This window comes from Dama dama, chromosome 9, assembly GCF_033118175.1.
Source record: "Dama dama isolate Ldn47 chromosome 9, ASM3311817v1, whole genome shotgun sequence".
Lineage (NCBI taxonomy): Eukaryota > Metazoa > Chordata > Mammalia > Artiodactyla > Cervidae > Dama > Dama dama.
Window position 1 is genome coordinate 45,472,542 of NC_083689.1, and position 72,089 is coordinate 45,544,630.

Sequence of the window (72,089 nt, forward strand, 5' to 3'; positions counted from 1 at the left end):
TTTTTAACCATAAATGGGTATTGGATTTTGGCAAAAGCTTTTTCTACATCTAGGGACATGATCATGTTTTTTATTCTTCAGTTTGTTAATGTGCTGTTTTACATTAATTTGCAGATATTGAAGAATCTTTGCGTTTGGGGGTAAATCCCACTGTGATCATGGTGTATGATCCTTTTAATCTGTTAGTGGATATGGTTTGCTAGACAATTAGTTTTTAACATTTATTTTTATTACATAAGAATAAAAGCTTCTGCATTTTTATAATTAACAACAAACTATTCAAAAAGGAAATCCAGGAAGAATTCCATTTATAAAAGCAACAAAAATATAAGAAATAAACTTAACCAAGGAGATGGAAGACTTATACACTGAAAATTATAAAACATTAATGACACATGTATATGGAATTTAGAAAGGTGATAACGATAACCCTATATGCAGAACAGAAAAAGAGACACAGAAATACAGAACAGACTTTTGAACTTTGTGGGAGAATGTGAGGGTGGGATATTTCAAAAGAACAGCATGTATACTATCTATGGTGAAACAGATCACCAGCCCAGGAGGGATGCACGAGACAAGTGCTCCGGCCTGGTGCACTGGGAAGACCCGGAGGAATCGGGTGGAGAGGGAGGTGGGAGGGGGGATCGGGATTGGGAATACATGTAAATCCATGGCTGATTCATATCAATGTATGACAAAACCCACTGGAAAAAAATAATAATAATAATAATAAAAAAAAAAACTAAAAAAAAAAAAACATTAATGAAAGAATTTGAGCAAGACAAAATTAAATGAAACAACATGCCTCATATGGATTCGAAATATTTAGTATTATAAAATGTTCATATTATTGAAAGTGATCTACAGATTAAGTGCAATGTCTATCAAAAATTCTAATGGCCCCTTTTAACCATCTTTTTTGGTGCCCCAAAGTAAAGAAATAAAAGCAAACATGATTAAACTTGAAAGCTTTTCACAGCAAAGGAAACTATTGACTAAGTGGAAAGATAACATATTGAATGGGAGAAAATATTTGTAAATTATATGGCTGATAAGGGATTAATATCCAGCAAATATAAACAGTTTGTACAACTTAATAGCAAAAGAAAAATAAAAACAACCAACCAGTTTTTTAAAAAGGGCAGAAGACCTGAAAAGACATTTTTCCAAAGAAGAAATGCAGACGGCCAACAAACACATGAAGAGTTCAACATTGCTAATAATCAAGGAAACTCAAATAAAAAACATGATGAGATATTACCTCATACTTGTCAGAATGGCTATCATCAAAATGAACACAAATAACAAGTGTTGATGAGGATGTGGAGAAAAGGGAGCATTTATACACTGTTAGTGGGAATTTAAGTTGAAGCAGTCACCGTGGAAATAGTGTGAATATTTCTCAAAATAAATAAATAAATAAATAAAGCTATTATCTGACCCAGCAATTCCACTGCTGGGTATATATTTGAAGAAAATAAAAACACTAATTTTAAAAGGTACATGCATCCCAGTGTTCATGTTAGCATTATTTACAATTGCTGAGATATAGAAACAACCTAATGGTCCATCAACAAATGAATGTATAACATGCAAATGGTATGTGTGTCTATATATATATAGGAATACATACATATATGAATACTACTGATAAACTCAAAATGGGTTAAAGACCTAAATGCAAGGCCAGGGAACCCCTAGACTCCGCCAGGGCTGGACCTCGGCAAAACACTTGATCCTAAAGCTTGTTATACAGAGTGAAGTCAGAAAAATGAAATCATATATTGTATACTAATGTATATATATGGAATATAGAAAAACGGTACTATTTGATGAATCTATTTGAGGGCAGGAATAGAGATGCAGATGTAGAGAACAGATTTGTGGACACAGGGGGAGAAGGAGAGTGTCGGGTGAACTGAGAAAGTAGTATTTACATATACCCTGCCATGTGTAAAATAGATAGCTAGGAGAAGCTGCAGTATAACATAGGGAGTCCAGCCTGGTGCTCTGTGAGAACCTGGATGGGTGGAATGGGGAGTGTGAGAGGGGGGCTCAAGAGGGAGGTGATATATATATATGGTTATAACTAATTCATGCTGTTGTGTAGCAGAAGACATCACAATATTGTAAAGCAATCATCCTCCGATTTAAAAAAAAAGAAAAGAAAGTTTAAAAGAAGGAAATTTTGCAATTGTTCCAAATGGATGGACAGGGAGAGCACTTGCTACGTGAAGTCATATGGAGAAAGACAAATACTTTATGATATCATTTATATGTGGAATCTAAAAAATACAACAAACTAGTGAATGTAACAAAAAGGAAGCAGATTCAAACGCAGAGAAAACAAACTGGTGGTTGCCAGTGTGGGTGGGGAGGGACAATATACCTGGGGAGAAGTTAAAAGAAGTGGACATTTTTACGCTATTGGGTGTAAAACAGGCTCAGGATTGTATTGTTCAACACAGGGATGTGGCCAATATTTTGTAATAACCATAAATGGAAAGTAACCTTTCAAGATTGTATTAAAATAACAAAAAAATTTAAAAGGAATGGACTTCATTGGAGCAGCAACAGTGTTCCTATCCTCATAATTCAGATCACTGGGTTTTTTATTTTCAATTTTTATTGGAGTGTACTTGATTTGTGTAGTTTCAGATCTACAGCAATATGAATCAGTTATGCACATGCACATATGCACTCTTTTTTAGATTATTTTCCCATACACATCATTGCAGAGTATTGGGAAGAGTTCCCTGTGCTATACAATAGATCCTTATTGTTTATCTATTTTATATATAGCAGTATGTATATGTCAATCCCAATCTCCCACTTTATCCCTCCTCCTTTTACCTCCATCTTAACCATAAGTTTGTTTTTTATATCTGTGACTCTATTTCTGTTTTGCAAATAAGTTCATTTGTACCATTTTTTTTTTAGGTTCCACATATAAGTATTTTCAAATTATGGTTTTCTCTGGATATATGCCTAGGTAGAATTGACAGACAATATGGTAACTTTATTTTTAGTCATTTAAAGAACCTCCATATTGTTCTCCATCGTGACTATTCAAGCCTGCATTCCCACCTACAGTGAAGAAGAGTTCCTCTTTTCTCCATACCCTCTCTAGAATTGTTTGTAGATTTTTTTTTTTTTTAATGATGGCCATTCTAACAAGTGTGAGGTGATGTCTCATTTTAGTTTTTATTTGGAGAGTAAGGAGATCAAACCAGTCAATCCTAAAAGAAATCAACCCTGAAATTCTTTGCAAGGACTGATGCTGAAACTGAAACTCCAATACTTTGGCCACCTGATGCGAAGATCTGACTCATTGGAAAAGACCCTGCTGCTGGGAAAGATTGAAGGCAGGAGGAGAAGGGGACAACAAAGGATGAGATGGTTGGATGGTATCATCAACTCAATGGACATGAGTTTGAGCAAACTCTGGGAGATAGAGAAGGACAGGGAAGCCTGGCGTGCTGCAGTCCATGGGGTCACAAAGAGTTGAACATGACTAAGCAACTGAACAACAACAACAATAATTAGAGATGTTGAGCATGTTTCCATTGTGTTTTTTTGGACAACTGCATGTCTTCTTTGGAGAGATATCTATTTAGATCTTCCAACTAATTTTTTATTGTTTTTTCTCTTGATATTGAACCGAATGACCTATTTGTGTATTTTGGAGAGTAATCCCTTGTCAGTTGCCCTGTTTACAAGTATCTTTCTCATTCTGTGACTGGTCTTTTTCATTTTGTTTAAGGCTTTCTTTTGCTGTGCAGAAACTTTAAGTTTAATTAAGTACCATTTGTTTATTTTTGTTTTCAATTTCCTGACTCTCAGCGGTGGATTAAAAAAATGATCTTGCTATTATTTATATCAGAGAATGTTCTGCCTATGTTTTCCTCTAAGAGTTTTGAAGTATTGACCTTATATTTGTGTTTTTAATCCATTTCTTTGTATATGTGTATGGTGTTACTGGGTGTTCTAATTTCATTCTTTTACTTGTAGCTGTCTAGTTTTCCCAGCACCACTTATTGAAGAGGCTCTTTTCTCCATTATATATTCTTGCCTCCTTTTTCATAGATTAATTGACCTTAATTAATGTGTGTGGATTTATTTCTGGGCTCTCTATCCTGTTCTGTTGACCCATGTGTCTGTTTTTTATTTGTGTGTGTGTGTCTGTGTGTGTGTCATTACTATACTGATTTGATTACTATACCTTTGTAGTACTGTATCTTTGTAGTATAGTCTGAAGTCAGGAAGCATGGTTCCTCCAGCTCTGTTCTTCTTTGTGTAGGTTGCTTTGGATTTTCAAGGGTTTTGTTTTTCCACATAAACTTTAAAATATTTTGTACTAGTCCTATGAAAAATAACTGTTGTTTTAGAGATTGTGTTGAATCTGTAGATTGCCCATTTTAACAATATTGATTCTTCCAATTTAAGAACATTTCCATCCATTTGTGTCATCTTCAATTTCTTTCATAAGCTTCTTATAGATTCAGGGTACAGATTTTTCCCTAGGTAGGTGTATTCCGAGAGAAGGAAATGGCAACCCACTCCAGTATTCTTGCCTGGAGAATCCCAGGGACAGGGGAGCTTGGTGGGCTGCCGTCTATGGGGTCACACAGAGTTGGACACGACTGAAGCGACTTAGCAGCAGCAGGTGTATTCCTAGATATTTTATTATTTTTGATATGATAGCATAAGGAATTGTGTCCTAATTTCTGTTTGTGATCTTTCACAGCATATAGGAATGAAAGAGATTTATGTGTACTAATTTTGTATCCTGATTTACTAAATTCATTCATGAGTTGTAGATTTTTTTTGGTAGAATCTTTAGGATTTTCTTCACATAGTATTATGTCATCTGCAAACAGTGACAGTTTTCTTTCTTTCTAAATTTAATTCTTTTCATTTCTTTTTCTATTCTGATTGTTGTGTCTAAGACTTCCAAAACTATGTTGAATTGATGACTGTAAACATTCTTTTTTTTTTTTTTTAATCTTAGAGGAAATGCTTTCAGCTTTTCAGCATTGAGTATAACATTAGCTGTGGGTTGGTCATATATGGTCTTTATTACGTTGAGATAGGTTCTTTCTGTGCCAACGTTCTGAAGAGTTTCTATCATAAAAACATGTTGAATTTTATCCAAAGTCTTTTCTGCATCTATTGAGATGATCATATAGTTTTTATGGTTCAGTTTGTCAACTTGTCATTGACTAATTTTCAGATATTGAAAACTGTTTGCATCCTTATGATAAAATCCCACTTGACTGTGGTGTATGATCCTTTTAATATATTGTTGGATGCAGTCTGCTGTTATTTGTTGAGGATTTTTGCATTTGCATCAGTGACATTGGCCTTAATTTTCTTTTTTCCTGATATCTTAGTATCAAGGTGAATCTAGTCTCATATAGTGAGTTCAAAAGCAATCATTCCTTTGCAGTTTTTGAAATCTGAGAATGATAGGTGTTAACTCCTCTCTAAGTATTTGGTAGAATTCACCTCTGAAGTCATCCGGTCCTGGGCTTTTATTTGTGGGAAATTTTTCAATTACTGATTCAACTGACTACTAAGTAATGGTTCATTCTTATTTTTTCCATGTATTACTGGAAGAATTAATATTGTTAAAATGACCATGTTATCTAAAGCAATCTACAGATTTAATGCAATTCCTATCAAAATACCAAAGGCATTTCCCACAACGGTAGAATAATTTTACAACATGTATGAAACCACAGAACATCCCAAATAGCCAAATCAACCTTAAGAAAGAAAGGTGCCCCGAGTATGTTGAGGGTTTGCTGTTCTATGATGACTGGGCCATTCCTTGACATGGTTGACTGCTGGTGCTAGTTAGCTACTGGTAGGTGGGGCTGGATCATGGGTCCCCTAGTGGTTGGAATCAGGTCCTGGGGCAGCTGGTGGTTCAGTGGGTCCAAAGGCATCTGGCCTGATAATGTGTCCCTGCCTTGCTAGGTACATGGCCCATTGCATCTCAGGACTGATGCCTACCAGCTGGTGTTTAGGGTCATGTCCCAAGACTAATAATGAAAAGAAGGGTCCAAAATGGTGCTTTGCTACATCAGAGTCCTCGTGGTGGAATGAGCTCCCTAAAATATATATTGCAGTGTCTTTGTCCCCCAGGTGAGTCCCAATTACCTCCTGTCTTTCTGGGACACTCTGCATGATCAACAAGTGAGATTGATCCAAGCAAATTTCAAACTACTACTTCTATTCTTGACTCCAAGTATATGAAATATTGTATACACTCTTTGTGTGTGTGTGTGTGTGTACACTCTTCAAGACTGGAGTCTCTGTTTCCTTCAGTCCTTTGGTGCTCCAGAAATAAACCCCACTGGCCTTCAAAGGCAAATATTCTGAATGCTCATTGTCCCAATACAGGGCCTTCAGGCTAGGGAGCCCAATGTGGGGATCTACTCTTCATTCCTTATGGAAAACCTCTACAATTTTAATTATACTCCTCTGTTTGGATCACCAATCTGTGATTATTGGTCCTGACCAATCTGCATCTCTGGCCCTCCTCCCTGTTGCATTGTGGTTCTTTCTTTATATCTTTTGTTGTAAAAGATCTTTTCTGTTGGTCTTCAGGTCATTTATATTGGTAGATCCTTTGTAATAGTTGTAACTTTTATATGCCCTTGGGGGCAAATAGAGACCAACCACACAAACTTACTTCATATGTAAAAGAAAGAAAAATAAGGAAACCCAGAAGTTCAAAATCCTAATTTGGTTATTTTCTTCATTTAATAAATGCTGTATTTCCTTTCCCTGCAAATTCTTGGATTTCTATAGACATTTTTCTTGATTGGTTAGTTGTTTTTAAAAAAACAGATTCCTAACCTCATGAATGTCCTTAATGAAACTAAATTATGCATTGTATACTTTTGTGTGATGCTCCAATTCTGATCACCATATGGTCAAGGGAATACTGAATTGTCACTGTGCTGCCTGTGACAGTTTAGACTGTTTGATCCTGAGTAGGCACAGTAGTAATGGAGGAAGGCATCAGTCACTTTCAAGACAAAGAAATCACAATCATCCCACATTCTTAAGTGCAGAGTTAGAGATGTAAAGCTCTGGGAACAAGCATACTGGAAAGAGAAGGGAGGAAGGGACTGACTTTACTGAGGATCAAGCAGAATGATCATAGAGCAGGTGATATTTGAATCAGGAAATGAGGAACATGAAAGATATTTAATCACTGCTCCAGGCCAGGTATTGATTGGCATGTGAATTCTTTAGGTCCCTGGCAGGTATTCTAATTCCAGTGCTATATATGAGAAAATTGATGCATGAGCACATTGTCCAACGTTCCATGTCTGGTAAGTCAAGATTAAACTTAACTTTTTGCTCCAAACTCTATGTTCACACCATGAATTAAAGGTTAGGACAGATGAGAAGGCCATTTTGGACAAAAATGTTGACTTTCCCAGTAGTGGAAGAAGTATTCTGAGAAGAAAAACATGATTCTATGAAGTTGAAGTGTGAGTATGTGAAAGGAATGGAAGAAAGGAGTCAAGATTAATTCTGGAGTCCAGTTAGATAATTTCTGAAGAGTTTAAATATAAGGTAGGCATTATTATTGTTTATTTTTTTTAAATTGTGTGGAAATGGAAGGAACATATTGACCTACTAGAAAACCTGCTTCTAGCAACTGCATGGATGTTGTATGAGATGGGAAGAGTCTGAGGTACGAAGACCAGTAATGAAGCTATTGAAACAATAAAGGAACAGAGTATGAGACTCTGAACTAAGACAATGCAATTAGGGATGAACAGTGAAATTGGAATGGGATCAGATCAGTGCTTTTCAAGCTTTGTGGGGAATATGGACCATGTGGGATCTTGGTTTGATTCAGTAAATCTGAGGCATGGCTTAAGAAAGTTTAGACTGTTTCATTTTGATAAGTGTGAATTTGTTGGCATCTTCTCAATATTGTATGATATTTTACTGAAGTGCTGAGTGTTAAATTTCTTTGACATACAAGAACTGATTTGTAAGTAATAGCTCAGGGACTGAGATAATTTGGTCCTTTCTCTGTCAACAGGTCTTTGCATAGTTCATTCAGTTATCATTAAAGAGACTGATATTTTTAAACCATGAAATATTCTTGAGTCATTGATCTCACCTAGCACATCATATTTTATTTTTGTTCAATTGTTAACGTTCATAAATCTTCGGTTCAGTTCAGTCACTCAGTCATGTCTGACTCTTTGCGACACCATGGACTGCAGTATGCCAGGCTTCCCTATCCATCAGTTCAGTTCAGTCACTCAGTCATGTCCGCCTCTTTGCGACCCCATGAACCGCAGCACGCCAGGCCTCCCTGTCCATCACCAACTCCCGGAGTCTACCCAAACTCATATCCATTGAGTCGGTGATGCCATCCAACCATCTCATCCTCTGTTGTCCCCTTCTCCTCCTGCCTTCAATCTTTCCCAGCATCGGGGTCTTTTCAAATGAGTCAGCTCTTCGCATTAGGTGGCCAAAGTATTGGAATTTCAGCTTCAACATCAGTCCTTCCAATGAACACTCAGTACTGATCTCCTTTAGGATGTACTGGTTGGATCTCCTTGCAGTCCAAGGGACTCTCAAGAGTCTTCTCCAACAACACAGTTCAAAAGCATCAATTCTTTGGCACTCAGCTTTCTTTATAGTCCATCTCTCACATCCATACATGACTACTGGAAAAACCATAGCCTTGACCAGACACAACTTTGTTGACAAAGTAATGTCTCTGCTTTTTAATATGATGTCTAGGTTGGACATAACTTTCCGTCCAAGGAGTAAGTGTCTTTTAATTTCATGGCTGCAATCACCATCTGCATAGATTTTGGAGCCCAGAAAAATAAAGTCCAACACTGTTTCCACTGTTTCCCGATCTATTTCCCATGAAGTAATGGGACCGGATGCATGATCTTAGTTTTCTGATTGTTGAACTTTAAGCCAACTTTTTCACTCTCCTCTTTGACTTTCATCAAGAGGCTCTTTAGTTCTTCTTCACTTTCTTCCATAAGGGTGGTGTCATCTGCATATCTGAGGTTATTGATATTTCTCCCGACAATCTTGATTCCAGCTTGTGCTTCATCCAGCCCAGCATTTCTCATGATGTACTCTGCATATAAGTTAAATAAGTAGGGTGACAATATACAGCCTTGACCTACTCCTTTTCCTATTTGGAACCAGTCTGTTGTTCCATGTCCAGTTCTAACTGTTGCTTCCTGACCTGCATACAGGTTTCTCAAGTGGCAGGTCAGGTGGTCTGGTATTCCCATCTCTTTCAGAATTTTCCACAGTTTATTGTGATCCACAGTCAAAGGTTTTGGCATAGTCAATAAAGCAGAAATAGATGTTTTTCTGGAACTCTCTTGCTTTTTCGATAATCCATCAGATGTTGGCAATTTGATCTCTGGTTCCTCTGCCTTTTCTAAAACCTGCTTTAACATCTGGAAGTTCCCGGTTCACATATTGCTGAAGCCTGGCTTGGAGAATTTTGAGCATTACTTTACTAGCATGTGAGATAAGTACAATTGTGTGGTAGTTTGAGCATTCTTTGGCATTGCCTTTCTTTGGGGTTGGACTGAAAACTGATCTTTTCCAGTCCTGTGGCCACTGCTGAGTTTTCCAAATTTGCTGACATGTTGAGTGCAGCACTTTCACAGCATCATCTTTTAGGATTTGAAATAGCTCAACTGGAATTCCATCACCTCCACTAGCTTTGTTCATAGTGTTGCTTCCTAAGGCCCACTTGACTTCACATTCCAGGATGTCTGGCTCTAGGTGAGTGTGAGTGATCTCACCATCATGATTATCTGAGTCATGAAGATCTTTCTTATACTGTTCTTCTGTGTAGTCTTGCCACCTCTTCTTAATATCTTCTGCTTCTGCCAGGTCCATACCATTTCTGTCCTTTATTGTGCCCATCTTTGCATGAAATGTTCCCTTGGTATCTTTTCTTGAAGAGATCTCTAGTCTTTCCCATTCTATTGTTTTCCTCTATTTCTTTGCATTGATCACTGAGGAAGGCTTTCTTCTCTGGAACTCTGCATTCAAATGAAGTGAGAAATAGATTTAAGGGACTATATCTGATAGACAGAGTGCCTGATCAACTATGGACGGAGGTTCATGACATTGTACAGGAGACAGGAATCAAGATCATCCCCAAGAAAAAGAAATGCAAAAAAGCAAAAAGGCTGTCTGAGGAGGCCTCACAAATAGCTGTGAAAAGAAGAGAAGCAAAAAGCAAGGGAGAAAAAGAGAGATATACCCTGTCCATCACGAACTCCCAAAGCTTGCTCAAATTCATGTCCATCAAGTCGGTGATGTCATCCAACCATCTCACCCTCTGTCATCCCCTTCTCCTGCTTTCAGTCTTTCCCAACATAGGGTCTTTTCCAGTGAGTCAGTTCTTCGCATCAGGTGGCCAAAGTACTAGAGCTTCAGCATCAGTCCTTCCAATGAATATTCAGGACTGATTTCATTTAGGATTGACTGGTTTGATATCCTTGCAGTCCAAGGGACTCTCAAGAGTCTTCTGCAACATCACAGTTCAAAATCATCAATTCTTCGGCACTCAGCTTTCTTTATTGTCCAAATCATAATTCTTAAATGGTTCAAGTATTGATTATGCTGCTTATGATCTACTCAATAGATCAATGGGTTTTATCCATGTATCCTCAAGATATTTCTGGTTTGCAGTTAGTTCTTGTTTCCTACATTAGACTTGAGTTACACAGGTATCTTTGAACTCAAGTCATTGCACATTCTTATTTATATTGCATTTCCTTTTCTTTCTAATTGACCTTATGGCTCTCTAAATAATTAAGGTTGAGATGCTTTGGACTATTATACTTTTACATATTTAAATAAGTTAGTTGTATTCAAATGAACTACTTGATTGACTAAAAAATGAAAACATTTCATCCACTGGTTTGTGCTCAGTTGCTTTTAAATTATTATCAAAATCTGTTATCTTGGCTCTCTTTATTCTATTCTTTGTTTGGTTGCAGTGTTACAGTTCAACTTGAGTATACTTAATTAAGGTTTTGGAAATGCAAAGTTTTGTGTATCAAGAATGGTTTATATATAGTCATTTTGTGTGTGAATGGATACATGCATGTTTTTGAAGATGGAGAATACAGGCATGTAACATTTCTGGATTTATGTCAAGGTGTGCTTCTTTCAGGGGTTGAATGAGACCTATATGTTTCTCAGAGGTATAAAGTTCTATCGTTGATCTAATTTTCCAGTTTTCCAAAACTCCAATTTCTGTGGAGTTTTATCATCAGTTTCCTACTGCCACCACACTTGTGGAAGTTCACAGTTTCGAGATAGAAACTGAATATTGTAAAAATGTTTCAAAACAGGGAAGTACAAGTGAAACCACGAAAAATAGAAAGAAAAAAAAAAACTGAGAAATTCCACTGTGATTCTAAAGCAATTCTAAAGATGATGCAAAAAGTACCTAAAATGGAGACCATTATTAAATATTTGTGGATGAATGGATAATTTGAAATGTAATACTTCTTAACATGCATCTAATTTATTTCAGTTCAGTTCAGTTCAGTCGCTCAGTCGTGTCCGACTCTTTGTGACCCCATGAATCACAGCACGCCAGGCCTCCCTGTCCATCACCAACTCCCGGAGTTTACTCAAACTCATGTCCATCGAGTCGGTGATGCCATCCAGCCATCTCATCCTCTGTCATCCGCTTCTCCTCCTGCCCCCAATGCCTCCCAGCATCAGGGTCTTTTCCAATGAGTCAACTCTTAGCATGAGGTGGCCACAGTATTGGAGTTTCAGCTTCAGCATCAGTCCTTCCAATGAATACCCAGGACTGATCTCCTTTAGGATGGACTGGTTGGATCTCCTTGCAGTCCAAGGGACTCTCAAGAGTCTTCTCCAACACTATAGGTAAAAAGCATCAATTTTTTGGCACTCAGCTTTCTGCACAGTGCAACTCTCACATCCATACATGACCACTGGAAAAACCATAGCCTTGACTAGACAGACCTTTGTTGGCAAAGTAATGTCTCTGCTTTTTAATATGCTGTCTAGGTTGGTCATAACCTTCCTTCCAAGGAGTAAGCATCTTTTAATTTCATGGCTGCAATCACCATCTGCATAGATTTTGGAGCCCAGAAAAATAAAATCCAACACTGTTTCCACTGTTTGCCGATTTATTTCCCATGAAGTGATGGGACCAGATGCCATGATCTTAGTTTTCTGAATGTTGAGCTTTAAGCCAACTTTTTTGCTCTCTTCTTTCACTTTCATCAAGAGGCTCTTTAGTTCTTTTTCACTTTCTGCCATAAGGATGGTGTCATCTGCTTATCTGAGGTTATTGATATTTCTCCCGGCAATCTTGATTCCAGCTTGTGCTTCCTCCAGCCCAGCATTTCTCATGATGTACTCTACATATAAGTTAAATAAGCAGGGTGACAATATACAGCCTTGACGTACTCCTTTTCCTATTTGGAACCAGTCTGTTGTTCCATGTCCAGTTCTAACTATTGCTTCCTGACCTGCATATAGGTTTCTCAAGAGGCAGGTCAGGTGGTCTGGTATTCCCATCTCTTTCAGAATTTTCCACAGTTTATTGTGATCCACACAATCGAAGGCTTAGACTGTATTAAAGTTAGTGATTACAGTGGGCATATCTTCTTCCTTTAGTTTGACTCTGTATCATCAAGTTAGAACCTTCCTTAGGGCCCCCAACACTTCTTTGTTTCTAAGACTATAAATCAGAGGATTTAGCAACGGAGTGAGAATAGGGTCAAGCACAAAGAGGACTTGGTCCAGTCTGGGATTATGGTAGGAACTAGGCTTCATGTAGACCACCATGGCAGGGCCATAATAGAGGCACACTACAGTTAAGTGGGAAAAGCAAGTGGCTAGAGCTTTGTCCCTTCCCTCTGGAGATTTCATGTGGAGGACAGCAAGGAATATGAGAGCATAAGAGGACATGATGAGGGACAAGGGGATGAGGAGCACCACAATGCTTGTCACTACCAAAGCCTTCTCATAGGCGGAGACATCATCACAGGCCAATTTTAGCATGGACATGATCTCACAGAGGAAATGGGAAATCTCTCTGGAACCACAGATGGGGAAATGCATGGCATAGGCCGTGTGTGCAAGTGATATAAGGGCGCCCCCAGCCCAGGAGATGGCAGCCATCTGCAGACAGACTTTCTGGCTCATGATGAGGGTGTATCTCAGAGGGTTGCAGATGGCAACATATCGGTCATAGGACATGAGGGTGATGAGGGTGCACTCAGCAATTCCTACAGTCAGGACGAAGAAGATCTGAGTCCCACAGGCCACGCGTGATATGTTTCTCTTCCCTAAGAAGAAGTCAGTTGCCATCTTGGGTACGATGCTAGAGATTAATGTCATGTCCATGAGAGCCAGTTGGCTGAGCAGGAAGTACATGGGTGTGTGGAGGTGAGAATCCACCCAGATTAGGAGGATTAGAATGGAGTTTGAAGTGAGAGCCATGGTGTAGATCAGGAGAATGACACAGAGAAGGAAGTTGACATGATTCATATCAGGGAAGAGGCCCAGGAGGATTAAATCTGTATTTGAAGACTCATTTCTTTTGTCCATGTCTCTGCCTTGTTAGAATTAATCAACCCTAGGGGAAAGAGTTGTAGAACTCATGATTTACTGGATTCTGTCCTCCAAGATCTTTCCTTTTTAATCCTTATATAAAGCATCAACAGGCTAGGATGCTTATGCAGATAACAGCAATTTGACCAATTTTTTGGTTAGGTAGGCTCTCTCAAGTCCCCACCTATTTCCTTTACTCATGGAACAAATTGCCACCACCTGGAATAATTAATGTTTAACCCACATCTAGTACATAGTAACTCAAATTCCAATACTACCATCTCCCCTCCTTCCCACCTCATTACTCAGAGATGTATTTCCCCTCTCCTGTTTATGCTGTCTCAGTCCCCGAGACATTTTATGATTTGTTCCACCCTCACTCAATCACTTGTTTTTCCATCTTACTCTGTACCAGACACTATGCTAAGTCTTAGAATGTAAGGATGAATAAAGTATAATCTCTGATGCCAAAGACCTTTAGCCTTATTGAAGAAGAAGACCAATGAAAGGTACATATGAAAAATAGATGAAAGATGTTATAACGGAAGAGTATAGATGATACACTGTACAGTGGAGATGCAAATTGCTTCATTTTCAAAAGCTAGAGGAATTGTATGATGGCTAAGGGTAACCTCACACAGTCTTTGACCTGAACTATCAAATTTAAGACTTAGCATTCTGCAAAGGTAGGCATTTAGAAAGGAAGGCATTTGAAACCGTTTCAAATATTATCTAGCCCAGAAAAGTGGGCTTCAAAGTCATATCACGACTTAACATTGAAGAGAAATGACTAAAAATCATGTCCCAGCATTTTTCAGTTATAGACCTCTTTCAAATCCTCATTAAGGATGTTAATTACATATAGTCTTGTATTGTTCTGTACTACATTTAATAGTATAATGCTAGCTCATGTAATAGATAATCTGCCAAATCTCAGTGGCTTATTAAGATAATAGAAGTGTATTTCTCATCAGATGAAGCCCAAAATAGACATTGTTGATAGGTAGAAGGCTCTCCTCTGAGTGACATTTCACAGACCGAGGCTCATGCTCACCTGCTCCTGCTTTTATTGCTCACCACCTTCAATGTTGATTTCTAAGGTTGTTTTGCTCCTCTGTATCAAATAGGTAGCAGGCAATATGTGAAAAGGTTAATGGATCAAGCCTGAAACTACTGCCCTGCCTGAGCCTCCCGTAATGTTTGGATCTAGTCACATTCCAGGGGAGGCTGGGAAGTGTTTCTAGCTTAGTGAATAGACAGAACAGGAATAGGTTTGGTAAACAGCTGCCAGTCCCTGTCACTTCTAAGTTACTTTGTGTTTGTACAAGGCCTATAAGCCGGTTCAAAGCAGGAATACTGTATTACATTCCTTTACCACTTTACTTGACCTGTTCTATCAGTGCTTATTGAATCTAGTCACTCAGGAGAGAAGTTCCTCATTCCCCTATCCATGATCCCAGTTCTTGGCTCTTTCTTTTTTTGGAGCCTGTATTAGTAATTGCTAATTACTATTGCTGCATAATAATTATCCCAAGATAAAACAACAAAAATTTATTACCTTACAGTTCTTCCAATAAGAATCTGAGTAAAGTTTGGCTGATGTCTTGCCTAAAGATCTCTGACAAGACTATAATCAAAGTACTAGCTGGTGCTATAATCACATCTGAATTTTCCACTGGGGGAAGATCTGCTTCCAAGCCCACTCAGGTGTCATTGGGAGGGTTCAGTGCAGCCCTCCTGGGCTTTTGGACCAGTGGCCTCAAATCCTTGCTGGCTATTGGCTGGGAGCCTCTCTCAGTTCCTTGCCTTTCCATGGGACAGCTCACATTATGGTAGTTTCCTTCAAGAAAGTGGGGGGGGGGGGGGGGAGAAGGAAGATAGAGCAGGATGGAAATCAGTCTTTTTGTAACCTAATATCAGAAGTAATGAGTAAAAAGGCCCAGCCCTTTGTTAAAGACAGAATACATAAGGGTATGAATATTGGCAGGCAAGGATCATTGGGGTTGAGGTTCAGTTTAGTTCAGCACCCAGTTGTGTCCAACTCTTTGCAACCCCATGCATTGCAGCATGCCAGGCAGGATTGAGGTTACCTATATCAAAGATTCTTCAAGTTGATTGTATACTTGCAGAAGCTTTGACCTTTAAAGTTAAAATTTGTCTTAGAAAAATCTACTTCACTCTTATCCCCAGTAAATTTTTTGTCCCTGTTATTTTAGTGATGGATTTACAGTTCAGAAAGGGTTAAATGGTTAGTTCCATATTGACCAGCTAGTTAACCAGGAAGGAAGTGAAAAGTAAGTGTTAGTCTCTCAGTGTTAGTCTCACAGTCATGACCTTTGTGACCTCATGGACTGCAGCCCACCAGGCTCCTCAGTCCATGGAATTCTCTAGGCAAGAATACTGGAGTGGATAGCCATTCCCTTCTCCAGGGTATCTTCATGTCCCAGTGATCAAACCCAGATCTCCTGCCTTGCAGGAAGATTTTTTTTTACCATCGGAGCCACTAGGGAAGCCCAACAAGGAAAGAAATTTACCCAACTCTACTATTACTTTGATTTTTTTGACTATCAGGACTTGACCATAAATTATTTCATAAGCTATTCACACAACATTATAAAGCAATTTTTCTCCAATTAAACAATTTAAAAAATAAAATGGACAACCAACAAGGACCTACTGTATAGCACATGGAACTCTGCTCAATGTTATGTGGCAGACTGGATGGAAGGGGAATTTGGAGGAAAATAGCTACATGTATATGTATGGCTGAGTCCCTTTGCTGTCCATTTGAAACTATTACAATATTGTTAATCAGCTATACTTCAATATAAAATAAAAAGATTTTTAATAAAGTTATCTACATTAGTTGTTTTACTTCTAGAACCCTTAAAGAACAACCAATGATGCTCTAGATCAGCATAAAATTCACTCTCATAGATAAGAATTGTGAAAAAGTGTTTAGAAAGCTCTGAAAAAACTAATTTTAACTTCCAAATTATTAGTTTGTTATAGTTTGTGTGTAAATTTTTACCACCTAGAACATACCCTAATATTAATGTATTTCAATTTTATACATTAAATGGAACACTGAGTTCCGCAGGGAATAAATTTATAAATTTCATTTATGCATAAAACCTTTTTTAAATTTTATTTATTTTTTTATTGAAGGATAATTGCTTTATAGAATTTTGTTGTTTTCTGTCAAACCTCAACATAAATCAGCCATAGGTATACATATACGCCTTCCCTTTTGAACCTCCCTCCCATCTCCCTCTCCATCTGACCCTTCTAGGTTGATACAGAGCCCCTTTTTGAGTTTCCTGAGCCCACCCATTTAAAAGATATTCATATTTAACCCTTAAATCTGCAAATAGATGTGACAATATATTTGGGGTTATTTTCTATATCTTGTCAGGTTAACTGTTTTGATAACTGTTCTATTTTTAATCATTAGGTAAATGAATCATTTTGGTTGGACTGCAAAGTGGTCCAAAATGAACCAGATTAGAAAAATCAATCATTTTATGGTTGAATATGCTACTTGATATAAACCTAAGTTATTAGGCATCATAGCCTGCTCTGCAACTTCTCTTTTTCTGGGTCTTAACCCTTATATTGTCACATGTGTAGATTCAGACCTTTGATTTCCACAGTTGGCAGCCCTGAGCAAAGTAGTAAACAAGTTAATTACTCCGGGTAGAATGTCCTCACCCTTAGCATCGCCAGTGAGTTCACATGCCAGTGAATCCTTTGGTTGATGATATTACATGGGACATTCATCTTAAGATCTGCCCCATTTCCAACGTTGCCTTGTTGGTGAATTACTTTCTTTTTATCCTGGAAGGACTTATGCCCTCTTGTTCTGACACCCTTTCTCTGATTAAATATCTTTAGCAAAGGATCTGCTAAATGCATGCCCTGTGATCTAACAGGCTATCCTCTGTGAGAATGCACTGAGTTCCACAGGAAATAAATTCAAGAATCAAAGACACGGACCTTTAAAGGAGTCATTCTGGCCTCAGGAACCAATTAGCAGAAATGCAGAGTGTGGGGACATTCCTAGCACCCTTTCATGCATGCATGCAATGGAATCAGCATCTCTTCTCTTCATCTATTTATTCTCCATTATCCACACACCTATTGACTTCAAGTCCACCTGCCACTTAAAGTCACACGCTTAGTCTCCAAAAAGCATCTCCATCTCCCTTTCTCTCATTTAAAATTTTACTCTTCCACTCACTATTCCTCTCTACTTTCTTTTCTTAGTTAACTGTCAACCTTGTTAATTTTCTTTTCTATGCTTCCCTAGAGGACCACTCCTAAGGATCACACACTGTTTCTTCCGTTTCACCTTCCCTTTAAGAGCAAAATCAAATTCTAATTACTCTGATGGTTGCTGAAGGAGAGGGAATATAGTTTAGAAGAAAATATGTCCATGGTATACAGAGAGGGGCTTTGTTGTTTATTGGTTATTGACTAACTAATCTTGATAGATGGAACATTCTTTCCTTTATAGAACATTACATGGTTAGAGGAACCCACAAATCACAGCTATTTCTGAGAAGATTTTCTTAAGTATTCCAAATTTTATCACTTCTGTGAAATTTCTTTAATATCACTTTCAAGTCAATCACTAGGTAAAAGAAGACAGCTATTTTCTGGTTTAAAGGCAGTGTTTTAACAGGCAACTCACAAAATACATTTGTTGAATCTATGTGGAACTTTGAATTTGTGAAATGGTTTATCAAAAGAATAGACTCTGAATCATTCGAGATGAAACTTCTTATGACACATGATAAATACAAGCAAGGTAAATGTTATGTCGTAAAGTAGACCGTTTTCCTTTTTTCCTCACCATAATTTTCTAGTTGAATCCATAACTGCACAGTTTGACAATATATTTATTTCTTTGCTTTTGACCATTTTCCTGGGCTAATCCAGCCAAACAGACAGAACTATTTTTTGTTGTCATCCATACAGGAAAATCCAGAAATTGTTAGGCAGGTAGGTTTCTTATGCTCAGGAAGTTCCCCCGGATTTTTCATTTCAGCCAGTTATGGGAGCTGGGAACAGGAGTTCTCTGTTTCTCTGTAACATGAAGGACCATTCTCTGCCCTTTCTATGTCGTCCTTTCCCAAAGGACCCGGTACAAGCAGATTCCTTGGATCTCTGTAGACACTTCTGTTGCCCTGGTGCCTGCTCTGGTCTCTGATCAGAATGAGCTATGCATGGGAGTGGTGGGAGGAGTGTGTTACTGAGCTTTGCATGTTTCTGCTTTGAAGTTGAAATAGCAAGTTGTATCTGGAGTTTAGATTTGACATAAATAATTTTGTTTACCTTGCCTCATACAGTTCTCAAGAGGACAATGTGAGGTTGAGACAATGTGTTATCATCATAAATAAGGGAACTTGGCTTCCTTGTCAAATAATTGACTGTTTATGCATATGTTTAATTTTGGGCTCTTTATTTTGCTTTATGGTGTATATATCTATTTTAATATTAACATCATACCATTTTTATTGCTATAGCTATGAAGCATAACTTTGAAATCAAGGAGGTGAGCCATTTCTCAGAAACGTTGGTTGTTCAGTGCCTTTTTGAAGATTATTTTTTTCTATTTCTGTAAAAATTCTATTGAATGTTTTTTTCCTTTTCCAGGGGCCAAGTTGTTTTTTGTTTGTGCTTTATTGGAATATAGTTGCTTTATAATATTGTGTTAGTTTCCGCTGTACAGCATTGTGAATTGGCCATATGCATACGTATATCCCTCCCTCTTGAGCCTCCTCCCATCCTCCCATTTCACCCTCTAGGTCATCACAGCGCACCAAGCTGAGCTCCCGGGGCTATTATCTATTTTACACATGGTAGTGTATGCATGTCAATGCTACTTTCTCAATTCTTCTCAGATCTTCCTCAAGCCTCCCTCGCTCCTTCTGCCTCCGTATCCACAAGTCTGTTCTCTCATCTGTGCCTCTATTCCTGCCCTGCAAGTGGGTTCATGAGTACCATTTTCTAGATTCCATATATAAACATTAATATATGATACTTATTTTTCTCTTTTTGACTTACTTCACACTGTATGACAGACTCTAGGTTCATTCATATCACTTTAACTGACAATTTCATTCCTTTTCATGGCTGAGTAATATTCCATTGTATATATATTATGTATAACACATCTTCTTTATCCATTCATCTATTGCTAGACATCTAGATTTCTTCCATGTCCTGGCTGTTGTAAATGGTGCTGCAATGAACATTTGGGTACATGTGTCTTTTTGAGTTATGATCTTCTTGAATGTATAGATGACTCTGGGTACTCTGAATATTTTAATAATATTAATATTTCTAACCCATGAGCACAAGATATTTTTGCATTTGTTTGTGTCTTCTTCAGTTTCTTTTATCAAATTCTTGCCATTTTGGTTGTATAGATCATTCACATTTTGTTTAAATTTATTCCTAGTAGTATATCCTTTTGTGTTCTATTGTGAATGGGATGGTCTTCCTTGTTTCTTTATCCAGTGCTTTACTGTTAATGTTTATAAATATTAGCAATGAATTTCTGTCGGTTGATCTTGTATCTTGCAACTTTACTGAATTGTTAACTAATTACAAGAGTTTTTTGGTTAAGTCTTTAGGATTTTCAATGTATATCCTACCTCCTGCAAATACTTCTGTCTTTCTGATTTGGATGACTTTTATTTCTTTATCTTTTGTAACTACTCTGGCTAGGACTTGCAGTACTATGTTGAATAAAATTGGTGAGATTAGGCACATTTATCTTATTCCTGGTCTTAAAGGAAAAACTTTGAAACTTTCACCATTGAGTATAATGTTAGCTATGAATTTGTGTTTTATAGCCTTTATTATACTGAGGTATATTCTTTCTGTACCTAAATTGTTGAAGATTTTTTCTGTGAAAAAAATATGTTGCATTTTGTAAAATGATTTTCTGCACCTACTAAGATGATTCTAATATTTCTATCTTTCATTCATTAATGTGGTATATCACATTTATTTATATGTTTCTGTTGAACCATCCTTGAATCCCAGGGTTCAATAGTATTTGATCATTGAGTGTGATCCTTTTAATGTGCTGTTGAATTTGTTTTACTAGTATTTTGCTGAATTTTTACACCTGTATTCATCAGGGATATTGGTTTATAATTTTCTTTTTTGTAGTATCATATTTGATTTTGATTTCAGGGTAACTCTGGTATTGAAAAATGAGTTTGAGAGTTTCCTACAATTCAGTTTTTTGGAAAAGTTTGGAAAGAACTGACTTTAATTGTTTTTACTGCTTTGGTAGAGTTAACCAATGAAAGCATATGATTCTGGGCTTGTCTGTGTTGGGAGGTTTTTGATTACTGATTCAGTCTCCTTTCACATTACTGGGGTTTGTTCTGATTTTGTATCTCTACTTAATTCAGTCTTGGTAGATTGTACATTTCTGGAAATTTATAAGTTTCTTATAAGTTGTTTAATTTCTTGGCCTATAAATGCTCATAGGTGACTCAGGATCATTTGTATTTTTGTGTTATCAAAGGTAACATCTCCCTTTGTTATTTTTGATTTTATTTTTTTTAGGTATTTTCCTTTTCTTCATTGTCTAGCTAAAAGTTTCTTTTTTTAATCTTTTTTTTATGCCAGCTTTTAGCTTCATTGATCTTTTGTATTATTTTTCTGATCTTTGTATTATTTATTTCTGCTCTGATCTTTCTTTCTGCTCTTTTGCTAAATTTGGGCTTAGTTTTTTTTTTTTTAGCTCCTTGAGGCCTAAAGTTTGGTTTTTTTATTTGACATATATTTTTTCTTAATATATACGTTTATAGATAAACTTCCTTCTAAGAATTGCTTTTGCAGCATCTCAAAGCTTTTGGTGTGTTGTGCTTCCATTTTCATTTATTTAATAATATTTTATACTTTCTCATTTGATTTCTTTTTTGATCCATTGGTTTGTTCAAGAGTATTTGTTTAGTTTCCATGTTGTAAAATTTCCAGCTTTTCTCTTCTTATTGATTTCTGCCTACATACCATTGTTGTTGGAAAAGATACTTGGTATGATTTCAGTTTTCTAAAATTTGCTAAGGCTTTTTTTGTGGCCTAGAATATGATTTATTCTGGTGTACTTAGAAGAATGTGTAATCTGATGCTGTTGGATGGAATGTCCTATAAAGGTCTGTTAAATACATTTGGTCTAAACTGTGATTGAATTCCAATATTTTCCTACTAATTTTCTATCAGGATGACCTACCTATTCTGAAAAGTGGATTATTGAAGTTCACTTTTAATAATAATAATCAATAATAGCAATTAATAATCAATAATTGTTGATTATTAGTATATTGTTGCCTATTTCTGCTTTTAGATCTGTAGCATTTGTTTAATATATTTAGGTGCTCTGATGTTGGGTGTGTATATGATTGTTGCATCTTCTTGGTGTATTGACTATACCGTGATCTTCTTTCTTTCTCTCTTGTTACTGTTTTCAGCTTGAAGTCTGTTTTGTCTGATGTAAGTGTGGCTACTCCCACATTATTTTGTTTGCTACTTGCATGAAATATCTTATTTCATCCCTTCACTTTGAGCCTATATTTGTCTTTAGTGAATTGTGACCTTTTTAGTCAGCATTTAGTTGGGTCTTTTCCATCTAGTCACTCTGTGCCCTTTGATTGTGAAGAAACTAAATTTCTAGTTAAAAATATTCCAGCTAAGAAAAATTTAGTTCATGATAATATCACTATTAAATTCTAACAAATTACTAATGAAGAAATTATATGAATTCTATATAAACTCCTTCAGAAAATTTTAAAAGATGGACTTGTTCCTAAAGCATTCTATGAGCCTAGTTTTATCCTGATACCAACACCAAAGATATTATAAAAATTATATATGTAGATTAATATCTCTCATGAACATAGATACAGAATTTCTACAACTTTAGAAAATCACATCCAGCACTATATAAAAAAGAAAATATATCATGAACAACAGAGTTAATATGAAAGAAAGACAAGCGTGATTTTATCTGTAGACACACAAAGCATTTGACAAAATCCAACATCCATTTCTGAGTTAAAAAAAAAAAAAAAAAAACACTCTCCCTAGGCTGAAAATAGAAGAGAACTTCCTCAAACTAATAATGGAAATTTGTGAAAAACCTACAACTAATATCACACATAATGATGAAAGAAACACTACTTTCTCACTAAGATCAGAAATAAGATTATCTGCTCCTGACACTTGTATTCAGCATTGTACTGGAGGCACTGGCAATGCAATCCAGCAAAAAAAGGGAACAAAGGCATTCAGATTGGACATAAGGAGACAGATGAATTTAACAAAAGCTCAAAGGGAAGTCATTGGATAAGGTGCTACAACAGTTGGGTATTTATATAGAAAATAATTTACATTGTTATTATTACAAATAATATACAAAATTAACCATATTAAAATTATCTCTAAATGTAAAACCTAAACCTATAATACTTCTAGATGAATTCACAGGAGAAAATATTTTTCACATTGAGATGGGCGAGGATTTTGTAGATATGACACCAAAAGCAAAAACCATAAAAGAACAAACTGATTAAAACATAAAAGAACAAACTTCATCAAACTTACCTTCTGCTCTTTACAAATCACATAGGACTGTATAAAGAGCTTTGTAGCCTTAACAATAAGAAAACAAAAGCCTAATTAAAAATATGAAACTGGTATGAACATATACCACACCAACGAATATACCCATGATAAATAAGCACATGAAAAGAGGACCAATATAAGTAGTCATTAAGAAAATATAAATTAGAATTTAAACAAATATTTATACACCTATGTTCAAAGCAGGATTATTTATGATATCCAAAAGGTAGCAGCAATGCAAGTGACCATGAATAGCTGAATGGGATGTTTATTCAGCTTAAAAAGAAGAAATTCTGATCCATGCTACAAGTCAGATAAACCTTGATGATATTATGCTATGTGAAGTAAATCAATTACAAAAGTACAAATACTGTATGATCCCACTTGTGTGAGGTACATAGAATAGTATGATTTATAGAGTTGGAAAGTAGAATGATGCTTACCAGTGGCTAGGGGCAGGGGAAATGGAGCATTATTATTTCATGGATACAGAGTTTTAGTTTGCAGGATGAAAATATTTCTGGAATTAGGTGGCAGTGAAGGTTGCAGAGCAATATAAATATACATAATGCCACTGAATCATGCAATTAAAAATATTCAAAATGGTAAATTTTATGTTGTGTATATATTTTACCATAATAAAAAATTTAATAACCTCAACAAATGTAAATCATAATTGAATTCCAATAACGCACATCTAGTGGAAAATTAAAATTAGAAAGGTGGACCATACAAAGATGACATGAAAGACTTGGACTCTCATGTTCTGCTGAGTGGGACTGTAAAATTGTACACAGTACTTGGCAAACTGTTAGTCTCTCTCTCTTTTTTCTTGGTTTAAAACTGTTTATTGGTCAAAAAAGTAGAAAGTGACAAAATTATTGCACAGAGAAAATATGCTGGTAATTAAAACAGGCTAGATAATAAGGAAATTTTACACATATTAATAGGTGGAAGGCTGAGAAAAATCTATCTTTACTGACTTTGGAGGCCTTGCATAAGATCAATGGCAGGGTAAATGTTATTGTATTGGTCTTGTTCTGCGCCTGTTTACTAGCTCTAGGAAAAAAAGTGGACAGACATTACTTGTACTCTGATATGCCTAAGAGTAATAAACATGATAAATAACAGACTCAAGTCCTCAAATCATGATGATGTTATGTGAAAAGAAAACATGTGAAAGAAAACATATATAAAATTTAGAATAACATTTAAAAATGGATTTTAAAGTTAATTTTAAAGTAGGACTGCACACACCAAGATATATGGTTGCCCCTGAAAATTTTATAGTAATAACTGACTTATCCAACAAATTTTTGTAAGTTCAGAGGAATACTGGCAGTATTCATTTTTTTTTTTCAAAGTATTTTATTGAGGTATTATTGACATACACAGTACTGTAGGTACTTGATGTTTGCAACCTTATGTTTTGGTGAAAAGTATATACCCATGAAATCATCATCACTATCAACGTCATAAAGTTTATCCATCATTTACAATTGTTTCTTCCTTCTTGCATTTTTAGTTTGTTGGCTGTCCTTTCGTGGTAAGAGCAATTGGCATAATATTTGCACTTTTATAAAATTTAAAGTATATAACAACATTGTTAGTCAAAGACCCTATATTATATATTAGGTCTGCAGAAATTATATATTTTGCCTATCTGAAACTTTGAAGTCTTTGGGCCAGCACTTCCCCTTTTCTCCTCCCCACATTGAAAGTTACTCAGTCGTGTCTGACTCTTTGCGACCGCATGGAATGTTAGCGTGCCAGGCTCCTCAATCCATGGAATTCTCCAGGCAAGAATACTGAAGTGGTAGCCTATGCCTTCTCCAAGGGATCTTCCCAACCCAGGGATCAAACCAGAGTCCCCTGCATTGCAGGCGGTTTCTTTCCCAGCTTCTTTACCAGGGAAGCCTCTTTTTTCCACAATCCCTGGAAATTACTAATCTAATCTCTTTCTAAGTGTTTGGCTTTCTCAAGTTTTACATATAAGTGAGATCATACTTAGGATCTCATAATAACAATGATAAGCCAGACATCCTGGAATGTGAAGTCAAATGGGCCTTAGGAAGCATCACTACAAACAAAGCTAGTGGAGGTGATGGAATTCCAGTTGAGCTATTTCAAATCCTAAAAGATGAAGCTGTGAAAGGGCTGCACTCACTATGTCAGCAAATTTGGAAAACTCAGCAGTGGCCACAGGACTGGAAAAGATCAGTTTTCAGTCCAATCCCAAAGAAAGGCAATGCCAAAGAATGCTCAAACTACTGCACAATTGCACTCATCTCACATGCTAGTAAAGTAATGCTCAAAATTCTCCAAGCCAGGCTTCAGCAATATGTGAACCGGGAACTTCCAGATGTCCAAGCTGGTTTTAGAAAAGGCAGAGGATCCAGAGATCAAATTGCCAACATTCTCTGGATCATCGAAAAAGCAAGAGAGTTCCAGAAAATCATCTATGTCTGCTTTATTGACTATGCCAAAGCCTTTGACTGTGGATCACAATAAACTGTGGAAAATTCTGAAAGAGATGGGAATACCAGACCACCTGACCTGCCTCTTGAGAAACCTGTATGCAGGTCAGGAAGCAACAGTTAGAACTGGACATGAAACAACAGACTGGTTCCAAATAGGAAAAGAAGTAGGTCAAGGCTGTATATTGTCACCCTACTTATTTAACTTATATGCAGAGTACATCATGAGAAATGCTGGGCTGGATGAAGCACAAGCTGGAATCAAGATTGTCAGGAGAAATATCAATAACCTCAGATATGCAGATGACACCACCTTTATGGCAGAAAGTGAAGAAGAACTAAAGAGCCTCTTGAAGAAAGTGAAAGAGGTGAGTGGAAAAGTTGGCTTAAAGCTCAACATTCAGAAAACTAAGATCATGACATCTGGTCCCATCACCTCATGGCAAATAGATGGGGAGACAGTGGAAACAGTGGCTGACTTTATTTTGGGGGGCTCCAGAGTCACTGCAGATGGTGACTGTAGCCATGAAATTAAAGCCATGCTTGCTCCTTGGAAGAAAAGCTATGACCCACCTAGACAGCATATTAAAAAACAGAGACATTACTTTGCCAACCAAGGTCCATCTAGTCAAAGCTATGGTTTTTCCAGTAGTCATGTACAGACATGAGAGTTGGACCATAAAGAAGACTGAGTACCAAAGAATTGATGCTTTCGAATTGTGGTGTTGAAAAAGACTCTTGAGAGTCCCTTGGACAGCAAAGAAATAAAACCAGTCAATCCTAAAGGAAATCAACCCTGAATATACATTGGAATGACTGATGCTGAAGCTGTAGCTCCAACATTTTGGCCACTTGATGCAAAGAGCTGACTCATTGGAAAATACTCTGATACTGGGAAAGACTGAATGGAAAAGAAGAAGGGGGTGGCAGAGGATGAGATGTTTGGATGGCATCACTGACTCAGTGGACATGAATTTGAGCCAACTCTGGGAGATAGTGGAGGACGGAAGAGCTGCCGTCCATGGAGTCGCAAAGAGTCAGACATGACTTTGCAATTGGACAACAACAAATTGTAGGCATATTTTCAATTTTTTGAGGAACCACAATACTGTTAACATAGCAATTAGACCTTCTTGCAATCTCACCACCATACACGTGTGTTCCAGTTTCTCCACATCCTCATCAATACTTCTGATTTTCTTGTTTTCATTTGTATTGGTAAGGATCCTAATGGGTGTGAAATGATATCTCATTGTGGTTTTGATTTTCATTTCTTTAATGATTAATGATATTCAGCATTTTTTCACATGCTTGTATGTGATTTGTACATCATTTTTGAAGAATAGTCTAGTCAAGTCTTTTAGCTACTTTTAAATTCAGTTATTTGTTTTTTATTATTGTTGAGTTGCAACAGTTATATGATTTGCAAATATATGCTCTCATTTCATTGGTTGCTTTCTCTTCTGAGGCATGGAAAGGTATAGGTTAATGTAGTTCAATTTCTCTATTTTTCCTTTTGTTTCCTTGCTTTTAGTGTCACATCCATTATATCCTTGACAAGTCCAGTGTCATCAAGATGCTCCAATATGTTTTTCTAAGAGTTTTAATATTTTTTTTCAGTGTTACATTTAGGTCTTTAACTTGTTTTGAGTTGATTATTGTATATAGTGTAATATAAGAGTTCAACTGCATTTTTTTTTTAATGTGGATTTCCAGTTTTACCCACACCATTACCGGAATAGATTTTTAAAAATCTATTGAATGGTCTTATCATCCTTGCCAAAGATCAAAAATGCCTGGGCTTGTTGCACAGTATTCTATTCCATTGGTATACATGTCTGTCTGTATTTAATACTGCAATATTTTGATTTCTGTAACTTTGTAATATGGAGCAGAAGTAGATTTTTTTTTGGAATTCCCTTGTGATCCAGAAGATGTTGGTCATTTGATCTCTGGTTCCTCTGCCTTTTCTAAATCCAGCTTGAACATCTGGAAGTTCTCAGTTCACATGTGTACTGCTGATGCCTAGCTTGAAGGATTTTGAGCACAGTCTTGCTAACATGTGAAATGGATGAAATTGTACAGCAATTTGAACATTCTTTGGCATTGCCCTTCTTTGGGATTGGAATGAAAATTGACCTTTTCCAGTCCTGTGGCCACTGCTGGATTGTCCAAATTTGCTGGCATATTTAGTTCAGTTCAGTTCAGTCGCTCAGTCATGTCCGAGTCTGTGACCCCATGAACTGCAGCATGCCTGGCCTCCCTGTCCATCACCAACTCCCAGAGTCCACCCAAACCCATGTCCATTGAGTCATTGTTGCCATCCAACCACCTCATCCTCTGTTGTCCCCTTCTCCTCCTGCCTTCAATCTTTCCCAGCATCTAGTATGACCCTTTAACAGCATCATCTTAAGATTTGAATTAGCTCAGCTAAAATTCCATTACCTCCATTAGTTTTGTTAGTAGCAGTGCTTCCTAAGAACTACTTGACTTCACACTCCAGATTGTCTTGCTCTAGATCAGTGACCACACCATCACATCATGGTTATCTGGGTCATTACCAGGTTTTTTGTACAGTTCTTCTATGTGTTCTTGTCACCTCTGAGATATCTGTATGCAGGCGAAGAAGCAACAGTTAGAACTGGACATTGAACGATGGACCAGTTCAAAATTTGGAAAGGAGTATGTCAAAGCTGTATATTGTCACCCTGTTTATTTAACTCACATGCAGAGTACATCATACAAAATACTGGGCTGGATGACTCACAAGCTGGAATCAAGATTGCTGGGAAAAATATCAACAATCTCAGATATGGATATGACACCACTTTAATGGAAGAAAGTGAAGAGGAACTAAAGAGCCTCTTGATGAAGTTGAAAGAGGAGAGTGAAAAAGCTGGCTTAAAACTGAACATTCAAAAAACTAAGATCATGGCATCCAGTCCCATCACTTCAAGGCAAATAGATGGGGGAAAAGTAAAAACAGTGTAAGATTTCATTTTCTTGTCTCCAAAATCATTGTGGACAATGACTGCTGCCACAACATTAAAAGACACTTGCTCCTTAGAAGAAAAGCTATGACAAACATAGTGCATTAAAAATCAGATACATCACTTTGTTGACAAAGGTCTGTAGAGTCAAAGCTATGGTTTTTCTGGTAGTCATGTATAGATGTGAGAGTTTGATCATAAAGAAGGCTGAGTACCAAAGATCTGATACTTTCTAACTGTGGTGCTGGAGAATACTCTTGAGAGTTCCTTGGACAGCAAGATCAAGCCACTCAATCTTAAAGAAAGTCAACTCTGAATATTCATTTAAAGGACTGATGCTGAAGCTGAAGCTCCAATACTTTGACCACCTGATGGGAAGAACCAATTCATTGGAAATAGATCCTGATACTGGGAAAGATGGAGAGCAAAAAGAGAAGCAAGTGAATGGGGTTGCAAAGGGTCGGACATGACTTAGCGATTGAACAACAATTTTGTAATATATCTTGAAATCAGAAAGTGTGTGGCATCCAAGTTTGCTCCTTTTTAAGATTTTGACTATTGAGTGTCCCATGACATTTCGTATAAATTTTAGAATAGGTTTTCAAAAAATCTTCAAAAATACCATTGGGATTCTGAAAGAAATTGTGTTGTATCCATAGATCACTTTGTATAGTTTTGATATCTTAGCAATGTTAAATCTTTCAATCTGTAAACATGGCATATCTTTCCTTTATTTGGGTCATTATTTATCTAGATTGGTACAAAAGTAACTGTGGTTTCAGACTATGAATTTTAAAAATCACTATAAATAGGCTCAAACACATCTTTACTAATCAAAATAGAAACAGTTACACTCAACACTTTTTTGCCAGTGAGAAATAAGTTTGTTTATTCCTGTAGCATAAAAATCTATGCTTCACAATTTGACAAATCCTTGGGAAGTATTTTCTGCCTTCTGCTGGTTGTGGAAGCATTTTGCCTGCAAAAGTTGAGATGCTTGAAGGACTGGCAGTCAGTTGGTGAGAGGTCAGGTGAATATGGTGCTTGACGCAAAGCTTTGTTATCCCAATTCATTCAACTTTTGAAGGGTTGATTGTGCAACATATGGTGGGGCATTGTAATGGAGAAGAATTGGGCCCATTCTGTGGAACAATGCCAGCTGCAGGCATTGCAGTTTTCAGTGCATCTCATTGATTTGCTGAAAATACTTCTCAGATATAATGGTTTTGCCAGGATTCAGAAAAGCTGTAGTGGATCAGACAGGCAGTAGACCACCAAACAGTGACCATGACCTTTTTTTAGTGCAATTTTGGCTTTGGGAAGTGCTTTGGAGCTTCTCAGTCCAGCCACTGAGCTAGTTGTTGCCAGTTGTTGTGTAAAATCCACTTTTTGTTGCACATCACAATCCAATCAAGAAATGGTTCTTTGTTGCTGCCTAGATTAAGAGAAGATGACATTTCAAAATGATGATGTTTTTTATTTTCGGTCAGCTCACAAGGCACCCACTTTTCAAACCTTTTCACCTATCCAATTTGCTTCAAATATCAAATGACTATAGATTGGTTGACATTGAGTTCTTTGGCAACTTCTTGTGTAGTTGTAATAGGATCGACTTTGATAATTGTTCTCAATTGGTCATTGTCAACTTCCAAAGACAGCCATTACTATCCTCATTTTCAAGGCTCTCATCTCCTTTGCAAAACTTTTTGAATAACCGCTGCACTGTACATCCATTAGTAGTTTCCGGATCAAATGCATTGTTGATGTTGGACGTTGCTTTGCAACCTATTTTGAACTTGAATAAGAAAGTTTCTTGAATTTGCTTTTTGTCTACCATCATTTCTATATTCTAAAATAAATATAAAATAACTGGGGGATAGTGAAGGAGAGGGAAGCCTGGTGTGCTGCAGTACATGGGGTTGCAAAGAGTCAGACAAAACTGAGTGACTGAACAACAACAACAAACAGCAAATAATGTCACTTGCAAGAAACATAAAGTGAGAAATGCACATTAAAATGATGTGTAACATAACTACACCTATTTAAGAATGTCTTCCAATGTCAAATGTCAATGTTGAACAATGTAAAATCACAATTATTTTTGCACCAACCTAATACTTGGCAGGAGGAGAAGGGGATGACAGAGGATGAGATGGTTGGGTGGCATCACTGACACGATGGACATGAATTTGAGCAAGCTTCAGGAGTTGGTGATGGACAGGGAGGCCTGGCCTGCTGTGGTCCATGGGGTTGCAAAGAGTCAGACATGACTGAGTGACTGAAATGAACTGAACTGAATACTTTCAACAGTATTTTTTAATTTTCAGCAATGTTTTGTAATTTTCACCCTCTCAATTAGTTTAGTTTCATCCTCTAACTATAAAACAAACAAACAGAGATGAACAATACACTGGAAGGAACCAATAGCAGAATAACTGAGGCAGAATAATGAAGAAGTGACCTGGAAAACAGGATGGTGGAAATCAGTGCTGCAAAACAGAATATAGAAAAAAAAAAATGAAAAGGATAATAAATGAAGACAGCCTAAGAGACCTCTGGGACAACATTAAATGCACCAACATTTCCATTACCAGGGTCCTGGAAGGAGAAGAGAGGGAGAGGACCTGAGAAAATATTTGAACAAATACTAGCTGAAAATGTCCTTAATATGGGGAGGGAGATAGTCAACCAAGTCCATGAAGAACAGAGAATCTTAGGCAGGATAAACAAAAAGAGGAACACATTGAGACACATAGTGTTCAAACTGACGAAAATTAAAGACAAAGATAAAACATTTAAAGCATCAACGGAAAAATGACAAATAACATATAATGGAAGTGCCATAAGATTATCACCTGATTTTTCAACAGGAACTCTGCAAGCCAGAAGGAATGAGCATGATACATTTAAACTGATGAAAGGGAAAAAAACTAAAACCAAGAATTCTCTACCCAGTAAGACTCCCATTTGATGGAGAAATGAAAAACTTTAAAGACAAGCAAAAGTTCAGAGAATTCAGCACCACCAAACCAGCTTTACAACAAATGCTGAAGGAATGTCTCTAGGCATGAATGGAGATGAGTTTACTTCTTCCTTCCCAATTTGAAAGCTATACATTTGTTTATTTATTTATGACTAATTACTCTGTCCAGATTTTCATCACTATGTTGAAAAAAATGGTGAGCATGTACGTCAGTGTTTTGTTCCTAATCTTAGAAAAACAAGTTTAGCCTCACCATTGTGTACGATGTTCACCCTGGGATTTTCACATACGGCCTTTATTATATTCAGGTAGTTTCTTTCTAATTCTAGTTTATTGAGTGTTTTTTTAATCATGAAAAGATATTAAATGTTGTCAAATCATTTTCTACCTCCACTGACATGATCATGCATTTTGTTCCCCTCCCATTCTGTAATGAAGGGAGTTATGTGTTCACTTGGTTAATTTTAAAATTTTTGTTATTACTTCACAATGTAAATACCTTGCATATTTTATATTCTGGGGAAATCTTTCTCCAATTTAAATTTTTTATTCAAGTATAGTTGATTTCCAGTGTTGTTTTATTTTCTGGTATGCAGCAAAGTGATTATTATATATATTCTTTCTCATATTCTTTTCCATTATAGGTTATTATAAGATATTAAATATTGTTTTCTGGGCTATACAGTAGGATCTTGTTGTTTATCTATTTAGTATACAGTAGTGTTTATCTGTTAATCCCAAGCTTCTAATTTATCTGTCTTTCTTCTTCCCCTTTGATAACTGTTTGTTTTCTATGGCTGTGAGTCTGTTTCTATTTTGTAAATAAGTTCATTTGTATCATTGTTTTTTAGATTTCACATATAAGCGATATCATATGATATCTGTCTTTCTATGTCTGAATTACTTCACTTAGTATGATAATCTCTAGATCAATCCATGTTGCTGCAAATGTCAATATTTAATTTTTAATGGCTGAGTAATATTCCCTTGTATATATGTACTGTATCTTCTTTATCCATTCATCTATCAATGCAAATTTAAGTTGTTTTATGTTGTGGCTGTTGTAAATTGTGCTGCAATGAACATTGGTGTGCATGTATGTTTCAAATTAGAGCTTTTGTGTTTTCTGAATGTATGCTCAGGGGTGGAATTATTGAATCATATGATAATTCTATCTTTAGTTTTTAAGGAATTTTCATAGTGTTCTCTATAGTGGATGTACAAATTTACATTCCCACCAATAGTCTAGGAGCATTCCCTTTTCTTCACACCTTCTCCAGCATTTATCATTTGTAGACTTTTTGATGATGGCCAGGCTAACTGGTGTGATTTGATACTGCATTGTAGTTTTGATTTGCATTTCTCTAATAATTAGTAACTTTGAGCTCCTTTTCATGTGTGGTTTTTTTTGGCCATATGTATGCCTTCTTTGAAGAAATATTCTCTTTGCTTCAGTTTTCTACCCATTTTTCAATTGGATTGTTTGTTTATTTGACATTGAATTGTAATAGTTGTTTGTATATTTTGGAAATTAAATCCATGTCAGCTGCATCATATACAAATATTTCCTCCCAGCTCATAGATTATCCTTCATTTTATATATGGTTTCCTTTGCTGTGCAAAAGCTTTTAGATTTGATTAGGTTCCGTTTATTTTTGCTTTTGTTTCTTTTGCCTTGGGAGATTGACTTAAGAAATTATTGCTACAATTTATGTTAGAGAATGTTTTCCCTATATTCTATTCTAGGAGTTTTATGGTGGCATGCCTTATTTTTAAGTCTTTGCATCATTTTGAGCTTATTTTTGTGTATGGTGTGAAGGAACTTTCAAACTTTGTTGATTTACCTGTGCTGCCCAGCTTTCCCAACACTCATTGCTTGATGCACTGTCTTTTCTTCATTGTATATTCTTGCATCCTTGGCCAAAAAATGAATAACTGTAAGTGTGAGTGTTTACTCCTGGGCTTGCTATTCTGTTCCACTGATCTATGTGTCTGTTTTGCCAATACCATGCTTTTTTGATTACTATCTCTTTGTAGTATTGTCTGAAGTGTGGAAAAGTTACTCCTCCAGCTTTATTCTTTTCCCTCAGAATGGCTTTGACAATTCTGGATCTTTTGTGGTTTTATATAAATTTTAGGATTATTTGCTCTAGTTCTGTGAAAATGTCATGGATAATTTGATAGTGCGTTGCATGTGTGCTCAGTCATGTCCTAATCCAACTCATAAGTGGTCTCATAAGTGGTAGCCCACCAGGCTCCTCTACCCATGGAATTTTCCAGGCATGTATACTGGATTGGGTTGCCATTTCCTACACTATGGGATCTTCCTGACACAGGGATCAAACCCATATCTCTTGCATCTTCTGCATTGGCAAGTAGATTCTTTACCACTGTGCCTTCTAGATCACATTAAATTGTAGAATGCTTTGAGTATTATGGACACTTTGACAATATGAATTCTTTCAATCCAAAAGCATGGAATATATTTCCATTTATTTAAATTACCTTTAATTTCCTTTATCAGTGTTTAATAGTTCTCAGCATAGAGTCTTTCACCTCCTTGGTCAGGTTTATTCCTAGGTATTTCACTGAATTTTTTTGATGTGATTTTAAAAGTTTTTTTTTTTTTACTTTCTCTTTGTGATATTTCATCATTAGTGTGAAGATATGCAACAGAGTTCTGTATGTTAATCTTGTATCCTGCTACCTTGCTGAGTTTGCCTATCCTTTTTTAATAGTGTTCGTATGTAGTCTATAGGGTATTCTATATGGAGTATCTTGTAATCTGCATATAATGGCAATTCTACCTCTTTTCTTCCAATATAGGTATATTTTGTGTGATTGCTATCATTAGGACTTCCAATACTATGTTGAACTGAAGTGGTGAGAGTGAGCATCTTGTATTATTTCAGATTTTAGCAGGAATGGTTTCAGCTTTTCATTGATGAGTATTATGCTGGCTGTGAGTTTGTCATGCAGAGCTTTTTATTGTGCTATGTTCCCTCTATTCCCACTTTGGTGAGAGTTTTTATCATGAATAGATGTCGAATTTTATCTAATGATTTTTTTGCATCTGTTTAGATGATCATATGTTTCTGTGGTGTTTCATGTGGTGTATCACATTGATTGATTTGCATGTGTTGAATCATCCTTGTGACCCTGGGATGAATCCAACTTGATCATGGCGTATGGTTCTTTTTATGTGCCGTTGGACTCAGTTTGCTAATGTTTTGTTCAGAATCCTTGCATTTATATTAATCAAAGATATTGGCCTATGTATATATTTTTGGGAGTGTATTTGTCTGGTTTTGGAATCACAGTGATTGTGGTCTCTTAGAATGACTTTGGGAATGTTCCTTTTCATTCAATATTTTGGAAGAGTTTGAAAAGTATTGGTATAAGTTTTTCTTTGTATGTTTGATAGAATTCCCCAGTGAAACCATTCAGTCCTGGACTTCTGTTTGCAGGGAGTTTTTTTTGTTTTTGTTTTTGTTTTAAAAACTGCAGATTTTATTGTATGTCTAGTGATGGATTTGTTCCAATTTTCTAGTTTTTTCTTGACTCAGTTTTGGTCAGCTGTATATGTCTAGAAACTTTCTAGAAGCATGTCCATTTGTTCTAGGTTGTGCAATTTGTTGGCAAATGTTCATAGCATTCTCTTATAGATTTTTTTTTGTATTTTGGAGATATTTATTATTATTTTTTCTCTTTCATTATGTTTTATTAATTTGAGATCTCCATCTTTTCTTTCTTTCTTCTTATATGTATGTATACATGTACATATATATATCCAGTTCCAGTTCAGTCGCTCAGTTGTGTCCACCTCTTTGCAACCCCATGAACTGCAGCACATCAGGCCTCCCTGTCCATCACCAACTGCTGGATTCTACCTAAACCCATGTCCACTGAGTCGGCGATGCCATCCAGCCATCTCATCCTCTGTCGTCGCCTTCTCCTCCTGCCCTCAATCTTTCCCAGCATCAGGGTCTTTTCAGATGAGTCAGCTCTTCGCATCAGGTGGCCAAAGTATTGGAATTTCAGTTTCAGCATCAGTCCTTCCAATGAATATTCAGGACTTATCTCCTTTAGGATGGACTGGTTGGATCTCCTTGCAGTCCAAGGGACTCGCAAGAGTCTTCTCCAACGCCACAGTTCAAAAGCATCAATTCTTCGGCAGTCAGCTTTCTTTATAGTCCATCTCTCACATCCATACATGACTACTGGAAAAACCATAGCCTTGACTAGATGGATCTTTGTTGACAAAGTAATTTTATATATATATATATATGTATGTATGTATGTATGTATGTATATAGAACCCCTACCTCCACTCCTCCAATCTCACATTCTAGGTGATCACAGAATGCCAGACTGGGCTCCTGTATTATGTAGCAATTTCCCATTAACTCTCTATTTCACATGTATCATGTGTATTTCTTTTTAAGAACTAATTCAATCATCACCTTGAGGTCCTTTGCAGACACAGCTTCAACAGAAGTATTATGATTTTACATTTTGAAAAGTCATTATTTTCACTCAGTCTTATGAGGCCTCATGGAAAATAAAAAAGATTCCTTTGAGTTGGATAGTAGAGGCCTTGATAATCTGAGTTTAAAAAAGCATTTTCATAATTGAATATGGTCTGTGTTCACCTTTTCCTTCTCACATATGGAATTTTCCCATTTGTCTATGAATCCTCCCAATTCAAGCATCTCTTAAGTCAGCTTAACTAGAACAGAATGACTAACCATAGCACCAGTATTTAGGGAAGAATCTGAAAAATATGATTTTTGCCAGTTTCTCAGAAGTCACCCTAGTCTGTGTAAAGTTTAAACCTATTATTAAGTTAATTCCTAGTACTACTTGATGCTGCACAAGGAGAGACACAAGATCATGATGGGGGAGATTGTTAAGAAACAGCTTGCAAGAAGTGGTTTGTTTTAAATAGTGGAATATCTTCTGTTTAGCAAACACTTGGTAAGATTTATAAACTCTATAAACAGAAACAGTATTGTGGAACAATTTAAAAATATAACCTCTAAAAGATCAGTACCAGGGTTTGAAGTGCATGCCAAATGACTACATCTACCTGATATCCTTGGTCTAGAGGAATTGTCCTTTGATGTCTCTCTTCTTTTCTTTTTAAAGTTGGACTAAAACATATCCACAACACAGGAATGATGTGCAGATTAAAAGAATTGCTGAGTATATATTTTAGAACATTGCACAGGCAACAGTGTTAAATGCATGCATTAGGCATAATTAGAAGTTTCCTTTGCACAAGATATGGTGTCACTGCCTTCAGATGTGTTATAAATCAGAGCTGTGCACATTCACAGTCCATCAGAGTGATCCTGCTATATCCACTTCTGCTTCATTGACTGTACTAAAGTCTTTGTGTGGCTCACAACAAACAGTGGAAAATTCTTCTAGAGATGGGAATACCAGACCAACTTACCTGTCTCCTGAGAAATGTGTATGGAGGCCAATAAGCAACAGTTAGAACTGGACATGGAACAATGGGCTCATTCCAAATTGGGAAAGGAGTATGTCAAGGCTGTATCATGTCACCTTGCTTATTTAACTTATTTTACTGTCCTCCATATGAATTCCCCTGAGGGAAGAAACAAAGCTCTGGCCAACCACTCTTCCCACCTCAGTGTGGTAAGCCTTACATGATGCAGAGTACATCATGTGAAATCCTGGACTGGATGAAGCTGGAATAAAGATTGCAGGGAGAAATATCAATAACCTCAGATATACACATGACACCACCCTTATGGCAAAAAGCAAAGATGAACTGAAGAACCTCTTGATGAAAGTGAAAAAGGATAGTGAAAAGCTGGCTTAAAACTCAACATTCAAAAAACAAAGATCATGGCATCTGGTCCCATCACTTCATGGCAAATAGATGGGGAGACAATGGAAACAGTGACAGACTTTATTTTGGGGGGCTCCAAAATCACTGCAGATGGTGACTGCAGTCATGAAATTAAAAGATGCTTGCTCCTTGGAAGAAAAACTATGAAAAACCTAGACAGCATATTAAAAAGCAGACATTACTGACAAAGGTCCGTACAATCAAAGCTATGGCTTTTCCATTAGTCATGTATGGATATTAGAGTTGGACCATAAAGAAAGCTGAGCACCCAAGAATTGATGTTTTTGAACTGTGGTGTTGGAGAAGACTCTTGAGAGTCCCTTGGACTGCAAGATCAAACCAGTCAATCCTAAATGAAATCAGTCCTTTATATTCATTGGAGGGACTGATGCTGAAGCTGAAGCTCCAGTACTTTGGCCACCTGAGGCGAAGAACTGACTTAGAAAAGACCCTGATGCTGTGAAAGATTGAAGGCAGGAGGAGAAGGGGATGACAGAGGATGAGATGGTTGGATGGCTTCACTGACTCGATGGACATGAGTTTGAGCAAGCTTCAGGAGTAGGTGATGGACAGGGAAGCCTGGAGTGCTTGAGTCCATGGAGTTGCAAAGAGTTGGATATGACTGAGGGACTGAACTGAATGATAAAATTGAGAACTCATGAAATCATCTGAAAAGTGCAAACCTGAATATACCAACATGGTACAAATTAGAGTGTATTGATGGTAAGTGTAGGACGTGATTGAAAAGCTATGTTGTGTGTGCATGGTTAGTTTCTCAGTCATGTCTAACTTTTGCAACCCCATGAACTGTAGCCTGCCAGGCTCCTCTGTCCATGGTGTTTTTCAAGCAAGTATCCTAGAGTGGGTAGTCATTGCTTTCTCCAGGGGATTTTCCCAACCCAGGGGTTAAATCTGAGCCTCCTGCTTTGCAGACAGATTCTCTACCATCTGAGCCACCAAAGCAGCTAGAAAAGGTACATTAGGACCATGCTATTTACCAGGTTATCTTGAATCTTGTAAAGCTTGTTGAATATATATGCCTAAGTCAGTTTCCTTAAGAATTTGATTTGTGAGCTCTGGGAAAATTGGATATTTATGTTATGATCAGTCAAGTAGTGTAACACTGTTAAATAGGAATTCCCCTGTTGCCATTGTAGTATGGTTCACATTACTTGAAATCTGAAAGAAAAAGTGTCATTTCTTTAATATTGTTGAAAACTGAAATCCAGAGTTAAATTTTGCTTAATAGCACCAGCATTAAATGGGGAACAATAGAGAATATGAGTTCTTAAAAAAAAAAAAAAAAGTGACATCATCTTTTCACTATAAACATCAGCTTTCTCCATAGAACCTTCCTCAGAGCCCCCAGTACTTCCTTGTTCCTCAGGCTGTAGATAAGGGGGTTGAGCGTGGGGGTGATAATAACATCAAACACAAAGAGACGCTGGTCCACATCTGCAGAGAGAAAGGAACCTGGGGTCATGTAGATGATCATAGCTGGACCGAAGTAGAGGCTCACTACACTGAGGTGGGAAGAGCAGGTGGCCAGAGCTTTGTGTCTGCCCTCAGGGGAGTTCATATGGAGGACAGTGAGAAAGATGAGGATGTAGGAGGTCAAGACGAGTCCAAAAGGTATGAGGAGGAAAACAATGCCAAATGCCAACATCACCTTCTCGTAGGTTGAGGTATCCTCACAAGAGAGCTTCAGAAGGGCCATAACCTCACAGAAGAAATGGTGAACCTCCCTGGAGTCACAAGTAGAGAAATTCATGGTATAAACTGTGTGCATAAGGGAGATGAGCATACCCCCAACCCATGAACCAATGGCCATTTGCAAACAGACTCTGGGGGTCATGATGACTGGGTATCTGAGAGGGCTGCAGATGGCCGGATAGCGGTCAAAGGCCATGAGTGTCAGGAGAACACACTCAGCCACTCCTAGCATCAGGTAAAGAAAGAGTTGGGCTCCACAGCCAATGCGAGAGATGAAATTCTGTCCAGAGAAGAAATCAGTGACCATCTTGGGTACAGTGGTGGAGATTAAGGTGAGGTCCATGAGGGAGAGCTGGCTGAGCAGGAAGTACATCGGAGTGTGGAGGTGGGCATCACCCCAGATCAGTAGGGCCAAGACTGAGTTTCCAGTGATGGCTACCACAAGAATGAAGAGGATGATGGCTATAATGAGGCCAGGATGCCTGGAATCTGAGAAGAGGCCCAGGAGAATGAAATCAGTAATGGAGGATTCGTTTCCTTGCTGCATGTCTTAGTTGACTGGTTTCATCTGGAGGATCAGAGGAGAAAAACACCGACAATGAGACTGCTCTTCTCACGTAAATACACCACTGACTTTTATCTTTTCCTGAAAATCAAGTATTTATGAAGTGAATTCAAGTGGGCTCGCAAAGAGTCGGACACAACTGAGCGACTGAACTGAACTGAACTGAATGTATTTAAATGCCAGAAAGATTAATGGTTTGGCCTCTATTGCTGTTTAAAAATACTATCTAGCAAGCCATCTGACAGGATAGACAACATAAATGAAGACTGTATCTTTTGGTCATATTGTTTAGCATTGTTTGGCACATTGTTGCTATAATTCCACAAGGATTGCAAGTGAGATTTTCATACAGTATGAAAATTCCCATACAACTTGGTGGTGTGATATACAGAGAATATCCAGACATCTTCCAAAGTGGTTTGTAATGCACAACTGATGGGGTCTGGTATCTCTGCTGATTTACTGCATATACACTGACCTAAGTCTAGATTTGTCCTTAAAGGACTCATAGATCACTAAGCAGATGACCTAATCTGTCATGGGGAGGAAGTTTTATAGCTCTAGTCATTGAGATTCTTCTAGAATCCTTGAGACTGACTTACACTGGCTTTCATAATACTCATGATGCTTTAGGTAATGCAAACTGTTTAGAGGGACACTGGCATTGCTTTTTCATGATTTCCCTGTCATATTAATTTTCTCATACAATAGTATATACCCATTTGAGCAAGTGCTTTCATAGCTTTCTGTATTATTTAATCTAAAATATTAGCTTTATCTCTTTGTTATTGGCATTTGTGCCATCTCATTATGGATGAGGATAAGGCACAGAAAAAAGTAGAGAAAGAGTTATGGCTAAGAACTGTATTAATATAAAATAGGGAAAAATGTGTTCATAGACCTTTAACAGCAATTTCTTATTCTTTTTTTTACTTTGTTTTTTTTTAAAGTATGGCTTATCACCATTTTTAAAAAATTTAATTTATTCATTTTAACTGGAGGCTAATTACTTTACAATATTGTAGTAGTTTTTGCCATACATCATCACCATTTTTAACTCACTACAATTATACATCCTACTACTAGAAAATAATCATGAAATGAGTAGAATTGTTTAAGTCAATATTCTGGATATTATATTTACATGGTAGCAAATGTAGGTAAAATTATCCATCTTTAGCTATCCCATAAATAATGGTATTAGAGTTTCATTTGTCAGCTTTTTATCTGATCACTTTGGAATAACATAACTGTAGGAATTACATTGAACACAAATTTTCCAAACAGCACTCTGTAAGACATTTTATGAAATAGGTTGGTGAAACTTTGTATACTGTATCTCCCCCTAGGAAGCACTTATTAGCATATTAAAGATTGGAAATTCTTATATTAATAAATAAGTCTCTTTAGTTTTTTTTGTTTGTTTTTATGAAAACAGGTATTTACTATAGAACAATGTCTAAAAATTAATTAAAGGCTTAAACAACAACAAAAAACATAATTCCACACATTTACATTGACTTTGTAGCATGAAAATTCTTAGCCTGAACAGGCAAGTTTGTTCTTGATGAATTAACATATAATAAATTCTCATGACATGATTCCAGAATATATGTATGAACTGACTTGACATGTTTATAAACATAAGGGCAATTTTAACATTGGTATTAGTTTTCATGAGTTCAATTCAAGGTTAGTGACTGGAGAGTTATATTAGAAAAAAAAATCTGAGATAAAATATTCTTTAGGAAGCTACCACATACCTATGTACATTTGAAGACCAAGGGTTAAAAGTCCACTCTTGATGAACACTGCTAAGCAAAGGATGTATAACATCCATCACACGTCTGTTCCAAAAACAGTATGTTTCCAAAAGTATACGTTTCTTTATAAATAAACATTACGGCCCTAATAACTACAGAGGAACTGACAGAGTGAGTTCCAAAATATGCTCTCATCCCTGAGCCATATCCTAAGGCCTCCACTTTAATCTTGGGGCTTTAAGAACATCTTCTTTGCTTTAATTGGTTTTATGTCTCCATTTTCATCTTCTTTGTAAATGGCACGGTCTCTTTTCTTGGCAAACTTTTTCCCAATTGTCCCCACCAAGGTCTCATATCTTCTAGCCATTTCTTCATCTGACACATCGAGCTCCACTGTTTGCTCTTCAACTTCTTCTGCTTTGTTCTTAGCATTCAACTGAAGTATTCATTTCTCAACCTCAGGATTAAATCCTCTGAATGACATTCTTCCATAGAGAAGATCTTCACACAAGAAACTCTGCTCTTCTATAATGAAACTCTCTTTCTCTTTCAGCTCAGGCAAATCCAAGTACCAGTGCTCTTCACTAATGATTTTCTTTTCTTCCTCTTCTAGTTGTTTCTTGGTTTCTGAGTCCAGTCCCCTTTGCATGAACTTCATGCGCAGCAAGTTCTTGGACAACTTATCTCTTTAGTTTTTTAATACAGAAGTTCTATGGTTTGACACTGAACTTTTTTTTCAATTACACTTATTAGAGCTCCCTAGTCTCACTGATTAGTGAACTACTATTTTGGAAAATGAATGACACTTAAAGACTATAGCATTTGACAAAGATTTTTTTCCCTACAAATTCTAAACTATAGCATAGTTTTAATTTTGACATAATTTTGAAGGTTTTTGTTTTTTATGTTCTTCCTGTTTGACCTTGGAGAGGAAAATCCAACTTTTGTTAGAAAAATGAGCAATAAGCAGTAAATAAATAGCACAAACAGAAATCACATGTATAAGTTATTTTTGTTAGTGTAAAAAGTATTTTAGCTCATTTGCCTTAAAATATAAATAAAAAAATTATTTCAGTTGTCCTGGTATTATCAGAAGCACAACAATTATTCAGTGAGTAAAAATAAATAACTTAGATTCCTATTACTGCCTAGTTATGTAGAAACATGTTAAGAGGAGAATGTGGTAGAGAGGTGGGATGGGAAGAGGGGTGGGATTAAGAGGAAGGAGACATATGTATATTTATGGCTGATTCACATTGTTATATGGCAGAAACCAACACAATACTGTAAAGCAATTATCCTCCAATTAAAAATAAATGGTATCACTAGTGGTAAAGAATCTGCCTGCCAATGCAAGAGACATGAGGGGATCAGATTTGATCCCTGGGTCAGGAAGATCCCCTGGAGTAGGAAATAGCACCCCACTCCAGTGTTTTTACCTGGAAAATTCTATGGACAGAGGAGACTTGAAAGCTAAAGTCCGTGGGACTGCAAAGAGTTAGACACAACAGCAACTGGACATCAGGTACCAAAAAAAAAAAGAAGAAGAAGAAGAAGAGAAGGTGGGATAAGGGAGAAATCTCGGAAGTGGAGAGATATGATGGCATCACAGAATGACAAGTAATGGCTTGTGATGGAAGGCGTGCCCCTTCCTTCCACCCTCTCCTGCCCATCATTTCCATGCTGTGTCTGCCTGACCATTCTATTGAAAGCATATCACTTGCTTCCTTTATTCCTTCATATTCATTGTCACCATCTGAAATCTTAATATTATTTGCATGTTTGTCTACTGTTTTGTTTCCCGCATGAAAATATGGGGTTTTTGTAGGGCAAAGAATTTGTTTACTACTGTTTCCTCAGTAAAGTATCTGGCAGATAGCAGGAACTCAAGTGAAGTTTATGGGGCAATTGAATAAAAAGATACACAGAAGTGTGAAAAGCACCTATATATATAGAGAGAGAGTAGAAAAAGCCGAGATAGAGACCAGAGTTTCTAGCAGAGTATCATGTGATGTAAACTGCTCTATCACATGTCCCTACTTCTGACTTTAATGTTCTACTCCCAAGGTACTCTTTACCTGTTGGCACTGCCCACTGATTTTCCGAAAACCAAGTTGGCCTCTGTCTTCAGCTTCTCAGCCTCCATCCTCTGTGCACAACTGATGTCCTATGGCCGCTCAACAAGGAGTGGAGTGGAGCTGGCTTTGGATTGAAGGTAGGTGGCCTGTGCAAAGTCATAATGGACACTATGAGTTTTCCAACTCTGGATATGGCTGTCACACACATATTTCTAAGCCTGAAGGTTGAAAAGGTGATTTTCCTACGTGATACCATTGTTTTGAGATAAGGAAATGAACTGAGTTTACCTCACAGAAGAGCAGCTGGGGAGAGGATACCATGTAGCTCTGGCCTCATACATAATAGGCCTTCATGATTATATCTTGAATTTACAAATTCAAGCATGAATTTGGGTGTACATTGTTGAATCTATAAATCTGCAACCAATATTTTAAATAATTGTCATGTGAATCAAATAATAAGTTACTTAAAAAAAAATACTTGGCTTGGCTAGAATTTCATTCCAAAGCCTAGAATACAAGGAAGTGTTAAACAATATCTCTGGGAAACAAGGATTTCATCTATGATTAAAACACAAAGATTTTAGCTATTTTCTTTAAACTGACTAGTTACTAACTAACTAGTAGCTGATAAGTTTAGTGCCATTATAATCTATGTACATGTAAATAGAAGTGTTCTATGAAACTATCCGACACAGGGTCTGACCATTCACTGAATTCTCATGCAGCTACTCAACTCTCCAGGAGGGTTTTGCTTCAAGTTTCTCTTGAAGCACTTCGAAGGTATTACCTCATATAGAGCATCACAAATTATTTCTCATCTTGGGTCTCTTCACATAAGCTGAAGACAACGACTTCTTTCTCCGTTGTGGGTTGACTTGTTATCATGTGTGTGGTCATCCTTGTTACCTCCTACGGATTCTTGATTCTACTGTATCTTGCCTTGTACTGTGCAGCTCATCAAGCCAGACATTAGGCTCTTTATGTGTAGAGTAAAGTCTTATAACAGAAGATCTTGGTGAAGCCAGTACTTCAGGCTCACAACGTCAAGCTCCAGTGTCTCTCTGGTAGCCCACAAAGGAGAGATTAAATACCTCTGTGGTATTAAATAGCCCTGTGGTCACGAGAGACACTATGAACTACGGAGTATGTTATCTCAGTCCAGCCCTGGTAGATAATTAGATCAGGTACCAGGGGGCAGAGCCAAATTCTTCTGGGAACAAAGTCACCCTCAGGCTTCTGCTCATCAGGATGTTGGTTAAACAGAAAGGTGAGATTTAAACCCTAATTCACGTTTTTCTACCTTTGTGACCTGGGCACTTTACATCGTCTCCCTCCCGTATGTTTCCTCATCCTTAAGTTGGCAATAACAATAGACCTTTCTCATAGAGTTGTCCTAAGTGTTAAATGAAATAAGGCTTATGAACAGTATATCCCACTTGGTCTTTATTTCTATTGAGATGAATTTTTGGAAGTCAAGTATATCACAAAATAGCTAATATTGATTTTACCTGAATTAACTGTAATGGATGATTTTGATGTGTGGAAGTTAACAAAAAATGTCACCCCAGTTCATATACTGAGGCATAATCCAATCAGATTGAAAACTTTGTGGCTTAGTTAACATGGAAGAGGAGGCTGCATTTTGAGAGAGGAGAGTTTAACTGACAGGTGTTGGGTGGGTGGGGTTTTTTTAGAGGGAAAGAAAATTGCTTTACACTATTGTGTAAATGTTGCCAGGCATCAATGTGAATTAATAATAATTGTATATGTGTCCTTTCATGAACCTTTCTCAAATGAGCCTTCCTACCATCACCATTCCACCACTCTAGGTCATTGACAAGTGGCAGACTTGGCTCTCTGTGTTGTATAGCAGCTTCTAGCTAGTTATCTATTTTACACATGATAATGTATATATGTCAATGCTCTTTTCTCAATTTCTCTTAGCTTCTCCTTCCTCTGCATTGTCCAAAGTCCGCTTTCTACGTCTGCATCTCCATTTCTTCTCTGTAAAAAGGTTCATCAATACCTTTTCCTAGATTCCAGATGAATGCATTAATATATGATATTTATTTTTCTCTTTCTGACTTACTTCACTCTGTGTAACAGGCTCTGGGTTCATCCCCTTCACTACAACTGATTCAAATTTCTTCCTTTTTATGGCTGAGTAATATTTTGTTTTATGTATGTAATTTACATTCCTACCAACAGTGCAAGAGGTTTCCCTTTTCTCCACATCCTCTCCACCATTTATTGTTTGTAGTTTTTTGATGATGGCCAACCTGATTGATGTGAGGTAATACCTTGTTATAGTTTTGATTTTCACTTCTCTAATAATGAGTAATGTTGAGAGTATTTTTCATGTGTTTATTGGCTTTCTGTATTTTTTGAGAAATGTCTAAATCTTTTCTCCATTTTTTGACTGGGCTGCTTGTTTATCTGGTATCGAGTTGATTCTGTATGAGTTGCTTCTATATTTTGGAGACCAATCCTTGGTCAGTTTCCTCATTGGCAATTATTTTCTCCCATTCTGAATGTGGTCTTTTAATCTTATTTATAGTTTCTTTTGCTGTTTTAAGTTTAATTAAGTCTCATTTGTTTATTTTTGTTTTTATTTCCAATTGCCTCCTGAAAAACCTGTATGCAGGTCAAGAAGCAACAGTTAGAACCAGACATGAAACAACTGACTGGTTCAAAATTGGGAAAGGAGTACATTAAGGTTGTATATTGTCACTGTGCTTATTTCAATTATATGCAAAGTACATCATGTGAAATACTAGGCTGGATGAAGCACAAGCTAGAAACAAGATTGCTGGGGGAAAGAACAATAACCTCAGATGTGCAGATGACATCACCCTTATGGCAGAACGTGAAGAAGAACTAAACAGCCTCTTGATGAAAGTGAAAGAGGAGAGTGAAAAAGTTGGCTTAAAACTCAGCATTCAGAAAACTAAGATCATAGCATCTGGTCCCATCACTTCATGGCAAATAGATGGGAAACAATGGAAAAAGTGACAGACTATTTTTGGGGGCTCCAAAATCACTGTATATGGTGACTGCAGTCATGAAATTAAAAGATGCTTACTCCTTAGAATAAAAGCTATGACCAACCTGGATAGCATATTAAAAAGCTGAGACATCACTTTGCCAACAAATGTTCGTAAAGTCAAAGCTATGGCTTTTCCAGTAGTCTTGTAGAGGTGAGTGTTGGACTCTAAAGAAGACTAAGCATGAATCTTGAGAAAGAAGAATGGAACTGGAAGAATCAACCTGCCTGACTTCAGACTATACTACGAAGCTACAGTCATCAAGACAGTATGGTACTGGCACAAAGACAGAAATATAGATCAGTGGAACAAAATAGAAAGCCCAGAAATAAATCCACGCACCTATGGACACCTTATCTTTGACAAAGGAGGCAAAAATATACAATGGAGAAAAGACAATCTCTTTAACAAGTGATGCTGGGGAAACTGGTCAACCACTCATAAAAGAATGAAACTAGAACACTTTCTAACACCATACACAAAAATAAACTCAAAATGGATTATAGATCTAAATGTAAGACCAGAAACTATAAAACTCCAAGAGGAAAACATAGGCAGAACACTCTCTGACATAAGTCACAGCAAGATTCTCTATGATCCACCTCCCAGAGTAATGGAAATGAAAGCAAAAATAAACAAATGAGACCTAATTAAATTTAAAAGCTTTTGCACAAGGAAGGAAACTATAAGCAAGGTGAAAAAACAGCCTTAAGAATGGGAGAAAATTAAAAAAAAAAAAAGAATGGGAGAAAATAATAGCAAATGAAACAACTGACAAAAAATTAATTTCAAAATTATACAAGCAGCTCATGCAGCTCAATACCAGAAAAATAAACGACACAATCAAAAAATGGACCAAGGAACGAAACAGACATTTCTCCAAAGAAGACATATAAACGGCTAACAAACACATGAAAAGGTGCTCAACATCACTCATTATCAGAGAAATGCTAATCAAAACCACAATGAGATACCATCTTATGCCGGTCAGAATGGCTGCTATCCAAGTCTACAAACAATAAATGCTGGAGAGGGTGTGGAGAAAAGGGAACCCTCTTACACTGTTGGTGGGAATGCAAACTAGTACAGCCACTATGGAATACAGTGTGGAGATTCCTTTAAAAAATGGAAATAGAACTGCCATATGACCCAGCAATCCCACTGCTGAACATAAACACTGAAGAAACCAGAATTGAAAAAGACCCCTGTACCCCAAAGCTCCTTGCAGCACTGTTTACAATAGCTAGGACATGGAAGCAACCTAGATGTCCATCAGCAGAAGAATGGGTAAGAAAGTTGTGGTACATACACAATGAAATATTACTCAGTTATTAAAGAGAACGCATTTGAGTCAGTTCTAAGGTGTATGAAACTGGAGCCTATTATACAGAGTGAAGTTAGTCAGAAAGAAAAACACCAATACAGTACATTAACGCATATATATGAAATTTAGAAAGATGAGACAGCAAAAGAGACACAGATATGAAGAACAGACTTTTGGACTCTGTGGGAGAAGGCGAGAGTGGGATGACTTGAGAGAATAGCATTGAAACATGTATATTACCATATGTGAAATAGATGACCAGTCCAAGTTCAATGCATGAAACAGGGTCTCAAAGCCGGTGCACTAGGACAACCCAGAGAGATGAAATGGGAAGGGTGGTGGGAGGAGGTTTTGGACAGGGGGACATATGTACACCTGTGGCTGATTCATGTCAATGTGTGGCAAAAACCACCACAATATTGTAAACTAATTAACCTCTGATTATAAGAAATAAATTAATTTTTTAAAAAAGCTAAGTGTGGAAGAATTAATGCTTTCAAAATATGGTGTTGAAGACTCTTAAGGGTCACTTAGACTGCAAGGAGACCAAACCAGTTAATCCTAAGGGAATTGACCCTGAATATTCTTTGGAAGGACTGATGGTGAAGCTGAAGCTCCAATACTTTGGCCACCTGATGCGAAGAGCCTACTCATTGGAAAAGATCCCAGTGCTGGGAAAGGTTGAAGGCAGAAGGAGAAGGGCACAACAGAGGAGGAGATGGTTCGATGGCATCATTGACTCAATGGACATGGGTTTGATCAGGCTCCAGAAGATGGTGAAGAATAGGTGGCATGCTGCAGTCCATGGGGTCACAGAGCTGGACAGAACTGAGCGACTGAACAAGAACAACTCTATGAAGTAGAACAAAAAGGATATTGCTGTGATTTATGTCAAAGAGTGTACTGCTTATGTTTTCCTCTAAGTGTTTTATAGTTTCTGGCCTTAAATTTAAGTCTTTAATCCATTTAGAGTTTACTTTTGTGAATGGTATTAGGAAGTGTTCTAATTTAATTCTTTTAAATGTAGCTGTCAAGTTTTCCCAGCACCACTTATTGAAGAAGCTGTTTTTTCTCTGTTATATATTGTTTCTTTTGTCAAAGATAAGGAGCCCATAGGTGTGTGGGTTTATCTCTGGCCTTTCAATCTTCTTCCATGATGTATATTTCTGGTTTTGTGCCAGTACCACACTGTCTTGATGACTGTAGCTTTGTCGTGTAATATGATGCCAGTAAGGTTGATTCCTGCAACTCTTTTTCTTTCTGAAGATTACTCTGGCTGCTTGGGGTCTTTTGTGCTTCCCTACACATTATGAAATCTTTTGTTCTAGTTCTGTGAAAAATACCATTGGGTGCTTTGATAGGCATTGCACTGAATCTGTAGATGCATTCAGTAATATATTCATTTTTACAATATTGATTTTTTCAATCCAGGAATGTGGTGGATTTCCCCATCTGTTTGTGTTATCTAGATTTCTTTCATCAGTGTCTTGCAGTTTTCTAGACAGAGGTCTTTTGTCACTTTAGATAAGTTTATTCTTAGGTATTTTATTCTTTTTGTTGCAATGATGAATGGAATTGTCTCTTTAATTTCTCTTTCTGATTTTTCATTGTTAGTGTATAGAAATGCAAGGGATTTCTGTAAATTAATTATATACTAAATATAATCACTAAATTAGTGATTACTAAACTCACTGATTAGCTGTAGTAATTTTCTCATGGCATCTTTAGGGTTTTCTATGTATTGTATCATGCCATATGGAAATCTTGAGGGGAGAGACTTGTTTTTTTCCAAAGTAGATTCCTTTTATTTCTTTTTCTTCTCTGATAGCCATGACTAGGTCTTCCAGAACTATATTGAATAATAGTGGTAAGAATGGGCACCCTTGTCTAATTTCTTATCTTATACGAAATTCTTTCAATTTATCACCATTGAGAATAATATGAAATTCTTTCAATTTATCACCATTGAGAATAATGTTTGCTATGGGTTTGTCATGTATAACCTTTATTATGTTGAGGTAGGTTCCTTCTATGCCTACTTTTGGAATTTTTTTTTTAATCATAAATAGATGTTGAAGTCTGTTGAAAGCTTTCTCTGCATCTATTGAGATGACCATATGGTTTTTATCTTTCAGGTTGTTAATATTAATATGCCTTATCACATTGATTTGCTTATATTGAAGAATCTTTGCATCCCTAGGATAAACCCCACTTGATCATGGTGTATCATCCTTTTAATTTGCTGTTGAATTCTGTTTGCTAGAATATTGTTGAGGATTTTTACATATATGTTCATCAGTGATATTCGCCTGTATTTTTCTTTTTTGTGTGATATCTTGGTCTGGTTTTGGTATCAGGGTGATAGTCACCTCATAGAGTGAGTTTTGGAATTTTCCTTTCTCTGCAAGTTTCTCAGTATTTGAGCAGAATCACTGTTAGCTCTTCTCTAAACGTTTGGTAGAATTCACCTGTGAAGCCATCTGGCCCTGGACCTTTGCTATTGAAAGATTTATGATTACAGTTTCAATTTCTGTGCTTGTGATTGGTCTGTTCATATTTCTTTCTGGTTCAGCCTTGTAAGATGATACTTTTCTAAGAATCTGTCCATTTCTTCCAGGTAGTTCATTTTATTGGCATATTGTTGCTCTTACTAGCCTCTTATATTACTTTGTATTTCTGTGCTGTCTATTGTAACTTCTTTTTCATTTTTAATTTTATTGATTTGTGTCTTCTCCTTTTTTTCCTCAATGAAATGGCTAATGATTTGTCAATTTTGTTTCTGTTCTCAAAGAACCAGCTTTTAGTTTTATTGATCTTTGCTATTGTCTCCATTTTTTTTTTTAATTTCTACTGTGACCCTTGTGATTTCTTTCCTTCTACTAACTTTGGGGTTTTTTACCTTCTTTTTCTAGTTGTTTATATATAACTTTATGTTGTTTATTTGAAGTTTTCTTATTTCTTGAGGTAGGCTTGTATTGTTATCAGCTTCCCTTTTAGCACTGCTTTTAGTGCATCCCGTAGGTTTTAAGTTGTCAGATTTTCATTGTCATTTGTTTCTAGTTATTTTCTGATCCCCTTTTATTTCCTCAGTGATCTCTTAGTTATTTGGAAGTGTATTGTTTAACCTCCAAGTGTTTGGGTTTATTTTTTTTAATAGTATTGCCCCCTGTAGTTGACATCTAATCTTCTAGTGTTTTGGTCAGAAAAGATGCTTGAAATGATTTTAATTTTTTAAAAATTTACTAAGGCTTGATTTGTAACCCAAGATGTGATCTATCCTGGAGAATATTCCTTGTGCACTTGAGAAAAAAGTTAAATCTACTCTTTTTGGATGAAATGCCCTGTATATCTCAATAATGTCTATCTGGTCCATTGTATCATTTAAAGCTTGTGTTTCATTAATTTTCTTTCTGGATGGTCTGTTCATTGGTATGAGTATGGTGTTGAAGTCCCCCACTATTATTGTGTTACTGTCGATTTCCCCTTTAATAGTTGCTAGCATTTGCCTTGTGTGTTGTGCTCCTATTGGGTGTATATATGTTTAAAATTGTTATATGTTCTTGGATTGATTACTTGATCATTATGTAGTGTCCTTTTATTTTTTTAGCAGTGTTTGTTTTATTCTATTTTATCAGATATAAGTATTGCTACCCCTGCTTTCTTTTCATTTCCATTTGCATGGAATTCATTTTTCTGGTCCCTCATTTTCAATCAATATTTGTCATTAGGTCTGAAATGGGTTTCTGAAGGGATTTTTTTTTTTTTTTTTTTTGGTATTCATCCAGCCAATCTGTGTCTTTTGGTTGGAGCATTTATTCCATTTACATTTAAGGTAATTATTGAGTTATATGATGCTATGATCATTTATCTTATTGTTTTGGGTTTGTCTTTGTAGGTCTATTTTTTTTCATGTGGTTTCTATCTAGGGAAATTTATTTCACATTTGTTCTACAGCTTGTTTGTGGTGCTGAATTCTCTTAGCTTTTGCTTTTCTTTAAAGATTTTGATTTCTCCATCGAATCTGAAGGAGATCCTTTCTGGTTAGTGTAATATTTATTGTGAGTGTTTTCCTTTCATCACTTTAAGTATATTCTGCCACTCACTTCTGACCTGCATTGTCTCTGCTAAAAAATCAGCTGTTCTCTTCATAGAGATTCCCTTGGGATTCCCTTTTATGCTATTTGCTGCTTTTAGTAGTTTTTGTTTGTATTTAATTTTTGTTAGTTAGTGTTTCTCTTTAGGTTTATCCTGTTTGGGACTCTCTGCATTTCCTGAAATTGAGTGGCTATTTCCTTTCCAATGTTAAGGAAGTTTCATCTATAATCTCCTTAAATATTTTCTCTAGACCCTTTTTTTCTCTTCTTCTGAAAACCCCTATAATTTGAATATCAGTGCATTTAATGTTGTTCCTAATGTCTGTGAGACTTTTCTCAATTCTTTTCATTCTGTTTTCTTTATTCTGCTCTGCTTCAGTTATTTCCACCATTCTGCAGTTCTTCTCACTCAGCCATTCTTCTGCCTTAATTATTCTGCTATTGGTTCCCTCTAGTATATTTTTCACTTCAGTTATTGTGCTGTTCATTGCTGATTGTTCTTTATTTATTCTATGTCATTGTTAATCATCTCTTGTATCTTTTCACTCTATATCTCTGTTCTATTTATCTGTGCCTCCATTTTATTCCCAAGATACTGGATCATCTTTACTATCATTACTTTAAATTATTTTTGACATAGAATGCATATTTCTTCTTCATCTGTTTGGTCTTGTGGTTTCTTACCATGCTCCTTCATCTGCTATATATTTCTCTCTTTTCATTTTGTTTAATTTGCTGTGTTTGGGATCGCCTTTCTATAGACTGCAAGGTCACAGTTCCTCTCATTTGTGGAATCTGCCCCTAGTGGGTGAGGTTGGATCAGTGCCCTGTGAAGTTTTTCTGGTGGAGGAACTTGTAACTGTGTTCTGGTGGGTGGAGCTTGATGGTGCCTTTAGGTAGGTGGAGTTTGACGGTGTCTTTCTGAAGAGCAGTGCCACAACCAGTGGTATGTTTTGGGGTGTCTGTGGGCTTGGTATGGCTTTGGGAAACCTGTCTGCTAATGGGCTTGGCTGTATCCCTGTTTTGCTAAAGATTTGCTGTAAAGCATACAGTCCTGGAGCTTGCTGGCCTTTAGTGTTGAGATGGAGGTCTTTGGGAGAGCTCTCACCAATTGGTATTCCATGATTTGAGTGTTTTCAGGTGTTCCAGTTTGCTGGACTTGAGTCTCCCAAATCAGAAGTTTAGGCCTGACCCCTTTCTGGAGCCCCAAGACTTCACATGCCACACAGAACAAAAGAGAAAAGGATAGAAAAAGAATAAAGTGAACAAACATACAAACAAAAAGAATGAACTGACAAAACCCCGAGACAAGTGGTTAAAGCAACACTGAACTGAAAAGAACACTTGAAGAAACTCACACAATTAGCAAAAAAACAGTAGAGGAAAAAAAAAAGGAAGTATAAATACAAGCAAAAAAAGGACAATAAAACCAGTAAGTTCAGTTCAGTTCAGTTGCTCAGTCGTGTTCAACTCTTTGCGACTCCATGGACTGCAGCATGCCAGGCTTCCCTGTTCGTCACCAGATGCCAGAGTCTACCCAAACTCACGTCCATTGAGTTGGTGATGCCATCCAACCATCTCATCCTCTGTTGTCCCCTTCTCCTTGTGCCTTCAATCTTGCCAGCATCAGGGTCTTTTCAAATGAGTCAGTTCTTCGCATCAGGTGGACAAAGTATTTGAGTTTCAGCTTCAGCATCAGTCCCTCCAATGAACACCCAGGACTGATCTCCTTTAGGATGGACTGGTTGGATCTCCTTGCTGTCCAAGGGACTCTCAAGAGTCTCCTCCAACACCACAGTTCAAAAGCATCAATTCTTCTGCACTCAGCTTTCTTCACAGTCCAAGTCTAACATCCATACATGACTACTGGAAAAACCATAGCCTTGACTAGATAGACCTTTGTTGGCAAATTGATGTCTCTGCTATTTAATATGCTGTTTAAGTTGGTCATAACTTTACTTCCAAGGAGCAAGCATCTTTTAATTTCATGACTGCAGTCACCATCAGCAGTGATTTTGGAAAATTCTTCAAAACCAGTAAATAAACCCATAAATGTAAAGAAACAATGAAAAAAAAAAAAACTAGAGCAGCAAAAATACAAAACCAATTACATAGAAAGAATGCAATGTAAACAAACAGTATGGTAGAAATAGAAAAAAATAAAATAAATTCATTTAGAAGAAACAGGGTTAAAAAAAGGAAAAAGTAAGACAAATTATGAGAATAATAAAAAAGAACAACATTAGAACCATAAGAAAAAGAAAATATATAGAGACTGGTAGTAAGACTATTTTTCTGTGCACTCAGTTGTCAGTTTCCTCGCCACACAGTGAGCTCCAGCCAATCTGCCTACTCAGGAAGTCCTCTAATGGTTTTAGGAATGTCTCTGGACCTGCTGTGGGCACTGTGGGGATGGCTCAGTGTCAGATGTGGCCTTACTCTAGCTTTTACTGGCTTCCAAAGTGCACAACTGGCCCTGAAGTCCACAGCTTCAAGTCAATTGTAAGGATTTAATCCATTGCCCCTATTTCTGCATGAGAGAATTCCCTTCCTTTTCTTTGATCTCACAGCCCGTGGTGTTCAGCTTTGGTTTTGGCCTTGCTTTTGTTTGTAGGCCACTCTCTGGCATCTGTTCCCTGCCCAGACAAGAGGGGGCAAAGCAGCAGCTGCCCCAAACTGCCCACTTGCTCAATTGGGCTGGGGAGAGGAAGGGGTCCAGCAGGCACAGTTGGGATGTATGGGGAGTGCCTGCAGTGGCAGTTGCCTACAGGAAGTTGTTTTAGCCTGAGGAAGGTCATATGTACTCCCAGGGTTGGTCCTGGGTCATGGGTCTGTTAGCAGTGCCAAGATGCATAGGCTCCCAGGAAAGCGCAGACAGTGACCTATGCTTGGTAGCAGCTTGGTAGCAGCTATGTCAGCCATTATGCCCACCTCTGGGCAGGAGCATCTTGTCCCCAACCTCTCGCACTCATGCAGCCTTGGCGACAGCTGGTGGACCAGCTTCTGGGGTTGCAGGTGTGGCCCGTCCCACCTCAACACTTGTGTAGGTGGTGTCCAGCCATCTGTGATCGCACAGAGTTAGAGGGTCCTCATGACAGTAATCTCTTGCCTCTCTGGCAGTCCCTAGCTTTTTTCTATAGAGTCCCTCCACTGTGTCATGCTAACCCACTTAGAGATCCCCCTTCAGGGAAGTCAACCCCAGTCCTCTCCCTGGGGCCTGACCTCCAAAGTCTGAGCCTTAACACCCAGCCCATACTCACTACAGTGGGCACGCAGACAAGCATCTCAGACTGGGACGTGTACGTTGGAACTCATCTCTGTGCTGAATTCTCTCCACTTTGCATTTTGTGCATCTGTTGCTGAACTTTCCTCTGAGGTTTCAGAGCTCCCCTCTGTTGCAGTCTGTGCAGGGTTTTCTGCTAATTTTTTCTTAGTCTAGCTAAAGGTTCTTCAAAAACCTTGCTGAGTATTTTTTTATTTCATTGTATTGTCTTTCTCATCACTGTTTCATTGGTTTTCATTCTGGTCTTTTTTCTTTTTAATTATTTAATTATTTGGCTGTGTTGGGTCTTAGTTGCAGCATGTCGGGTATTTGTTGTAGCATGCAGGTTCTTCATTTCAGTGTTCGAGCTTCTATCTAGTTATGGCATGTGGGCTCCAGATTGCATGAGTTCAGTAGTTGTGACTCACAGGCTTAGTTGCCCTGTGGCATATGGGATCTTAGTTCCCAAACCAGGGATCAAACCCATGTTCCCTACATTGGAATATGGGTTCTTAACCATTGACCCATCAGGGAAGTCCTTACTCTGATCTTTGCTACTTTCTTTATTCTATTATCTTTAGATTAGGTAGTTTGTTCTTTTGTAGTTCCTTAAGGTTTAAAGTAAGGATTTTTATCTGAGATTTTTTTGCACCTTGAATTCATCACTATAAAATTTTTAGAACTGCATTTGCTGTGTCCACTAAGTTTTGGCATGTTGTTTTTCCATTTTGATTTGTCTTTTACTTTTAATTTTCCTTTTAGTTCTGTTTGGCCCACTGATTGTTTAGAAATATGTTGTTTAATTTCCACATAGTTGTATATTTCATAATTTTCCTTTGTAATTGTCTTCCAGTTTCATACCATTGTGTTTGGAAAGATATGTGATATGATCTCAATCTTCTTTAATTTATTCGGTACAGTTCAGTCACTCAGTTGTGTCCGACTCTTTGTGACCCTGTGGACTGCAGCACACCAGGCTTCCCTGTCCTTCACCAACTCCTGGAGGTTGCTCAGACTCATGTCCTTCAAGTCGGTGATGCCATCCATCTCATCCTCTGTCGTCCCCTTCTCCTCCTGCCTTCAGTCTTTCCCAGCATCAGGGTCTTTTCAAATGAGTCAGTTCTTCACATCAGGGGGCCAAAGTATTGGAGTTTCAGCTTCAACATCAGTCCTTCCAGTGAACACCCAGGACTGATCTGCTTTAGGATGGACTGGTTGGATCTCCTTGCAGTCTAAGGGACTCTCAAGAGTCTTCTCTAACACCACAGTTCAAAAGCATCAATTCTTTGGTGCTCATCTTTCTTTATAGTCCAACTCTCACAACCATAGCCTTGACTAGATGGACCTTTGTTGGCAAAGTAATGTCTCTGCATTTTAATGTGCTGTCTAGGTTTGTCATAGCTTTTCTTCCAAGGAGCAAGCATCTTTTAATTTCATGGCTGCAGTCACCATCTGCAGTGATAAAGATCTATATTGAAAAAGATGATAAAGTGATAAAGTGCATAAAAAGTGATAAAGTGATAAAGTCTGTCACTTTTTCCATTGTTTCCCCATTTATTTGCCAGGAAGGGATGGGACCAGACGCCATGATTTTAGTTTTCTGAATGTTGAGCTGTAAGCCAACTTTTTCACTCTCCTCTTTCACTTTCATCAAGAGGCTCTTTAAATCTTTGCTTTCTGCCATAAGGATGGTGTCATCTGTGTATCTGAGGTTATTGATATTTCTCCCAGCAATCTTGATTCCAGCTTGTGCTTCATCCATCCTAGCATTCTTCATGATTAATTTATTAGGACTGCTTTGTGGCCTGACACAACCTATCCTTGCAAATGCCTATTCACTGTTGAATATGGGCTATTAAAATCCCTTACCATTGTTTTTTATTCTCTGTTTTTTCCTTCATATTTGTCTGCCTTATCTATTTGGGTGCTCCAATATTGGGTGAATATATATTTGTGATTCTTATAGCCTTCTATGACACCTCTATCATTATATAAAAAGCTTCCTGTTCTCTTATTATAGTTTTTTCCTAAGGTCTATTTCATGTGGTATATGTATAGTTATCCTTGATATCTTTTGGTTTCTATTTCTGTGGAATCTTTTTCTACCTTCTCACTTTCAGTCTATGGATGGCCTAAAATAAAAAGTAAGTCTCTTGTGGACAGCAAAATTTTGGTCTTTTTTTTTTTCTTCCATTAGGCCATTATGTCTTTTGATTGGAGAACTTAATCTATTTACACTTAGATATTTATTAATAAGTTTGGATTTATATTTGCCATTTTGTTAATTATTTTCTGGTTTCTTTGTTCCTCTCTTGCTATGTTCTTTTGTATTTTGATGAGTTCCTGTAATGTTTTGCTTTCCAGCTTTTTGTTGCAGTGTACCCTCAGGCAGCACATAGGTACTTATGTAGCCAAAAGTCTTCCAGGGAAAACTGGGAACTGGGCATTTTTGTAATTCCATTTTTATATTTTATATTTATATTTCTCCTTTTGCTGCCATGTTTTTCATGTCACACCTATTATATCATTGCCAATTTCAATGTCATGAAAACTCTCCATATGCTTTTTCTTAGAGATTTATTTATTTATTTATTTTGGTGTTACATTTAGGTCTTTAACTTATTTTAAGTTAACTCTTGTATATGGTGTAATATAAAAGTTCATCTGCATTCCTTTTCATGTGGATATCCAGTTTTACCCACACTATTTTCTGCATAGATTTTTTTAATCAATTAAACAGTCTTAACATCCTTGTCAAAGATCATATATTCCTGCTTGTTGCTTTCTATCTATTACATTGGCCTATATGCCTGTTTTTGTTTCAGTACTACCATATTCTGATTTCTGAAGCTTTGTAATATATCTTGAAATCAGGAAGTGTGTGGCATCCAACTTTGTTCTTCTTTTTCAAGAATTTGACTGAGTGTTCCTTGAGAGTCCATATGACTTTAGTATAGGTTTTTTTAAATTTTCTTTAAAAATGCTATTGGGATTCTGATAGGAATTGAGTTGAATCTTTAGATCACATTGTGTAATTTCATATCTTAACAGTATTAAGTTTTCAAAACTGTAAATATGGGATATCTCTTTTATTTGGGTCCTTAGTTACTTTCAGCAATATTTTGAAGTTTTGAGCCATGTTTTCTAATTTTCACCCTCTTGATTAGTTTTATTCTTAAGCCTTTTACTCTTTTAGGTTTATTCTTAACTCTTTCATCCTTTTTGATGTTATTTAAAGTAGAATTTCTTTCTTAATATCATTTCCAGATTTTTTTATTGTTACTGTACTGACTTTGAGTGCTGCAACTTTGCTGAATTTGTTCAACCAGCATTTTTTACTTTTTAAAGATTTTTATATATAAGATTATGAAAAATGATAAGAAAAATAAATGCAAAAAAGGCAAAATGGTTGTCTGAGGAGGCCTTACAAATAGTTGAGAAAAGTAGAGAAGTGACAGGCAAAGGAGAAAAAAAAAAGATATATCCATCTGGAGCAGGGTTCTGAGAATAGCAAGGAGAGATAAGAAAGCCTTCCTAAGTGATCAATGCAAAGAAATAGAAGAAAACAATAGAATGGGAAAGACTAGAGATCTCATCAAGAAAACTAGAGATACCAAGGGAACATTTCATGCAAAGATGGGCCCAATAAAGGACAGAAACATGGACCTAACAGAAACAGAAGATATTAAGAAGAGGTGGCAAGAATACACAGAAGAACGACTCATGAGACAAGTGCTCGGGCCTGGTGCACTGGGAAGACCCAGAGGAATCGGGTGGAGAGGGAGGTGGGAGGGGGGATCGGGATGGGGAATACGTGTAAATCTATTGCTGATTCATGTCAGTGTATGACAAAACCCACTGAAAAAATTAATTAATTAATTAATTAATTTTAAAAAAAAATATCTTAATGACCCAGATAACCACGATGGTAGGATCACTCTCCTAGAGCCAGACATCCTAGAGTGTGAAGTCAAGTGAGCCTTACGAAGCATCATTATGAAGAAAGCCAGTGGAGGTGATGGAATTCCACCTGAGTTATTTCAAATCTTAAAAGATGATACAGTGAAAGTGTTGCACTCAATATGCTAGCAAATTTGGAAAACTCAGCAGTAGCCACAGGACTGGAAAAGGTCAGTTTTCATTCCAATCCCAAAGAAGGGAAATGCCAAAGAATGTTCAAACTACCACACAATTGCATTCATCTCACATGCTAGCAAAGTAATGCTCAAAATTCTCCAAGTGAGGCTTCAACAGTATATGAACTGAGAACTTGAACTGAGTTCAAGCTGGATTTTAAAAAGGCAGAGGAACCAGAGATCAAATTGCCAACATCCATTTGATCATCAATAAAAAAGAGAATACCAGAAAAACATCTACTTCTGCTTCATTGAGTATGCTAAAGTCTTTGTGTGGATCACAGCAAACTGTGGATAATTCTTAAGGAGATGGGAAATCCAGACCACCTTACCTGCGTCCTGAGAAATATATATGCAGGTCAAGAAGCAACAGTTAGAACGGGACCTTGAACAACAGACTGGTTCCAAACTGGGAAAGGAGTATGTCAAGCCTGTATATTGTCATCCTGTTTATTTAACTTCTATGCAGAGTACATCATGCAAAATCCTGAGCTGGATGTATTGCAAGTTGGAATCAAGATTGCCTGCTGGAAAAAATATCAAAAACCTTAAATATGCAGATGACACCACCCTTATGACAGAAAGAGAAGAGTAATTAAAGAGCCTCTTGATGAAAGTGAAAGAGGAGAGTGACAAAACTGGTTTAAAACTTAACGTTCAAAAAATGAAGATTATGGGCTCTGGTCTCATGACTTCACAGCAAATAGGTGGGGAAACAATGGAAACAGTGACAGATTTTTTTCTTGGTCTCTAAAATCACTGAAGATAGTGACAGCAGCCATGAAATTAAAAGATGCTTGCTGCTTGGAATCAAACTGCTTATTTAAGAAACAACATCCCTTTGGTAGTAATGGTTCAGCACAAGTAGGTATTACAGCTTGATGTGTGTGTTCTAATTCTCAGTGTTCTTTGATTCCAGGTCTTATAGAGCAGTTAAGGCAGCTGTAATGGCATTTTTTGGAAATATGCTGTAAAATAATAAAAGGTGACATAATTTAAAAAAAAAAAGCTATGACAAACCTAGACAACATTTTGAAAGACAGAGATATTACTTTGCCTCCAAAAATTCACCCAGTCAAAACTATGGTTTTTCCAGTAGTCACGTGTGGATGTGAGAGTTGGATCATAAAGATGGCTGAGCACTGAAGAATGATGCTTTTGAACTGTGGTGTTGGAGAAGACTCTTGAGAGTCCCTTGGACTGCCAGGAGATCAAACCAGTCCATTCTAAAGGAAATCAGTCCTGAATATTCATTAGAAGGACTAATGCTGAAACTGAAACTCCAATACTTTGGCCACCTGATGCAAAGAGTGGACTCATTAGAAAAAGCCCTGATGTGCAAAAGATTGAAGGCAGGAGGAGAAGGGGACAACCTAGGATGAGATGGCTGGATGACATCACTGACTCAGTGGGCATGAGTTTGAGCAATCTCCGAGAGATGGTGATGGACAGGGAAGCCTGTTATGTTTCAGTCCAGGGGGTCACAAAAAGTCAGACACCACTGAGTGACTGAATGACAACTACAATGTACATACATATACAAACTTTTCTACTCAGCTTGATAAAGCCTTGAGAAAGAACAACAACAACAACAAAAGAGACAGACACATTGGAAACTAATCTAAATGAAATGGGAGCATTGAATATGAAATAGAAAATGTAAACAAACTAAATAAAAGTAAAACATCATCATGTAGTACAGTTGTTTTTAAACATGTTGTTGTTCAGTCCCTAAGTCATGTCTAACTCTTTGTGACCCCATGGACTGCACCATGAAGTCTCAAAGAGTCACATGACTGATTGACTGAACTGAACCAAACTGAAGATTATGGCACCTATGAATGGAGATGGTTCAAGTAGGCAAAGAAGAACATGCACTTGTCTCTGCCTGCCAAAGCACCAAAATTGCAACTAGCTGTTAAATAACTATCAGCAAGAGGATATTGGAACCCACCAAAAAAGGCAACCCACATCTAACGACAAAGGAGAAATGATAAAGAAGTGGTAGGAGGGGCACAATCACAATGAAATCCAACTCCATACTCATTGAGTGGGCAGCCCACACACTGGAGAACAAGCATACCAAAGAATGTCTCCCACTGTTGTAAAGGTTCTAATTCCCATGTCAGGGTTTCTAGCCTGGGGATTCAGCAAAGCGATTAGGAATTCCCAGGGATTTTGGATTTGAATGCCAGTGGGATTTTGTTGCAGAACATCTATAAGACTGGGGAAACAGAGACTCGACTCTTGGAGGGCACAACCAAACCATGTGTCCACTAGGACCCAGGGGAAAGGAGCAGTGACCCCACAGGAGACTGAGCCAGACGTACTTGAGTGTTGGTTGGATCTCCTGCCAGGTGTGGGTCAGCAGTGGCTCACCTTGGGAACAAAAGCACTGATAGCGGCAGTTCTGGCAAGCGCCCATTGGTTTGAGCCCGACTGGAGAAGCCCGTAACCCTACCATAGGACCTGTAGACTCCAGGGCTGGGCTGCCTCAGGCCAAACAACTAACCAGGAAGGAGTGCAGTGCCCCCATTAGGAGACAATCAGATTAAAAAGTTTTACTGAGCATGGCTCTGCCCACCAAATCAAGACCCAGTTTTTCCCACCACCAGTCACTCCCATTAGGTATCTGAACAAGTCTCTTAGATAGCCTCAGCCTCCATAGTATAGACAGAAGAAACAAGAATAACTATATAATCCAACAGCCTACAGGATGAAAACCACAATTAGAGAAAATTAAACAAAATAGAAAGGCAGAGGATTATGCCCCAGATGAAGGAACAAGATAAAACCGGAGAAAATCAACTAAATGAAGTGGAGATAGGCCACCTTCCATAAAAAGAATTCACAATAATGATAGTGAAAATGTGATTCAGTGATGCCATTCAACCATCTCATCCTCTGTTGCCCTCTTCTTTTCCTGCCGTCAATATTTCCCAGCATCAGTCTTTTCCAATGAGTTGGCATTTTGCATGAGGTGGCCAAAATATTGGAGCTTCAGCTTCAGCATCAGCCCTTCCAATGAATATTCAGGGTTGATTTCCTTTAGAATTAACTTGTTATCTCCACACCATTCAAATGACATGACTCTCAGAAATCACAATTAGAAAGCATCAATTCTTTGGTGCTCAGGGTTCTTTATGGTCCAATTCTCACATTTGTACATGGCCACTGGAAAATCATAGCTTTGACCTTAAGGACCTTAGTCAGCAAACTGGGGCCTCTGCTTTTTAATATGCTGTCTAGGTTTGTCATAGATTTTCTTCCAAGAAACAAGCATCTTTTAATATTCTGGCTGAAGTCATTATCAGCAGTGATTTTGGAGCCCAAGAAAATAAAATCTGTCACTGTTTCCACTTTTTCCCCATCTACTTGCCATGAAGTAATGGGACTGGATGACATGATCTTCATTTTTTGAATGTTTCATAAATTTTAAGCCAGCCTTTTCACTCTCCTCTTTCACCTTCATCAAGAGGCTCTTTAGTTCCTCTTCACTTTCTACCATTAGAATGCTATTATCTGCATATCTGAAGTTATTGACAGTTCTCCTGGAAATCTTGATTCCAGCTTGTGCTTCATCCAGCCCAGCATTTCACATGATGGACTCTGCATACAGGTTAAATGAGCACGGTGATAATATACAGCCTTGATGTACTCCTTTCCCAATTTTGAACCAGTCTGTTGTTCCATGTCTGGTTTCTAACTGTTTCTTCTTGACCTTCATATAGATTTCTCAGGAAACAGGTAAAGGGGTTTGGGATTCTCATCTCTTTAAGAATTTTCCATTGTTGTGATCCACACAGTCAAAGGCTTTAGCAGAGTCAGTGAAGCAGAAGTAGATGTTTTTCTGGAATTCTCTTGCTTTTTCTATGATTCAAAGGATGTCAGCAATTTGATCTCTGGTTCCTCTGCCTTTTCTAAATCCAGTTAGCACATCTGAAATTTCTCAGTTCACATACTGCAGAAGCCTAGCTTGAAGCATTGTATTTTGAGCATTTCCTTCCTAGCACATGAAATGAGTATAATTGTGTGTTTAGTTTGAACATTCCCTGGAATTCCCAGGGATTCTGACTTTGAAGGTTCATGAGATTTGATTACAGAACTTCCACAGGACTGGGGGAAACTAAGACACTTAGAGGGCAAAAACAAAATATTGTGTGCACCAGGAGTCAGGGGAAAGGAGCAGTGACCCCGCAAGAGACTAAGGCAGACCTGCCTGTGGGTGTTTGAGGGTCTCCTGCAGAGATGTGAATCAGCAGTGGCCTGCCATGGAGACAGGGGCACTGGCAGCTGCAGTCCTGGGAGGCATGTGTTGGCATAAGTCCTCTTGGAGGTTGCCATTAACCCTACCATTGAGTCTATAGACCCCAACACTGAGTCACCTCAGACCAAATAACTAACAGGGAGGAAGAACAGCCCACTTATCAGCAGAGAGTTGGATTAGAGATTTGCTAAGCAAGGCCCTGCCCACCAGAGCATGACCCAGTTTTCCCAATAGCCAGTCCCTCCCAACAGGAAGTTTGTATGAGCCTCTTACCCACATGCATCAGAGGGGAGACAGAAGAAGCAAGAACTGCAGTCCCACAAACTCCAGAACGAAAACCACAATCACAAAAAGCTAGCCAAAATGATCACATGGATCACAGCCTTGTGTAATTCAATGAAGCTATGAGCCATGCCGTGACAGGCCAACCAAGATGTACAGGTCATGGTGGAGAGTTCTATAAAAATGTGGTCCACTGGAGAAGGGAATGGCAAACCACTTAGTATTCTTGCTTGGAGAACCCCGTGAACAACATGAAAAGGCAAAAAGATATGACACCAGAAGATGAGCCCCCAGGTTGTTAGGTGTCTAAAATGCTACTGGGGAAGAGAAGAGAAATGGCTCCAGAAAGAAAGAAGAGCCTGGGCCAAAGCAGAAACAGTGCTTAATTGTAAGGGTGTCTGGTGGTGAAAGTAAAATCTGATGCTATAAAGGACAATATTACACAGGAACCTGGACTGTTAGGTTCATGAATCAAGGTAAACTGTATGTGGTCAAGCAGGAGATGGCAAGAGTGAACATCAATATTTTCGGAATCAGTGAACTAAAATGGACAAGAATGGGCAAATTTAATTCAGATGACCATTATATCTACTACTGTGGGCAAGGATCCCTTATAAGAAATGGAGTGGCCCTCATAGTCACTAAGAGTCCAAAATACAGTACTTGGATGCAGTCTCAAAAATGATCAAATGATATCCATTCATTTCCAAGGCAAACCATTCAACATCACAGTAATCCAAGTCTATGCTCCAACTACCAATGCTGAAGAAGCTAAAGTTGGACAATTCTACAAAGACCCAAGACCTTCTAGAACTAACATTTTTTTTAAAAAAAGGTCCTTTTTATCATAGGGGACTGGAATGCAAAAGAAGGAATACATGGTAACAGGCATGTTTGGCCTTGGAGTACAAAACGAAGCAGGGCCACACTCAATAAGTCACCAAATTTGGAAAACTCAGCAGTGACCACAGGACTGGAAAACGTCAGCTTTCATTCCAGTCCTGGATAAGGGCAATGCCAAAGAATGTTTAAACTACCACACAATTACACTCATCTCACATGCTAGTAATGTTATGCTCAAAATCCTTCCAGCTAGGCTTCAGCAGTACATGAACTGAAAACTTCCAGCTGTACAAACTGGGTTTAGAAAAGGCAGAAGAGCCAGAAGTCAAACATCAATATTTGTTGGATCATAGAGAAAGCCAGAGAATTCCAGAAAACGTCCTGCTTCATTGACTATACTAAAGTCTTTGTGTGGATCACAAGAAACTGAAAAATTCTTAAAGAGTTGGGAATACCAGATGGCCTTACCTCTGTCCTGAGAAACCTGTGCTGTGCTTAATTGCTCAGTTGTGTCTGACTTTTTGTGACCCCATAGACTGTAGCCCACCAGGCTCCTCTGTCCATGGGGATTCTCCAGGCAAGAATACTGGAGTGGGTTGCCATGCCCTCCTCCAGGGGATCTTCCCAACCAAAGGATAGAACCCAGGTCTCCCTCATTACAGGCAGACTTTTACCATTTGAGCCACCAGGGAAGCCCAGAGAAACCTGTATGCAGATCAAAAGTAACAGTTAGAACTGGACACGGAACAATGGACTGGCTCAAAATCAGGAAAGGAGTACATCAAGGCTATATATTGTCACCCTGTTTATTTAACTTCTATGCACATTATGTTATGGAAAATGCTGGATGATTCATAAGCTGAAATCAAAATTACTGGGAAAAACAGCAACCACTTCAGGTATGCAGATGATACCTGAGTTCAGTGAGAGAGTCAGTGCAATCATCTGAGTCAGTGCAGAAAATGAAGAGGAACTAAAGAGCTTCTAGATGAGGGTGAAAAAGGAGAGTGAAAAAGCTGGCTTAAAACTCAAGATTCAAAAAGCTATGATAATGGCATGCAATCCCATCACTTTATGGTAAATAGAAGCGAAAAAAGTGCTAACAGTGGCGATTTTATTTTCTTGGGCTCCAAAATCACTGCAGACAGTGATTGCACACAGGAAATTAAAAGAGGCCTGTTCCTTGGAAGGAGAATTTTTATAACCCTAGACTGCATATTAAAAAGCAGAGACAGAAGATGGCGGAGGAGTGGGACAGGGAGACCACTTTCTCTCCTACAAATTCATCAAAAGAATAACTGAACACAGAGCAAACTTCACAAAACAACTTCTGATCGCTAGCTGAGGTCATCAGGCGCCCAGAAAAGCAGCCCATTGTCTTCGAAAGGAGGTAGGGCAAAATATAAAAGATAAAAAGTGAGACAAAAGAGCTAAGGACGGAGATCTGTCCCGGGAAGGGAGTCTTAGGCGGCATTGCTTGGGGTAGGGTCCGGGCCTAAGTGCCCTGAGGACAATCGGAGGGAGCTTCTGTGAGTTGCCAACTTGAACTGTGGGAGAGCAAAAGAGAGAGAGAGAGAAAATTAACCGTCCTGAACACACTGCTGGCCGTTCGCAGAACAAAGGGACCGAGAAAGTCCAAAGAGCTCGCAGGCTGCGGACTGGCCCAGCCCCACCGGAGGCAGGAGGCAGGGGGGAGGGGAAGGTCGCGACGAGACACAGTGCGCAGGCACCCGATCGGCGCGGGCGGGGACTGGGGCTGGGGACGGAGGGCAGAAGGCTCATGCACCCGACTGGCACCGGCGGAAACTTAGACTGGGTCCGCGGAGGGGAGTGGGAGCGCCACACCTGGGGAGAGTGCGCCCATCAAGCCCCTCGCTGCCTGGACCGCTCTGACGGGGAACGCACAGAGAGCAGGCGCAGCTTTTTGCTCCGCGCTTTTGTGGAACACCCGAGGGCTGGAACCGCGCGCGAGCGGCCGGGAGCCTGAGCAGCGCGGATGGAGAAAGCAGCGCCAGCCCCTCCCCGCAGCGCCAGCCCCTCCCCGCAGAGCGACGGAACTAGCTACCTGAATAAGAGTCCACCTCCGCCCGCCTGTGTCAGGGCGGAAATGAGGCTCTGAAGAGACGGGCAAACAGAAGCCAAATAAACAAAGGGAACCGCTTCAGAAGGGACTGGTGCAACAGATTAGAATCCCTGTAGAAAACACTGACTACACCGGAAGGGGCTTGTAGATATAGAGAAGTGTAAGCTGGAATGAGGAGCTATCTGAAACTGAGCCGAACCCACACTGACCGTAACAGCTCCAGAGAAATTCCTAGATATATTTTTACTTTTTTTTTTTTTTAAGTAAGAAAAAAACAATTTTTTTTATTTTTTTATTTTTTTTATTTTTTCTTTTTAATTTTTTCTCTTTTATTTTCCTTTAAAATTCCCTATTACTCCCCCATTACTCCTTAACTTTCATTTTCATAGATTTTTACGTTTTTTTAATTAGGGAAAAAAAATTTTTTTTCTTTTTTTTTTTTCCTTCTTTTTTTTCCTTTCCTTTTTCTCTTCTATTTTCTATTTTTCTTTTTCTCTTATTTCTTATAAAGTCCTCTAGTACTCCTCTACTACTCCTTAATTTTCATTTTCAATACACTATAACCTTACCAAAAAAAAAAAAGAAGAGAAGCCCTGTTTTTAAACCGAAATTCAGTTCCCATTTTTATTCAGGAGTGTGTTGATTATTCTCTCCCAATCTTGACTCTCTGTTTTCTACCTCAGAACACCTCTATTTCCTCCTTTCCCCTTCTCTTCCCAATCCAATTCTGTGAATCTTTGTAGGTGTCTGGGCTACGGAGAACACTCTGGGAACAGACAACTGCGTAGATCTGTTTCTCTCCTCTTGAGTCCCCCTTTTTCTCCTCCTGCTCATCTCTATCTCCCTCCTCCCTCTCCTCTTCTTCATGTAACTCTGTGAACCTCTCTGGGTGTCCCTAACGGGGGAGAATCTTTTCGCCATTAACCTAGAAGTTTTATTATCAGTGCTGTATAGTTGGAGAAGTCCTGAGACTACAGGAAGAATAAAACTGAAATCCAGAGGCAGGAGACTTAAGCCCAAAACCTGAGAACACCAGAAAACTCCTGACTACATGGAACTTTAAGTAATAAGTGACCGTCCAAAAGCCTCCATACCTACACTGAAACCAACCACCACCCAAGAGCCAATAAGTTTTAGAGCAAGGCATACCATGCAAATTCTCCAGCAACGCAGGAACATAGCCCTGAACATCAACATACAGGCTGCCCAAGGTCACACCTAACACATAGACCCATCTCAAAACTCATTACTGGGCACTCCATTGCTCTCCAGAGAGAAGAAATCAAGTTCCACGCACCAGAACACTGACGCAAACTTCCCTAACCAGGAAACCTTGACAAGCCAATCGTCTAACCCCACCCACTGGGTAAATCCTCCACAATAAAAAGGAACCACAGACCTCCAGAATACAGAAAGCCCACTCCAGACACAGCAATCTAAACAAGATGAAAAGGCAAAGAAATACCCAACAGGTAAAGGAACATGAAAAATGCCCACCAAGTCAAACAAAAGAGGAGGAGATAGGGAATCTACCTGAAAAAGAATTTAGAATAATGATAATAAAAATGATCCAAAATCTTGAAAACAAAATGGAGTTACAGATAAATAGCCTGGAGACAAAGATTGAAAAGATGCAAGAAATGTTTAATAAAGACCTAGAAGAAATAAAAAAAGAGTCAATTAAAAATGAATAATGCAATGAATGAGATCAAAAACACTCTGGAGGGAACCAAGAGTAGAATAATGGAAACAGAAGATAGGATAAGTGAGGTAGAAGATAAAATGGTGGAAATAAATGAAGCAGAGAGGGAAAAAAGAAAAAAGGATCAAAAGAAATGAGGACAACCTCAGGGACCTCTGGGACAATGTGAAATGCCCCAACATTCGAATCATAGGAGTCCCAGAAGAAGAAGACAAAAAGAAAGGCCATGAGAAAATACTCGAGGAGATAATAGCTGAAAACTTCTCTAACATTGGGAAGGAAATAGCCACCCTAGTCCAAGAAACCCAGAGAGTCCCAAACAGGATAAACCCAAGGTGAAACACCCCAAGACACATATTAATCAAATTAACAAAGATCAAACACAAAGAACAAATATTAAAAGCAGCAAGGGAGAAACAACAAATAACACACAAAGGGATTCCCATAAGGATAACAGCTGATCTATCAATAGAAACCCTCCAGGCCAGAAGGGAATGGCAGGACGTACTGAAAGTAATGAAAGAGAATAACCTACAACCTAGATTACTCTATCCAGCAAGGATCTCATTCAGATATGAAGGAGAATTCAAAAGCTTTACAGATAAGCAAAAGCTGAGAGAATTCAGCACCACCAAACCAGCTCTTCAACAAATGCTAAAGGATCTTCTCTAGACAGGAAATGCAGAAAGGTTGTATAAATGTGAACCCAAAACAACAAAGTAAATGGCAACGGGACCACACCTATCAATAATTACCTTAAATGTAAATGGGTTGAATGCCCCAACCAAAAGACAAAGATTGGCTGAATGGATACAAAAAGAAGACCCCTATATATGCTGTCTACAAGAGACCCACCTCAAAGCAAGAGACACATACAGACTAAAAGTGAAGGGCTGGAAAAAAATATTTCACACAAACGGAGACCAAAAGAAAGCAGGAGTCGCAATACTCATATCAGATAAAATAGACTTTCAAATAAAGGATGTGAAAAGAGACAAAGAAGGACACTACATAATGATCAAAGGATCAATCCAAGAAGAAGATATAACAATTATAAATATATATGCACCCAACATAGGAGCACCGCAATATGTACGGCAAACACTAACGAGTATGAAAGAGGAAATTAATAGTAACACAATAATAGTGGGAGACTTTAATACCCCACTCACAACTATGGATAGATCAACTAAACAGAAAATTAAAAAGGAAACACAAACCTTAAATGACACAATGGACCAGCTAGACCTAATTGATATCTATAGGACATTTCACCCCAAAACAATCAACTTCACCTTTTTCTCAAGTGCACACGGAACCTTCTCCAGAATAGATCACATCCTGGGCCATAAATCTGGTCTTGGAAAATTCAAAAAAATTGAAATCATTCCAGTCATCTTTTCTGACCACAGTGCAGTAAGATTAGATCTCAATTACAGGGAAAAAATTGTTAAAAATTCAAACATATGGAGGCTAAATAACACGCTTCTGAATAACCAACAAATCATAGAAGAAATCAAAAAAGAAATCAAAATATGCATAGAAATGAATGAAAATGAAAACACAACAACCCAAAACCTATGGGACACTGTAAAAGCAGTGCTAAGGGGAAGATTCATAGCAGTAAAGGCTTACATCAAGAAACAAGAAAAAAGCCAAATAAATAACCTAACTCTACACCTAAAGCAATTAGAAAAGGAAGAAATGAAGAACCCCAGGGTTAGCAGAAGGAAAGAAATCTTAAAAATCAGGGCAGAAATAAATGCAAAAGAAACTAAAGAGACCATAGCAAAAATCAACAAAGCTAAAAGCTGGTTTTTTGAAAAAATAAACAAAATTGACAAACCATTAGCAAGACTCATTAAGAAACAAAGAGAGAAGAACCAAATTAACAAAATTAGAAATGAAAATGGAGAGATCACAACAGACAACACTGAAATACAAAGGATCATAAGAGACTACTACCAGCAGCTCTATGCCAATAAAATGGACAACTTGGAAGAAATGGACAAATTCTTAGAAAAGTATAACTTTCCAAAACTGAACCAGGAAGAAATAGAAGATCTTGACAGACCCATCACAAGCAAGGAAATCGAAACTGTAATCAAAAATCTTCCAGCAAACAAAAGCCCAGGACCAGATGGCTTCACAGCTGAATTCTACCAAAAATTTAGAGAAGAGCTAACACCTATCTTACTCAAACTCTTCCAGAAAATTGCAGATGAAGGTAAGCTTCCAAACTCATTCTATGAGACCACCATCACCCTAATTCCAAAACCAGACAAAGATGCCACAAAAAAAGAAAACTACAGGCCAATATCACTGATGAACATAGATGCAAAAATCCTTAACAAAATTCTAGCAAACAGAATCCAACAACATATTAAAAAAATCATACATCATGGCCAAGTGGGCTTTATCCCAAGGATGCAAGGATTCTTTAATATCCACAAATCAATCAATGTAATACACCACATTAACAAATTGAAAGATAAAAACCATATGATTATCTCAATAGATGCAGAGAAAGCCTTTGACAAAATTCAACACTCATTTATGATTAAAACTCTCCAAAAAGCAGGAATAGAAGGAACATACCTCAACATAATAAAAGCTATATATGACAGACCCACAGCAAGCATCACCCTCAATGGTGAAAAATTGAAGGCATTTCCCCTGAAATCAGGAACAAGACAAGGGTGCCCACTCTCACCACTACTATTCAACATAGTGTTGGAAGTTCTGCCCACAGCAATCAGAGCAGAAAAAGAAGTAAAAGGAATCCAGATAGGAAAAGAAGAAGTGAAACTCTCACTGTTTGCAGATGACATGATCCTCTACATAGAAAACCCTAAAGACTCTTCCAGAAAATTACTAGAGCTAATCAATGAATATAGTAACTTTGCAGGATATAAAATTAACACACAGAAATCCGTTGCATTCCTATATACTAACAATGAAAAAAACAGAAAGAGAAATTAAGGAAACAATACCATTCACCATTGCAACAAAAAGAATTAAATACTTAGGAGTATATCTACCTAAAGAAACAAAAGACCTATACATAGAAAACTATAAAACACTCATGAAAGAAATCAAAGAGGACACAAACCGATGGAGAAACATACCTGTTCATGGATTGGAAGAATCAATATTGTCAAAATGGCTATTCTACCCAAAGCAATCTATAGATTCAATGCAATCCCTATCAAGCTACCAACGGTATTTTTCACAGAACTAGACCAAAGAATTTCACAATTTGTATGGAAATACAAAAAACCTCGAATAGCCAAAGTAATCTTGAGAAAGA

At 37.7% G+C, this 72,089-nt stretch overlaps 2 protein-coding genes and 1 pseudogene across 2 annotated transcripts; all 3 read right to left on the reverse strand.

Moving 5' to 3' along the window:
- Positions 1-12,717: 12,717 nt before the first annotated feature.
- LOC133061370 (olfactory receptor 2M5-like) lies at positions 12,718-13,638 on the reverse strand. The gene has a single exon (XM_061149379.1). The coding sequence runs from the start codon at positions 13,636-13,638 to the stop codon at positions 12,718-12,720; it is 921 nt and encodes a 306-aa protein (XP_061005362.1).
- A 25,294-nt stretch (positions 13,639-38,932) lies between these two features.
- LOC133062876 (olfactory receptor 2T29-like) lies at positions 38,933-39,949 on the reverse strand. Its single transcript, XM_061152234.1, has one exon. The coding sequence runs from the start codon at positions 39,878-39,880 to the stop codon at positions 38,933-38,935; it is 948 nt and encodes a 315-aa protein (XP_061008217.1). The 5' UTR covers positions 39,881-39,949.
- Positions 39,950-41,837: 1,888 nt separating this feature from the next.
- LOC133062877 (M-phase phosphoprotein 6-like) lies at positions 41,838-43,807 on the reverse strand (annotated as a pseudogene).
- Positions 43,808-72,089: the final 28,282 nt, after the last annotated feature.

What these genes read in the sequence shown, in the direction of transcription:
- LOC133061370 (XM_061149379.1), bottom strand. Translation starts at nt 13,638, where the DNA reads ATGGACAAAAGAAATGAGTCTTCAAATACAGATTTAATCCTCCTGGGC.
- LOC133062876 (XM_061152234.1), bottom strand. Translation starts at nt 39,880, where the DNA reads ATGCAGCAAGGAAACGAATCCTCCATTACTGATTTCATTCTCCTGGGC.